Source organism: Equus asinus, chromosome 4 (genome assembly GCF_041296235.1).
Source record: "Equus asinus isolate D_3611 breed Donkey chromosome 4, EquAss-T2T_v2, whole genome shotgun sequence".
Taxonomy (NCBI): Eukaryota; Metazoa; Chordata; class Mammalia; order Perissodactyla; family Equidae; genus Equus; species Equus asinus.
This window is the reverse complement of record NC_091793.1, coordinates 73589505-73661593: the sequence shown is the minus strand read 5'-3', so window position 1 is coordinate 73661593 and position 72089 is coordinate 73589505. Positions and strand designations below refer to the sequence as shown.

General features: G+C 37.4%; 1 long non-coding RNA gene across 1 annotated transcript; it reads right to left on the bottom strand.

Moving 5' to 3' along the window:
* Positions 1-19688: 19688 nt before the first annotated feature.
* LOC123285047 (uncharacterized) lies at positions 19689-47825 on the bottom strand. The gene is made up of 4 exons (XR_011502779.1): positions 47618-47825; positions 46527-46589; positions 39050-39178; positions 19689-21266 (listed from the first exon to the last, which is right to left on the bottom strand). It is a non-coding gene; the product is annotated as an uncharacterized lncRNA (long non-coding RNA).
* Between the last annotated feature and the right edge of the window lie 24264 nt (positions 47826-72089).

The following is a 72089-nucleotide window of genomic DNA, read 5'->3' as shown; positions in this document are numbered from 1 at the left end:
CCAATATTTGCCATGATTTTGAATCACAGTCTATTTCTTCCTCTAATATCCTGGAAATCACATATTACACATCTTGGCCAGCATCTCAATCTGCAACTGCCTTCACTGTTCTCTCAGTGGTAAGCTCATCTATCTTGCAATGATTTGGATAGGCTATAATGGCTCTGTTTTGTATAACTGATGACAACATAATGTTTAAGGACACCCTGGGGTTATGAGCCCAGGCATGGGAGCAATTCCAGACTCTATCACTCTAATTAAAGGAATAACTCTCTATGGGTAGAATTCATAATTCCCAGGAACTGGTGGGTGACACTGGCATTTGACTAGGGTCCGTGGATAATGTAAAAGTGAAAGCCAATATAAATCATCTCTTTATGAGAAACTGAAAAGTATTGTCAAGCAAACAAAAAGTGCATTTGTAAGTGACTTAAAGTGCCAAATAATTTATAAGCTTCCGAAATCTTTGTAAACAATGAGGGGGCCTGATATTTTGTAGGTGCTCAATCAACGTTACTGAATTGTAGATAGACTGAAATAGTTATACTTAGGAGAGTTATTTCTCTATTGTATATCCCTTATGGATACTAAAGTCTTATAGAAAGAGTATTAATTTAATTCAAAATATTAAGTGAGAAGAATAAATGTGATAATAAAAGAAACAAAGTACAAGATATGTAAAAATATAGTTAAAGAGCACTGAACACTTCCAGTCTCCCAGGATAAAATGAAGTATATCTAGGTGACTAAAATGATGGTGGTGAAGTGCCTAACGTAACACACAGTGTGTCTGTGTTCATTCATTCATTCAAACGTGATCCTGACTTGCCTTTAGTTGGCATAGCTTAAAAGTTCATTCTCAAGGCTCCATCTCTTTTCCACCAAATATAAAACGCTGACAACTAAAATGGAGACAAACAGTAATAAAGCTATGGCCACACTCAAACACAGGATGAACTTCAGTAATACAGAAATGCAGAGAAGACTTGACAGACCTGATTGGCTCCGGATCCAGAAACTAGAAGAGATAGTTGGGTATTAGACCATACTGGATAATGGGAATAAAGATATTCCCCTGGAGGGGAGGGAAAGGTCAAATCTCACCTTTTTAGTGGCTAGAGGTTGGTTCAGTCAGGGGAAGAACCTGAATCAAGCTACCAGCTGTGACATTGCCAACATGATTTTCTGGCTCTCTGGTTTATGTCGACACCATACTCTCCCGCTCTATGTTGATGTGTCTCTAAATGACTCCTTTTTGTTCTAATATTCTAATCATTTTCCCTTTCTCTCCTTTTCACCATCCTTTCTCTTAGTCTTCTTCCTGTCTCTAGCTCTCTTTTATCTCTCTCACAATATTTCTCACATTTTCTAAGAGATAAATGCACACTATTATTTAATTCACGAAAATTGGAATTAGTGGAAATAATGGCAACAAAGGAAAATATCAGAACTGATGAATCAAAGTAATTTATTTTGATCAAAAACTGATTAATGAAACAATTTTCGTTAGTAATTTGAGAAATTATTCATACTAATGAAAATAATGTCAGAAAAATAAAAATAAATAAAAATCTTTTAATTGTGATGTATATTTAACCAATGAAAATTTATCCAATGAAGTAAAATGGACTAAAAGAATCTTTTCTGGAAAAACCTTTCTAGATAACATTTACTTGGGTTTATATTATTTGGATAAAAATGTTTTGTTCAAAGCACTCACAGGGTTAAAAACATTCTCAGCTTAAAATGACAAGGAAAAACCCTCACCATTCAGGAGTCCATAGGCATTGTTCCAAACTTATTTTAGAAGTCAAACTAGATGACCTCTAAAACCACTTCTACTTCTGAAATCTTGTTTTTCCTATTTCCCATTATTCCAATAAAAAGTTTCCCATGAGATATAAAGGCAATGTTCCTTGATAAATCAGTACATTTTGAAGCCAAAACATTTTCTTTTTAAACTTTCGCAGATCAGTGGTGTGAGATTTGAACACAGCCTGATCTTTAAGGAAATCGTAACAATGGGATTTTGCAGTAAGGTTTTCAAACTTAGGTTACCATAGAGTCAACAAAAATTGTTTATAAAAGAGAAACTAGCTTATCAAAGAAAGAAAAAGAGCTTATCTTATAACTTCATTCCCATTTGGAAAATTGATATTGTCTATTAGATCACAGTTGTCTCTAATTTTGCCTGAAAATGTTCATCCCCAGTAGAGAAAATGAGAATGGTTCAACTGTGTAAAGATGAACAGTTCCTCATGCCGGCGTTACTATTCCCCGCCATGTAGATCCGAGGTGCCTGATTCAATCAAGCCAGCCAAGGCCCAGCTGTGATCATGGAGAAGAAACACAGGCCCTAGAGTCTGGGTTCTTCTAAAATTGGTTACTCAGAGCAAAAAGTTTTCCTTTCAACTGAGGAAGAAAATTTCCAACTATCACTTCCACCCAGAAAGTCATTGAGTAAATGTGCTGATTCTTGGGGGAAAAGAAGCAAATCTACCTGGAGAGAAATGCCAGTCATTTTTCCCACTCCATGTCAAAGGTTAATGTATATACAAGAACCTGCCCAAAACATCTTCTTTTATACATCAGAGAAAAAGAATAGTCTCACTGAAAATGAATATGTTCTGAGGCCTTCCTCCTTTGGAATGCCTTTTGAGTCTTGTCAATAAATCACTCTTTGTGTGAGGCTCATCTTCTCCCCCCATAGCCAACAAGTATCATACATGTGGTCTGCATCCTTCTTTTGTACACAGCAGAAAATTGAACTCCTAAGTAAACATATCTCATGTAAGATTCTTAAGATAGAAGTCGTTACTTAGGTAAGGATTGGATTTATAGTACTGTTACATTTGTAAGCAAGGTCACTGCTGGTTCATGATGGACCAGGGCATCTCAGATACTCTCCTAAAGCAAAGCATTGTTATGAGGAGTATTAGATCAAATGAGATAGTAAGTGTATAAATGACTATTTACAACTGAACCTGCCATAGAAGGTTAGTGGATGTTGTAGGTACTTCAACAACTGGCTCACAAACTTCAGAGAGTATTTAGTTTAGAAGCAAAAGGTTCATTCATTTAACATACTTTAAAGAGAATCAAAGATCACATCCTTGTAATTTTTGCCACCTTACAAATAGAAATTATTGCAATTCTAAGTACATTATAGATTCCCAATATTTGTTACATGGCTGGACGTTTATCAGTCAAGACTGCATCTGGTTGCAAGAAACAGAAAATCTAGCAAAATGTGGCCTAAATAAAAGTGGGTTTATTCTTCCTCACAAAGAAAAAGGTCCAGAAGGAGGTAGTTTGGGCTAATGTGGTGGTTCCATGGTGCCATAATGAGACCTAGACATCTTTTATTTTGTTTTCCTGACCCACCACCCTTAGTATTTGGCTTTCAGCTTCATGATGTCAAGATAGCAGCAACAAAGCTAGGTATTATATGTATGTTCCAGGCAAGAGGAAGGGTAAAAGCAGAGAGGAAAGAGGAAAGAGACATGTGTCAGCTGAGCCTGTCCCTCTTTATCTGCAGTGTAATAGTTTTCCCAGAGAGCATAACCAATGCTTCCAGTTACATTTCACCTGCCAGAATGGGGTCTCATGACCAAATCTAGCAGGAAGGTGGCATGTAGGGAAATCAAGATTTTATTTGTACATATTGCTTCCTCCCAAATGAAACTGAATAAGAAAGAAAGGCAAACTGGATATAGGATAGGCAATTAGCAGTAGCTATTACAGAGAGACAGAACTGTCCAGATACACATGAGTGATAGGTGGATGGACAGGAGACTGGAGGAGCATGCCTTGGCATGGCAGAGAAGGCCCTTCATCATCTGGTGTCAGGAGCTCAAATGAACTCACCTTTCACTGAAGTCACATCTGTGATTGCTGTCACATATGTTTCCCTGTACCTGGGATGCCCATTTCTCCCTTATTCACCTAAAAAACTATACACCATCAGGACTTAGTTCAGGTATCGTCATATCCACATGGAAGCCCTATCCTGCTCTATCAGAAATAGTTTGTTGATTGCCTACTAGAAAGAGAGCACATTGAGGACAATAACTGTCTCATTTGACTTTGTATTTTCAACTCTTAGATCAATGTCTTGATGGCTTACTTGGTTTATATTCCATGCAGATATTATCTGTTTCTGGTTAAGGTGCCTGAATGAATGCCCATCTCACACAATTTATTAGGTCTCGAGAACCCACAAAAAGGACTCAAATCTTTCTTACAGACACCACTATTTAGTTTAGAAGCAAAAGGTTCTCTCATTTAACATTCTTTAAAGAGAATCAGAGACCATATCCTTGTTTTGGAGCAGTTTTGGAATAGTTCATATACACGGCTGAATGGTAACCAGTGCTTCAGTGTTAAACATCATAAAGAAAGTTCACAAAATCAAATACTTTGGGGGCATGAAAGGTAACAAAATGTACAGAGGGACTGAGTCTTTGGAATAGGAGTCATGAGTGCTGTGGTAAACCAGTAGGTAAACACCACACCTAAAGATATTCAAATACAAGGATTTTCAACCACTGTGCTAGCCAAACAAAACTCATCTGTGGCTGAATTTGTTCAGTGGGGCAACACTTGGCAACATCTGGCAGAGAATATTACCATAAAAATATTAGTTCAAAATTCGCTTAAAAGACATCTTACCAGTCTCATCTACTTCGTTTATAGACAACCTCAGAAATCATTTATAAAAAATGCTTACTTTTATTTAATGAAGAATCCTGGTAAACTCTAAGAATAATCTTTTGTAAATCATATATCTGGGTCACTGAATTATTTTTTCCACCCTAGAGAATTGTTGGGTTCAAAACAATTAAATTTTGGAAGGCATTTGCCAAATAAATTGGCTTATAATAGAGGCTCAAGCATGATTTTTACTGAATGCATGTATAAGTGAAGTAATGACTCTAACGATTTTAAAACCAGGGTCTGTCATACACTAACTCCACAGAATTACATGATATCCCTTAAGTATTTGTTTGGTTGTTGACTGCATTAATGAATTGTTTTTTTGTTGCTGTTTAAGCCCACAGTTAATCACATACTAATCAACCTCACATAAATTCATGGTGCCTGTGATAATTTAAGCCGTTGCTTCATTTCTTCACCTCTCCCCGCAGCCACACCCTCTCATGGCCTCACTGAGGGTGACCGTTTTTCCGATCCTTTGGCTTTGCACTCAGTGTTTGGGTTTGCTTTGGCCAATGGCATGAAAGCAAAAATGATAACATACCAGTGGTGACCCTAGATCTGAAAAGGCTTGTGTGTCTCCACTCCCTTTTTTGCATCTCTGATACCTGTAGGAAACAAAACAAAAAAACCCTGACTAATATATAGAGATTTCAGTTTAAGAAAAACATCTCTTTCCTTCTTTTAATTTAGATTTTAATAGAACTCCAGACTCATTTTTTTTAAATCCTTACATAAATATTGAAACTGGAGTCCAATTAAAGAGCTAATGATACTTTTAATAAGTTTTGTTTCCTATTGAAATTTCTTGTGAGGCTTTATACATGAACCTTATTATTTGACAAGCAAGATATTATGAAAAACAATTTTAGAGAATATATGAAAAATTAATGAGTTTAATTCATTCTACATTTTTCATCCTAAAAATACCAATGTCCTCTAGATATTCCATACTCTTGCAAAGAAAAAAGACATTAATTACTCTGTTACAAAAAGGATATTTTTCCATTGACCACTTTGATTCAAAAAATTTATGAGGGGAAAGGAATTAGTATGCTATGAGTCTGAGACAAATTCAATATAAATTATTGCTCATAGGTTATTTTACTCTATTCCTTACTGTAAATTACTAAGTAAGCATTACTATTTTTATTTTGAAATGAGAAAATTGAAGCTCAGTGAGTTTCTCAAAATCATGCTGTTAAAAAATACTCAGGTGGGATTTGTAACCAGGGCTGCATGAGTACTTGCTCACTTAGCTGTACAAATCCCAATGTCAGAAAATGAATTAGATATAAAAGAATAATTAAATACTACAAGAATTTAAAACATACCAGAAAGTATATAATTTCCATCATGAAGTTTTTGGGAAGAGAAACGGGTTAAGAATGAAAAATTCTGGGAACTCTCAATTTGTATCAGAAGTCAGGAAGAGAAGAAGGCATTAGTATCTTGGGCCTGACCTAGGGAGAGACCCCAGTCCTGGAAGTTTAAGATGATGGGACCCACGCTCTACACCCTCAGAAACCGACAAGGATAAACTTTCAGATATAGCGCAATATACCATAGTATTGGAGACAAGATGCTTCCAGGTGACATAAAATTGTAGCCTTAATAACATTGAATCATCTAGTGGAACAAGATACATCCTTGTGCAATTTTGTTTTGAAATATGATGTACATTAATATTACATCCAGCAAATTTGACAAATTTACTCGTTAGTGTTAATAGTCAGAATTTTTCACATACAATATCATTGTCTGCAAATAGTAGCAGTTTCTTTCTTCTTTTCCAATTCTTTTATGTTTTTATTTCTTTTTCTTTTATTTTTCTAAATTTTTCTAACTTTATTGAGCTGGTTGGGAGATTAAGTAAAATATTGAGTACAAGTGCTCATAATGAGCATATGTTTCTCATTCTCTATCTCACCACTCAGCATGAGGTATGATGGGTGCTATAGGTGTTTTAGAGTTTAAGCACAGCCCTTCATAAATAGTTATCTAAGAATTTTTCTCTTTTACTCCTGAATGGATGTTGAGTTCTCTCTTCATCTTTTGAGATGGCTATATTTTCTTCTTTATTCAATTATTTCGATGGACTACATTGATTACATTTTCAAATGTTAATCTTACAGATCCGAAATAACCCACCTTGACTGTGATGTATTTTACCTTTTTGCATATCACTGGATTCTGTTGGCTAAGATTTGAGGTAAAAAAAAAATGACATTCATGGTAATAAATGAAAGTGACATTGTTTTCCCCTTCCTGTAATATCTTTCACATACATCTATAATATATATAATATTATATTATAATATTATATTAATATGTATTTCATTATTTATGTATAATTATGTATTATTTGTGCAATATTTCTGTATAATATTATATGTATATATTGTGTATATATATATTCAGTGTTATCTTGGCTTCATAAAATAAAATTAGTCTTCCCTTTGTGTAAAGGAAGACTTTGTATGATATTCCTGTCCTTTTCTCCCTTGATGTTAGAAATAATTTGCCATAGAAATTATCTATGCCTGGGATGTTTATTTTGTTTTTGTTTTAAATAGGAAAGTTTTTAAATTATGAATTCCTTTTATTCACTACATATCAAATAATTAAGATTTCAATTTATTCTGTGTCAAATTTGATAACTTGTATTGTTTTCCCCTAGGAAATTGTACATTATATCTATATTTTCCAATTTATTGACATAAGAGTTGTTCATATTATAACAGTAAATATGTAATGTTTTGGGGATCTGTTTCAATGCACCACTTTTCCCTCATGATATTTGCTCTTTGCACCTCTTCTCATGCTCTTTTCTCTCTTTTTCTTGATTGATGTCACCAGTGGTTTATCAACCTCTTTTTTAAGAAGTGATCTTCAGGCTTTGTGGATTTCTCCTCATAAATATTATTTACTTCCTTTTACTTCATTTTAATTTCCCCCTCTTTTTTTCAATGTTTTTAGAGAGTTAGACCCTGATTGTTCAGCCATTCTGCTTTTCTAACATGCATCTTAGTTTAGAAACTTCCCTGTAAGGCCTGATTCAGCAATATTCCACAAATTTTTATATGTTACAACTTTATACTCATTCATTTCAAAATAATTTTTTTCTATTTTCTTAGGATTTCCCTATGATCCATGGGTTCTTTTTAAACGTATTGCTTAATTTCAAAATATATGGACATTTTCTAATCATCGTTTGTTATAGATTTCTAGTTTAATTCCAATGAGATAAGAGAACATAACCTAAATTCTTTCAATTCTTTTGAATTTTCTTATGGTTTACTTAGTGAATTAGCCAATGATCAATTTTGTAAATATTCCATATGTACATTAAACACTTGGGATATTTTTTCCGTTGTTGGTTGTATCATTCAAAATATATTGATTAGGTCAACTTTTGTTTATTGTGTTTTTTATATCTTCTATGCCCTTAGTAATTTCTATTTGTCAGCTAGTTCTGTAAGTTTCTGGGAGAGTATGTAAAAGTGTGCCTCTATGATTGAGGTTTTGTCTATTTTCCCTTTTATTTCTGTTTTCTTCCATTTTATGTAATTCGAGCTATATTCTTGGATACGTGCCAGTTCATTTTCACTATGTCTTTCTTTTGGATTGACACATATCATTTAAGAATATCGCTCTTTATCTCTAGTAATGCTACATGAGCTGCTTAACTCACAGACGGCATGCAAGGTAAACTATCCCAAGAGCCTCTGTCCTTCTGAGAATTCCTCAGTAACTCTAGTTTTCCCCAGTCACACGAGACCCTTTGCCCCGCCATGATACGCTGTCAGAGCTTATTTATCCTGAACTTCTCCAACCAACCTACAGGGTTATATGCATGGAAGGAGGTGTGCATGGAAGAGTAAGGCAGGAACATGCATAATAGGGTCCACATAGGCTCTTCTGCCCAGGTCAGGCCTTTTCTTGCTTTGATCTTCAGATTTTAAGTAGCATTTATCCTCTAATTTCATATGCTTTCTTATTAAGAATCCTCACTCATATATCACTCCACCTTCTTTCTAATTACATCCAGCATGCAGGATGAAGTGAACTTGAGTTGATCAGGTAGTGTCTTCAGTTTCCTGATAAGTTTGTTCCAGGTGATTTCCCAGCCTTTACTCTTCTTATAAGACATTTTCAGGATTGCAGGATGGAGAATTACCATCTTCCTTGAGTTGACCCTACTAATGTTTTTCATTTTCGCAAGCTGCTAGAGTCACCCTCCCCTTTTAAAATAGAGATATCAAATGCTCTACCTAGCTTACAACAACTATTCCTCAAATACTCGTTACAACAGCAGTGAACACAATCTCTCTTCATCTGAAGTTTTCCACTTAGTTAGACTTGCAAAGTCTCTTTTTTGACTTATTGTGACATAAATATTTGTAACAGGATCCCAGCTTGAGGTAAAACTTTCCCCATTTTAGGATTCAGCCATGTCTGTATATGTTTGGGAGACATAGGGTAAGTCTTTTAGGGCTCTAGTTTCACGAAAGATCATGGAACACCTTAGAAAAGACCCACTGCGAGGGAAGAAGAAATCAAGTCTGCAACTGTGGTTCAAGGACCATGGACCTGCATCAGTGCAGAGCAGTAATTGTGAACACGGTGCTGTCGGTCACTTCTTCTGCCCCAGCCCCCAGGACACATGCCTGAGATCAAGAATATTCCATGAAGAATAATTAAATATAAAAATAACTGTTCACAAAGAATTTGTGCCAAAATCTTCTGCAGGGATGACTGACAGAAATAGCAGTGTAGGGCGTACAAGTATTTGTGGCGCACACCTGCTCATTTGATACTGGGAATGCAGAACTTTGCTCCAGAAATGGGTAAGCGCCAGATGCAGCTGTGCTGGTACTTGGCAGGCAACAGCAATAGTGGCACCTTTCAAGGTATTAACTCCATGACTGTTACACTAGGTATTACAGCTATGGTAGACATCACCACAGTAAGCCAGAGCAAGAGACGAGGAACAATAGTATATGCCATGGAATCCCCAAGATGGCTGGCCCATGGAGCACACAGAAGACATGCCCTGGGGAATTCTCAGAATTTGCTGGGGGAATTTAAAGGGAAAGAAGTTTCTTCAAAGCTGAGCCAGAAATAAATAATACTGTATTTATTATATCTATATTTGTATTATATTATATGATACTATATTTAAACATATTATGTATTTATTACATATTTTGTATACACATATATATTATATATATACACACTAGATATATAAATATAGGATATTATAATACATACACACACACTATAGATAACATTTTCCCCAACACACACATAAACTTACATACACACGAGGCTGGAGCCACTAGGTAAGTAGTTATGCATGCTTTAAACATCGAGAAATCCAGGACAAGGGTCTAGCAGCTTGAAACAATTAAAATAAATGCTTTCTCCAAGAAGTTTATCTTAAGAACTTATGCTTTTCTTATTAGTATGGTAATGATGCAAAAAATCCAAATTTTCCTTAAACATAAATCATAGTGAATTTCCTGTGCATACTACCAACGTTTAGATGATAAATTTTAAAAATCATCCCAATGCTTGCTTTATATGTGGCTAATTTATATAATTTATGCCTGGATAATTTATATAAACGAACTGATTTCTTTCTATCATTTGTCACAACATCTTGGAATCTGATACCATTGGAATTATAAACACCACCCACCTAGATTCGGTTGAGAAACGTAAGTACTGTATTGATCAAACACTACCTGGCTATTTAGACAGATAGAGGTGCTACAGGGGACCCTGTATGCTTAATTTTAATTTTCCATTGAAAATATTTTAGCATTCAAAATGTGTTTTTTCATGAAAAGAGAAACATTGGGAAATAAGGAAAACAGTCTATAAGAAGGAAGGGTTTTTTTTACCCTACTCTACATTTCCTTGTACCTTTACAGCTGCATAAACTGATCATTACTAAGAATCTAATTTGAGACTAGATATTAATAGCAAAAACATTTGGTTAATCATTCACAGTGATTAGGTTTCGCATCTTTAAGTCTTTATCTCGAAATGTATTTTTTCCTTTAATTTCTCCAAGAACAAAGAGAATATTATCATATAATGTAGAATGAAAATCATGAGGTGCTGCTTGAAAAATTGAAAAGAAGTAAAATTCATTTCCCAAAAAGAAAGCATAGCAGCAGAACCATCACAAATATCACTCAGTATTACATTTGATTTTCAGGATACTACAAGGCAAATCATTTGGCCAAATATGTAACAACCACAGACAATAAAACTCACATAGCTATCCTATGGCACCAACATCAGTCACTTCCTGAGACGTGCTCTCCAGGTTACTACAAAATGAAAGATCCAAAATTGTTTAGGAGAGGTAAGTTTCAAAGGGATATTCGGGAAAAAGCAAAGAAATAGACTCTAGCTTGTACTTTGCTGACTTGAAACTGGAGATATGACTTTAAATTATGGAAAGTCTTTCAAATTGTGCTGGAAATGGCCACTGTCTGTACTCCAAGAACTCTGGACAGCGCCCATAGCTCTTCAGGGAAGCTTAAGGAATCCTTGTACTCCTGATCAAGAAAACAAAGATGCTGTCTCACCATCACTTAACACCCTAAGGAAGTGCTCGCTGTGCGCTGCCCAGACAAACACCCTTCGCCTCAGCGTAGTTTTGGCAGATTATTACATTTTCAAAAACTGCTTAGAAAAAATTAAGTTAAATAAATTAACATGATTAAATTTTCTCATATAATTCTCCAATTACTTTCCATCTGTGAATCATGTCTATCTAGGACTAAACACTCTTGGAAAGCAGGAAACATGACCTAAATTTGTGAGCTTTCCAATGACATTTGACAAGACGCAAAGAGTCTAGTAAATCCTCTCTTTCTTTCCTCCTTCGTTTTATAATTTTTCACAATCTGATTATAATATTAGCATTTTTAATTATAGAAAGTAAAGAAAGCATAGAGAAACATGAGAAAATAAATAAACATTATTTGTCATCCCACTATCCAGAGAAAGTCTCCATTATTATCTTGATTAATTTCTTTGAAGTTCCATGCTTTCTACCACTTTTGGAAAAACTTGTTCGTTTGTTTGTTGTTTTTGTACAATTGGAATCATACTAATTTTTCACACATCATTAAATATTCTTTGGTAACGTGATTTTATGGCTGTGTAATTATCCACTTGTGGCAGAAACAGCTGCCTAGCTCCTCATTAAAGAAGCACACTTCTCTTTCATAACGTAGAATCCCAAACAAGGACAGTCTTTCTCACATCTAAATTGTGTCATGTGACTGCATTTTGGCTGGTGAAATATGTACATAAGTGCTATACACCATTTCTGTTCTAGCACATAAGAACCTCCTCCACAAACTTCTACTCTTTCTTCTTCTCCTTTCTGCCAGTTTGAAGTGAATTCCCAGGTTTACCAGGAAACCACATGTTGTGAGTGGCAGGGCTTCCATCAGCTTGGGTCCTTGAATAACTACATGGAGTAGATTGCTTAGCTCCTCCTTCACCGACTGTTACACATTATGTGAGGAAGAAATGCCCTCTCCTCTATTAAGCCGCTGAGATTTGGGGTTTATTTTTTATTTTTTTGAGGAAGATTAGCCCTGAGCTAACTACTGCTGGTGCTCCTCTTTTATGCTGAGGAAGCCGGGCCCTGAGCTAACATCCATGCCTATCTTCCTCTACTTTATATGTGGGACGCCTAGCACAGCATGGCGTGCCAAGTGGTGCAATGTCTGCACCTGGGATCCGAACCAGCGACCCCTGGGCCTCCGAGAAACAGAACATGTGAACTTAACTGCTGTGCCACTGGGCCGGCCCCTGAGATTTGGGGTTTATTGTCAGAGCAGCAAGCATAACCTTAAACAATATACCATCATCTACAGATGCGCCTAACTTAACTATTTTATAATTGTTGAATATTAAGTGGTTTTAAAATTTTTAGTATACTTGGAGTTGTAATTATGATATTTAGAAATAGTCTTTGAGTATGCATATATCTTCATGGCACATTCCTAGAAACCATATCGTTTCAAATGAATGAGTGTTTTAGGCGGCTTGTACTTGCCAACTGACCTCACGAAGAGTTGCCGCAACGTACCCTTCACCAAGCTGTGCATAAGAATGCCCGTTTCCCTCCGCTCAATCTTTCCCAGTCTTTTCCAAACTCACAGGTGAAGAAGCATGTTTTTATTCCTTGGATTATGCCTGAGGTTATATTTTTCCTTCTGTTCTTCATTTTCTATTTTAACTATGTATGTTTCCCCATTTATGCTCAGATATAAGACCAACAGCTTTACCCTGAACGCCCTGAGCCAAACTAGACCAAGGCTGCCAATCGAACAATATAAGCAGATTCATAAACTTGTTTGTTAGAGCTTTTCTTGCTGCTGTAGAAGATTTAGCTTCCAGCTTAAGCCTCTGTATCTTTTTGCTGTAGCCTATTCTTCCTATTTCTGGGGGGCACCTATTGGTCTGGACTTGGGCCAAAGTTCCTGATCTGTACTCTAGATCGTCTGCTAGGACTGAAGTCCTCACCTGAACTCCAGGCCTCCAGGATGATGCCCTAACAATCTACCCTGCCCTGCGACCTCCCTTCCTGGGAGTCAGATAGTGTTGTCTACACTCCTGGTCACTTACTTGTGTGATACCACTTATCACTTCATGGAGACATCTGATGCTTTTACATTCATTTATCTATTTAATCATGTTTATAAAGTGTCTTCTATGGTCAGGCACGTGAGAAGCATTGATATTACCGTGGTAAGCAAAAAGCAGGGTGCCTTCCCTCGTAAAGCTTAGAGTCTACTATACGAGGAGCAAAGAGATGTCAGAAAGAACACATCTCAAATAAGAAAACACATCAGTAAATATATAACCATCAAAGACAAAACCAGACAAGTAAGGAGATTGATTTTGGTCAGGTTATTTTAGTAGAGAGAACATATCGCATCCAAAGACTGGAGTACATCAGCAAGGTGGTTTTGCCCTAGACTTCTATCAGGAGGGGTAAACAAGTTGCTCACGGGGCAGCCTACAGTTGGGGTTGTTCTGTACGCAGGGGACGTTGCAGTCAGTTATCTAACAGGAAACGTTTTTCTCTGTGGATAGCTACTTTCAGGAAAATTATTTATTTATTTAAGTTTTTGAGGAAGATTAGCCCTGAGCAAAATCTGCTGCCAATCCTCCTCTTTTTGCTGAGGAAGACTGACCCTGAGCTAACATCTGTGCCCATCTTCCTCTACTTTATATGTAGGATGCCTACTACAGCATGGCTTGATAAGCAGTGTCATATCCGCACCTGGGATTGGAACCAGGTAACCACGGGCCGCTGAAGCAGAACATGCAAACTTAACTGCTGTGCCACTGGACTGGCCCCAGGAAAATTAGTTTAAAATGAGTAGTTCTAATCTTAGCTAATCACTTGTAACAAACAGTTTTGATCTTAGCTAATCAATCATGAGACAAAGAACAGGAAGTTGGGCTGTGTCTGGCCTTATCGGCAGATTCAGGTAAAAGGGAAGGAAAGTTCTGTAATGAGACCTGTCACGGTTCAAAATTGTGTAAAAATCTATAAAAGAAAGAATGAGGTTTTAAGAAAGGGACTAGTAGAGTTTAGCAAAAGTTAGGAAAGGCCTCTAAGGGTTGGGCAGTTGAAGAAAGGCCAATTGAAAAAGCATTCCAACAACAGGAACAGCATGGTCAAATCCCTAGAGCAGAGAAGAGCATGGAGTGATCAAGAAAATTGAAATGGTCAATTGGTCAATGTAGCAGGAGTTGTTAGAAAGAAGAGAGACAAGATATGTCAACAGGGGCCAGATCAGGCAAGAACATGCAGGATACGGTGATAAATCTTTATTTAATTCTGAGGGCAGTGAGAAGACATTGAACAAAGCTGAGAAAGGGAGAACTGTGGTCTAAGTGATGTTTGGAAAGATGGAACATTACTCAGGCTGCAGGGGTGCAGAGGCAAAGGAGGGGAACTGGTGATGAAGCTATTGTAGTAATCTAGACGAAAAAAGATCGTAGCCTGGACTATGCTGGTATCCATGGACTGATCAGGTGCCTTACAGTTTTATTCTCATTGATATTTCCCTAGTATTTCCACACCTCTTTGAAGCAGACAATTTAGAATGCTGTCCATCATCTTTAGTCCTCAGCAAACCTATGGGCCCCTTCATAAGGTGAGGTCATCTAGCCTCAGCTTCTTTCCTTCCACATGAGCCAATTGCAGAGGTTGCAATGAAGCTCATAACCACACTGGCTTTGTTTCCTACTGCCATCTCCCAAGGCCAGTGCCATGTCATTTCACACCTGGATTATTGTGCTGGTTGCACGAAATCCTGCACACTGCCCCTGAAATTATCATTGTGTAAGAGTTTATTTTCATATGACTATCCTCGATCCAAATAGCTTCTTTATTCCCCTACTACTTATAGAGTCAAAATCAAAGTCCTTAAAATGCCCTTCAAGAGAGCCAGTCAATCTTCTTACCACTAATCTTTTTCACAAACTGTCTGGATCAACAAGATTAGTCTACCCATTCACACCCGAATATTTCCACGTCAGTATTGCTATGGATTGATTGTGTCCCTCCCACACTCATATGCTGAAATCCTAACACCCAGTGTGGTGGTATTAGGAAGCAAGAACTTGGGGAACTGAATAAGTTATGAGGGTGGAGCTCTCATGAATGGGATTAGTGTCCTTGTAAGAAAAGACAGGAGAGCTTGCCACCTCTCTCTGCTCTCCATCATGGGAGGATACAATGAGAAGATAGCCATCTACAAATCTACAAGCCAGGAAGTGGACCCTCACAGTATCCAGTCTATGGTAATGTGTTATAGCAGCCCAAATGGACTAAGACTACATATACATATGTATATAAAATAATGTTTCAAATATTTTTTTACTGATAAATTTCTTCTTTTTCTCCTCCTTTTAGGGAGAGGTTAGAAAATCTTTGTAAGAAAGAAGTTGCATCCTGTTAGCTGGAGGCATAAAGTTATTTTTGTCATTGTTTGGAAGTTCAAATATGTGTAGAAGGATCTGGAAAGATGTCAAGTGGTTGAAAGGGTGGAATGGGCTGGATATTAAGCATTTGTCTCTCAGCTTCAAACTCAGCGTTGCCGTGTTGGAGCCGGAACTCTGCAAACCTCATTTCTGCTTTGTCACCTGGGTCCCTGTTAGTCTATGTCAATAGGGGCTCTTGAGAGTGACAGGAAGGCTGGAGGAGGGAGAAAATGGTTGTATATTGCTGCTTGCTCCCTTTTCCTATGCATCTCACTGCAGCAATTGTTCTTTACCCTGGCAGTGGGTAGCAGCTGTGGGTTCTTGTTTGCAGTTTTCTCCATATCCCAAAACCAGCCTCACAATGCTGGAGAGACACCAGCACTTGCCAGCAGGCACCCCTCGTTGGGGTCTGGCCCCCCTCCAGTTCTGCGGGTCTCCTCCTCCAAGATCCTAACCTCCATAGTTTCTTCCTGCAGTTACTTTCTCTATGATACTTCTATGCCCCTTTGAGCATTTTCAGGTCACTATTAACTTGTTAACAAACCCTTGTATTACATTATCTCTGTTAAAACAACTGATGCAGTTTCTTTCCTAATTTGATACTCAGTGGAAACAGTAAGGAGGTCTCATGACAAGAAGTGACTTTAAATTTTAATCCTGACCATTGACACTGGGCTACAAAATTAATTCATGGATTTCGTGAATGACACTAATTAAGCATTACCACCTTAAGCAGCCTTGCTGCTCTTGTTTATTAGGCAATTCACTTAACCTTTAGTGGTTTTACTGCAAGAGGGATGATCATATCTTTATTACTCACTAGTTGGTGGATGCGGACCAGTTAACAGGCAGAGAAGCACATGGTCTCAAACTCAGACTACCTGGGTTCAAACAATACTCTTCTACTTACTAATTCTGTTAGCCGTGGGTAAGTGACCTAACCTGTCCTTGCCTTGTCTGTAAAATGGGGGCAATGATCATCTGCAATTCATGATGCTGTAATGAGGATAAGATGATGTACTTTATTTAAAAAAATTTAGATATGTACCTGGCCCAAATAAGTGCTCAGTACATTTTCCTGTTCCTATTGTCATTTGCCCTGTAAATCTTGGAATTCACAATATTTTATTGCTAACATATATCAAATGAGGGCATGTGCATTTCTCATTACAGTTTGAAAGAGTTCATCTGACCTCTGAGCTGCAATCTGGCAAATCATCTTTCCTCATTGAACCAAATCCACATGTGCTTAGGATAACATGTGTGCTGTGAGCCTGAACTGTGTGTCAGCAGCGCATCTGTGGTCCATGAGAAAGGCTGTGCTTTTATTCTGGGGATGTCAACTCACTGTTTTCATTTCTTTCATATATGAATCATTCGTAAATCAGCATGGAAAGCATAGGAAGTACATGAAGTGATTTTATTTTTTTAAATACCACCTTTGGATTTGCAACACAAAGTTCACAACATGACTCTGGTCCACTGATGTCAAATTATTTGTTGAAAACTGAGTGTGAATGGGCTGACCAATCTGTGATCAGAGAGCAGGCCAAAGGTATCGTCCAGGGTGTGAATTTCTCTCATGTTGCCGGCTGGGCTGGAATATTGTGAAAGGAAATATCCCCCAACTTGCCCCAATGACATCTATATATGTGGCTTCTCCACTCTATGAAATCTACCTTTCTCATGACCACTTAGCATCTCCCAAAACTCAAGAAATAATCTGAGCAGGTATGTTTACTTTCTTGGGAACATTGTATTCTAAACATGAGTTCTTGCTAATCACTCTGATTCATTGAGCACCTCTCTGTGAACGATCTCACCACACACTTTAGATTTTTGGAAATGCAAATTCAAACAAAGCAAGATTCCATTTTTAACCATCAAACTGGCAAAACTTAGAAAGATTGATAACAGCTGGAGTTGGCAAGCATGTGGGAAAATAGATTCTCTCATATCTTCCTGATGGGTGTGTAGATCACTACTAAATTTTGGAAGGTAATCTGACAATGAACAAAAATATTAAAATGAATGCATCTTTGAACTCAGCATTTGAATTGTTAAAAATTTACCATACAGAAAAGAAGCACTAGGACTTGAGAATGTAACTATAAGAACATTTGTTTCAGCACTTTTTTTAGTGGTAAAAAAGATGAAAATTTGATTTTTCATAGATAAGTAGTTATTTGAATAAATTACAGAACATCTAGATTTTGTAACATTTCAGAGCTGTTAAAACAGAAGTGTTCCTGGGAGAGATATGAATGTTAAGTTTAGAAAGTGGGTTAGAAAGAGTGTGTGTCACCTCTTGATATCATGATAGACGATCCAGTTTTGTCAGAAAAAAAAGAAAAGATATATATGCTTTCGCTTATTTATACATCAGCTTAGAAGCACAAAGAAGGTTATAATATATATAATATATAATGTATAAAGTATAGTACATAATATTGGCTACGTCTGTGTGTGTTTTAGGGTGGGGGCCCAGATGAAAAGGGTTATTGCAGTGACTGTCATGTATTTTCTTTGTGAAATTTGTAGTGTCCAGACTTGTGACAACAGTCACAGCTTTCGTTTGTAGTTTTTAAATCCAATAAAACTTAAAAAATGAATAATTTTTCATAACAGATAAGAGAAATAATCTAAGAACTTCCTAAATCCCCATATCTAATCAGAAGATAATTAATGTGGTATTTGAATCCAGGTCTGTATGATTCCAAAGCCATCCTGCTCATTTTACGCACACTTCCTCTTGCCTTGTGTAGTAGAGTCGGTGATTTTTGGTTGGAGAGAGCATTCCTGGTTCCCTTGGAAATCACATCCCACGGGAAGCTGTTTGTTTCATGGGGGATTCACTGTGCGCATTGGTAAGAAAATAGGCAGAACACACAGCTTGGTTCTGGTCTCTTTCTGCAACATTTAACCACAATTAACCACGTCCAGTAGTGTCCAAAAGTATTGGAATAATGCGATGGCATCATTTGGTGCAGGTATAGAAAATCATTCTCCAGCACTGAAGAGATAAGAGGAAGAGGCGGCACTGCTTGTTTTCACTTCAATTCATTTTTCAGGGCCAGGGCTTCCTTTTGGGCAAGAGAAACCACAAGTTTGTGAGGCAGCTCAGCAGGTTGAGCCATGAGCTCAGGTATATGCAAGATGTAAACTGCATCTAAAGGCACACTGGTCAAACTTCCATGTGCAAGGGTTAAAAGGAATGATAACTGAGGAAGTCTTGTTTATTCAACGGTTTGTTTTTTATGCAAATGCTGTCCTGTGGGGAAAGAGAAGCCCACGCAGAATTCATAAGCAGCCTTAGAAGCTGATGAGAAAAGCAATAAGCTTCTGTGAATAGTCCTGCATCGTAACATGTCCCCAGGGACCTCGTTGTATGAGCATTACTATGCAACGTGAATTAAATCCACTGCATAGAGCAGCTGCCTGGTGCTTCGGAGTTGATTATCATCATCCCTGGAGGCTGAGGCTTTCTGCATCAGCGACCTGGCATCAGAGGACCGACCTATGGGAACCACAGGGCTCACTGAGCTCGGTGCCAACAGAGCTTGGCATGCCCTTTGGGTGAAGGGCAAATATTAGAGCACCAAGATATTCCCTGATTATTAAAGTCATGGCCTAAATTATGATTACATCAATTTGGGCAATCAGAGAGGGCATTAGGTAGGAAGACATGAAGAAGAGGAGTTGTCACAGAAATTATTTTAAAACCACGGTAATTAAATATCAAAGCACTAAATCAAGGGCAGAAGGCATCCATAATGAAGTGTTCATGGAGCCAGAGTCAAAAGTCACATGGAGGCCCATGCAATCCATTGTGGAAACTGCTACACTGTACAGTCAGAATAAGAAAATGAAAGAAGCAAAATGAATCTATGAGGACTGATGGCACTTCAGCCCAAATCTGAAATGGAAAGGTGTAGAATTTCAGATTCTCTGTTTCTTTAATCAAGCCAATTCACTAGCCATTGAACATCATTTTATAATTTGTGTAGATATGGGATCAAGCGGGCCCCATGAAAGAAGCAAAGTTCTGCCACATAAAATCAAGTTTTTCAGTTTACTTTTTCCAAGTATTATCCGGGAACGGTTCCTGTTGTTAGGAAATAAAATCGTTGCAGACATTAGAAAATATGGAGAAATAGGGGGCTGGCCCTGTGGCCGAGTGGTTAAGCTCGCGCGCTCCGCTGCAGGCGGCCCAGTGTTTCGTTGGTTTGAATCCTGGGCTCAGACATGGCCCCGCTCATCCAATCACGCTGAGGCAGCATCCCACATGCCACAACTAGAACAACCCACGACGAAGAATATACAACTATGTACCAGGGGGCTTTGGGGAGAAAAAGGAAAAAAATAAAATCTTTAAAAGAAAATATGGAGAAATAAACCCAGCTAAATATCTGGCACGCTTAACTATAATTTTTTAAAATGTCTTTGCTCTTGTCTTTTGGATGAAGATCTAAATGTCAACAAACAAATGTTACTGTCAGGAAATGAATAATTAAGCAACTTTTCAGCCAATGTCAAATGTCATCTGTATCCATAGCCCTGTGTAATTAGACACAATTCTTATAAGGAAGATTTTCTTTTCTCAAACAACTCTTGCCCTTAAAATAATATTGCATTCACATCTCTCCTTTCTTGTTTTTGTTTTGATTTGGTTTTAAGCTCTTCATCCAATATTTCTAATAGAATGAGTAGCCAGTGTGCATGTATGCATGATTTTATTTTATTTTACTTTAATTTACCTTGTTTTATTTTACTTTATTTTAGTTTTAACTTTTGCGAGGCCAGCTATTTTTCCTAAGTCGCACAAAAGAATAATGGGGAAATGAAAATAGAAGCAGGATTTCTTGAGTCTGAATTTCATGCTTTTCTAACCAGTTTGCAGTGAATTCTGAATCCTCTCCCTTCCTCCACCTGAAGCTCCTAACTGATTGCTCTTGGGGCGATCAAATTTGTTGTGTCCAATGTTTAAATAGGCACCCAATGGCAAAAAAGCCACACAGGCACATGCACACAATGCAGAAAAGAAACAACCCTGTGGAGGCCCACTAGTTAACTGGAGTTCGGGCAATGAAGGGAATCCATCCCAGAGCAGAGTTTCTCTTGAACGTATTCATCTTGCAGCCCACAGAGAGAATAGGAAGGAAGCTGCTTCTAAGAACAGCCAAAGGGCAAAGCCAGGGAAAGAGGCTCAAAGTGTTCCCAGGATAGCAGGTCGCACAAAGCTCCTCACCGGCCCTCTCTGCTTGTGGTGCAACAAGAGCAGCAGGATTATCTTAGTTCAAAGAACACCCTCTCCATCCTCAGGGATTCAGGCCCCGCCGTGGGCAGGTCGAAGAACACTGAGGAGGCCCTTCAAGCTGGCTGCCTTCGGTGCAGAAATGCAAACAGAAAGGCTAACAGGTCCAGGCGCGGAGCACAGAAGATCACTGCAGACACCAGTCCGAAAGCTGACATTGGTTTCTAAAGTTCTCTTGATCTTGGGGTCAAAACTCCTGGGGTGGAAGGAAAAAAAACTTCTGTCAAACCGTTGCCTTTGTCTACATAAGTGGATCCCAACCTTTTCAAGCATGAGAATTCCTTTTAAAATAAAAACGTTGTGAATCTCCCTGTGATACTAGTTTTATTTGACTATTGATTAATTGAGAGCATATATAGTGACCAAATAACTACATGAATCCAGTAATATTTTAAGTATGTGTTTATGAAATTAATCACAAGAACATTTACAGACACCTGACAAACTGTAAATTGCTAATGTGACATATTTAATCATACTTCATAAAATCTTCAAATTTGTTTTATTTTAATTGAAAGGAATTTTAAAAATCACTTGTGGTGGGATTAATTTTGAGCTTTTCATCGTTATCTTTGTTTTCCTGCATCGTTAATCCCCACAGCCCCTGATTCCACAGAATACTGGTAGTCATGTTGAGAGGTTGTGTTGGAAGGAGTTAATCTAGAATTGAGACACAGCTGTCAAATTTTTGGATTTGGGGTTTTATTGTTTTCATGTTTACTATTTACAAAAACAAAGCATATAAAAATGATCCTCCTGTAGACATCACTCAGCTTCAACAATTAGATACATCTGCCAATCTATGTCATGTTTTATCTGACACTTTTTTGTCTTGTTATTTTAAAGCAAATCCCAGATATGTATTTCTTCTGGAAATATTTTCACATAGTGATTTTATTGTTGCTGTTTTGTTTATTGTTGTTGATATAAATACAATGCCATTATCATACCTATGAAATTAGTAACAATTTCTAACTATTTTTTAATGCTCAATCCATGTCCAAATTTTCCTGATTAGCCTCAAAAATGTTTTTTCAAGTTGCTTTGTTTAATTCAGGATCCAAACAAGGCTCACATATTGCATTTAGATGACTCTTAAGTCTCTTTTAATCTCTGGCAAACTTTCTTTCCCTTTTAAGTCATATATGTGTACGAAAAAACTGGGTCATTTATCTGAGAGTGTTCAGCGCATTCCGGACGTGGCTGATTGCTTCTTTGCGGTATCTTTAACTTGTTCCTCTTTCTCCAGTAACTTCTCCAAACTGATAGTTAGCTAGATTTAGAGGCTTGAATCAATTGAGTTTTAATTTTCTTTGCAAGCACAGGTGTACTTCTATTTACATCACACCAGCAAACATGTATATGTAGTGAATCCTTTTTTAGCATGCTAAGATTGAGTCTTAGATATCAGAAAGTAATAAGACAAGAGGGACTGAAGAAAAGATGCATCAAAAAGGATGTGTTTTCTGGAACTGGGGCAAAGGAACGGGAGTTAACATAGGAAGGTAGAGCTCGATGGACTGAGACAGGGCTGGTTGGATCTTGGCCCCTCCTCAGACTGAAGTTATGAGGGAAACAGCATGAAAGCCTCCATCAATTTGAGATTCTGATGGTAAAGGAGGCTTACACTGAGCTTTCCACGTTGAATTCTGAGAAGGCATATCAGCTCAGAGACAACTTCCATCACAAGACAAGTAGCCTTCCATGACCCAGCAGCAACTTGGGAAATCAGCCTGAAGTTCACCCAGTTTGAGTGAAGTTAGCAAAGAGGATCAGAACACAGAAAGGAGTATGTGGAGGGGTCTGCTGAAGATGCTGGTCTGGACAAAGTATTTGGAAGACAGAGAGACAGAGATATCAGCAAATGCTCACATGAAGAATGGTAGCAGCTCTAAACCACAGCTCCCTAATTCTACTTCTCAGCAGAGAGTCAGTGCACACCAGCACCTGCTGAGAAGCGTCTTAAATGCCCAAACACAAGATGATCCCAACAATGAGGCAATTTTCCTGTTTTCCCAATGAGATCATTTTTTAAAATGCATTTTAGTCAACTTGAACACGTAAATTTAAGCTTAGATAGAAGAAATCACCAAATATCCACTGAGACAAATATTTAATTCATCAATTACACATGCAGCTAAAATCATGCATAGTGATTTTCCATTCTCATACTTCATGAAACAGTTTATTCACCTTCTCAACATGCATCTTGACTTGAGTGATGACCTCTGGTGGCACATCACCATTTTGTTAGGAATCTAATATTGTGTTCCAGGCCACATCACCCTAACTTCCAACTAAGTCATTTGAAATACCACATTTTAAATCTTGTGCAGCCCTGTTGTCCCTGGAGATAAAAATCTTATCCCAAGTCGTTACTATCCTTCTGTAAAACTTTAGAATAGTTGCTTCTTTACTATCCTACAATTGTATAAATTTGGTCTCTTCAATATAATCATTTACATTTTTGTTTTTCAAGGATATTTTTTAAAAGCTTACTTATACTGACCACTAACTATTATAAGGTAATACTCCCAAGAAACTAAGATAGATCAATATTAAATTAATTTGCCTATTTCTTTATGAACCCTGTCAGGTGATCTCCATAAGCATCGAAAATTGTTAATGTCATACTTAGTTGTCTCCACACCCCCTACTTAGTACTATGCCACTAAAATTAGAAAAAAGAGAGAAAAAGAGAAAGAGAGAAACAGGAGAGGGAGGGAGAGAGAGAGAGAGAGAGGCTATACTATAAGAGAATTTGTAAGTGATGCAAAGTAAGACAACTTTCCCTTTTCCGAAGTCTAAGTTGGAGGAAAAAAATCTGCCTTGTATTTGTGAACCTGTAACTGTTGCCTTATCCCCATACACATGTGAAAAAATAAACCCAAGAAAGTATAAAAGAGAAAATAATATCTTTGTGTAATTTTTAAGTCTGAAATTATTAGGAGGAATCACTGAATTTGACTGATTTTTCTTGAAAGTAACTAAATTAAATATTTTGCTATTAGGCAGAATGGGGACTGTAGATAAAAATTAAGATACTATAGGAAAATAAAATAAATTCCATGTTTTACAAATGAGTATGTGACTGCAAAATCTGTAACTATATATAGTGGAGTGATTATAACAGAGGAATTAATTAAATTTGATTCAGTGCAATGAGGAGATATTGAGTTACTCTTAAGTTCCAGATACTGGGCTAGTCACTGAGCATATAAAGATGGCAAAATAGATCCAGTCATTGCAAAACTCCATAATTAAGGTTTTTAATATTCTAGACATAGCCTCTCCTTCCTAACGTCATCTTAACACCAAACTCTAATTCTAGATTCATGCATTTGGCTGCTTTCCCGTATATTTTCAGAGGTCTCAGCACCCACCACCATTTAGTCTCATGCCACTCTTTTTCATTGTAACCACTGCTGATTAGGTGGAGACACTCATTAATTAAATTAAGACTTCAATTAAATATCTAAAACTAATAGCAAAAAATGTTGGAGAGGTTGTGGAGAAAAAGGAACCCTCATACACTGCTGGTGGGAATGCAAACTGGTGCAGCCACTATGGAAAACAGTATGGAGATTCCTCAAAAAATTAAAAATAGAACTACCATACGATCCAGCCATCCCACTACTGGGTATTTATCCAAAGAGCTTGAAGTCAGCAATCCCAAAAGTCCTATGCACCCCAATGTTTATTGCAGCACTGTTTACAATAGCCAAGACGTGGAAGCAACCTAAGTGTCCAGCAGACAAATGGATAAAGAAGATGTGGTACATATATACAATGGAATACTACTCAGCTGCAAAACAGAACAAAATCATTCCATTTGCAATAACATGGATGGACCTTGAGAGAATTATGTTAAGTGAAATAAGCCAGCGAGAGAAGGATAATCTGTGTATGACTCCACTCATATGAGGAATTTAAAATTATGGACTAAGAACAGTTTAGTGGATACCAGGGGGAAGGTGGGATGGGGGGTGGGCACAAAGGGTGAAGTGGTGCACCTACAACATGACTGACAAACATTAATGTACAACTGAAATTTCACAAGATTGTAACCTATCAATAACTCAATAAAAAAATTGACTTCAATTAATACAGTAAGTTAAATCATTAGCTCATTGATCCCAGTTTATTGGAAATATTACTGCTCCTCAGGTAATGAAAGTGGAGTACATACGAAGATGTTTTTGAACAAGTTTAGTGATGTGTTAGCTAAGCCTCAGTTTCCTAATCTTTAATTCAAGTTAATAATATTACTTAGCTTAAAGAATTATTGGGAGGATTGAATGAGAAAATGCCTGCAAAGCAATTAGCACAATGTTTACCATTATAATTGTTCACAGGGCTGTGTTGTCGTTCTTGTAGATGCTGTTGTTGTCTAGAGTAGGGGATCATTGTTAGTGTTGTTATTGCTGTTGCTGAGGTTATGCTTGTTGTGTGGTCTACAGACATTTCCACCAATCTGGGATCATGGATGCACTGCTCACACATCAAGGACCTACTCTCTTTCCTCACTGGCATTTGGATCAGTTCATCAAACCACTTAATTTTAGTCTGACAAATCAACTCTTCTTGTTGCACCAAACCCATCAGTGCTTAGACTAAGGGGTATTTTTTTTTGTTTTTTTGTGTGTTTTTGGTTTTTAATGATTTTATTTTTTTCCTTTTTCTCCCCAAAGCCCCCCGTTACATAGTTGTATATTCTTCGTTGTGGGTCCACCTAGTTGTGGCATGTGAGACGCTGCCTCAGCGTGGTTTGATAAGCAGTGCCATGTCCGCGCCCAGGATTCGAACCAACGAAACACTGGGCCGCCTGCAGCGGAGCACATGAAGTTAACCACTCGGCCACGGGGCCAGCCCCGAAGGGGTATGTTTTGACGTTTAATTGGTGAAAGCATTTCATCTGTGGCCAAAGGAAGTAGAAATAAAAGTGTGTTTACTCTGGGGATGTGAATTCAATGTCTTGATTCTTAAGCATACGTAGAATTGGTAATTACTTGGAAAGATTATGCAAAATATATCTAATCTCAGCTGCTTATTATTTAAAAATAATTCTATTTTTTAAAAGAGAACATCAATCAACTTAAAAAACAAAGATACATAAAGAAGAGTTAGTAGTAGAGAACTGTAATAAATTTGAGTCAAGTTCAACAAACTTACATTGAGTACCTGGCAAGTGCCAGCCACTGTTGTGAACACCAATAGTACAAATATAAAGAAGGAAGCTTACCCCGAGTAACTCTGATGAACTGTTAGCTCAACATATTCCACTAACACTATTTTCGATGGGTGATTGATTTCCCTATCTGCAACCTCAGATCACACCCACCACCACCACCCTTCCCCCAGGCCCACAGGTATAAAAGCATTCTTCCTTCAGAAATGCTTCTAGAACTCTGATTACTCCCTGTTTTTCATGGCCCAACCCTTCTGTTTTAGCCATTTCTAATTTAATAGTTCAATAGAAATTCATTAATAAAGAAATTTAATTTTTAATAACTAATTGCTACATGAGGTCATCAATAGAAGTTCTATAGAGATATTACTGTCCTAGAAGGTAAAGTCACATGGTTACTTAAATATTACAAAGATAATTCGCAAAATTATGATAGGTTTACAAAGACTTTAACTTGGAATTAAAATGGCAAGAAAAGAGGTGAAGGAACAGAAAACAGATGAAAGAAAAGAGTACTCTGAAATAGATACTCTTGTTTGAAAGGAAAAAAAAGAAAAGAAGCAAAGTACCATTTCCTGAGAAATTGTCCCCACCGCTGCTAAGTCTTCACTTGTCATTTAATCCCCACAGCAATGGGATAGACTAGATATAGCCTACTTCTAGAGAAAATGAAGCGGAAGCCCATGAAATGTGTCTTAACCAAAGTCACATAACTAATAAATGGCAAAATCAGAATTTTGGCCCAGGCCTATTGGATTTTAAGCCACATTCTATTCACATTATAGACTAATCATAAAAATTCACTTATTTGACTTTGTAGTATATTTTATTATGGTGAACTATTTTAAAATCACTGATTTATTTCGTGTTTTGAAAGTATTTAGTGTGACCACGTATGATAGTCATTTGCAATTACCTGGCATAGGAAGGGTCCAACCCAGGATCTCATCAGAGAAGACTTTAGATTAATAAGAAATTATCCTCCTACCCTCAGGTACTGTGAATACTAAAAGGCACATTGTGTATCATTTTGCACCTCCAAGAACATATAAATATGCAAAAGGAAGAGCAAAGCCCAAGGAAGAGGTGAGCCAGTCAGTCAAATGAAAATATAAAAGCCTCTACCACTTACAAAACACTAAGCCAGACTCAGGTTCTCAGTGTCAGAATCTTCCATCCAGAAAAATAAAGACTGATAGGGCTATTAGCTAAGACCAGAAATTCTGAATTGCAGTAGAGGAAGAAGAAAACCTTGAAGTTTAAGACAGTAAGTTGTTGCAAATAAAGTAAATATTATGTCAGAAATGAAGTACATTTCTATAATAATATCTGTGTAAGACTTAGTAGAACCTAAACACATTAAAAAATTTTTAAATGTTTAGAAAAGTTCATGAGTGATAGACACATACAAAAGTATTAAAAGGGATTATCTATCCTAGACCCTGAGGTCAATATTGTAAAGAACGGATATTCATTTTTCTAATGTACCCTCTGCTTCCCATTAGAGATAGAACCTAGCGTTTATTTACAATGGCATTATCCTGATGTGCTACTCATGTTTTCATTCATTTATTCAACAGTCATTTACTGGGCATCTACCTTGTGCCATTCATTCACAAATGCAACAGTTGCACACTGAGCATCTGTTTTATGACCATGCATCAAGCTAACTTGGGCACAGACAGTTCTGGAGCTTACATCCTACTGGGGGATGTAGACATCTATCTACTAATTACACTGTTAATTATTTACTTACAGCAAATGTGTAAAATGTGCTACAAAGGAGAATTGGGCCCTGAGAGAGAAAACAGCTGTCTGGCCTGATAGTGTCCAGGAAGTCAGGACTTCCTGAGGAAGTGAAGCTGAAATCTGAATTAACTAGCCAGTGAACAGTGAATTTGAGAGGACAAAAGAGCATTCCAAATGGGAATGACAATATTGAAGTTGCCACATGAAGACCAGTGTCACTAGAACACACACAGAGAGAGGCAAAGGAAGGGGGGCTGAAAAGAGCCATATCCACATCCTTCTTGGCCACAAGGGGAAGTTTAGAATTTAGGCTGTGAGCAGTAGGAAGCTATTGTACTAGTCCAAGAGATATAGAGATGTACAAGTGTCTATTTTCTTTCGTGTTCCTCAGTAATGAGGGTGGGAGGAAGCCATTAAAAAGAAAGAATAATATGAATGGAGTGTTTACAATGAGTGCAGCACTCAACATGTTTGATTTATCTAGTCCTCACAATAAAATAATTATAATTCCCCTTATGCACATTAGAAAACTGAGACTCAGTAACTTGATGAAGATCATACTTTCTATACAGTGAGTAAGATGTAATTTAACTGTTCTGCTTGACTCTAAGCCTAGTGCTTTTTCCTATTGCTACTTTTTCTTGTACCTACCCTTTCTTACTAACAATTTCTACTCTCCATCTCCTATCACTCTCTCCTCTTACCAAATCATCTTCTTCATCCCACTTTCACACCAGCCACATTCCTCATGGAAAAAAAAGGGGAGTTGGTCTACTTTGTTCATTGCTGTATCTCTGGCACAGAGAGAAGTTCCCAATACATGTCGTTTGTTCGATAAATATTTGTTGGATGAATTACAACAGTCTGTCCTCCACCATCTGTCTTTCTCCCCCCTTCCCTCAGTGTTATTTGACACTTCTCTGCTAATGATTTACAAGTACACACTGTCAGCCACAGCTTCTAACTGGAGTTCCAGATTGGTACTCCTGGACATCTTTTAATGTCTCGCCAGCACTTTGAGCTCAACATATTCCTCTTCTTGCTTCAACACCTTTATCTAATCTTTCCGCTTTTATTAAGCTGAATCATCTTTTTCCCAGGAACTGACTCTAAACACCTGAGTTATCTTCATAGTCATCTTGTTCCTTACTCCTCACATCTAAATAACTCAGAAGTCAAATGGGACTTCTCCACATCTAGCATATCGAGGTGAACATAACCTGAATTCTTTTCTATCAATTCACATAGTCAAATATCTCCGAATTCCTCATTTTGATTACAAAGCATACTTCTTCAGGCATTCTCAACTCTGTTATTCTCCAGACAACATTTTGATTTTATTCTACACTGCTTTATATTCTCTTGAGCTCTTCAGTAATGAGAGTGGGAAGAAGTCATTTAAAAAAAGACTAATATGGATGGAGTATTTAAAATGAGTGAGGCATTCAACATATTATTTATCTAATCCCACTCACCCAAAAAATCTGTTCAAATCAGCAATCTTGTGAATACAGTAATTTTCCTGAGGGTTTGGGAGTGCCATGCAGGGGAGACCATATCCAGCACCAACCAGCTTCCATACCCTGTTGACATTCTCTCTTCTAACTTGGCCCCTTGTACAGCCCATATGCTGGGAGTGCCAACTTCTCCACATTCGGCTTCCACACCCTAGAGACACTCTTACTGCTTCTTCTTGAGGAGTAACCCAGCTAGACCAGTGTGCCTTTTCCTGGATTCCTAGAATCTCAATGAACGACTTTTTTTCCATTTTGTTACAACCACTTGGTTGACAAGTCCTTCTTATTCCATCTCCATAATATTTTCACCTTTTCCATTATCACTATTGTTTTCCTACTATTGGCCTTCAGAGATTCTCATTCTGATTACTTCCACACCTCATAACTTTGTCCCCAAATTGGAACCTCTATTATATACATGCCACTCTGCTTCTAAAACACAGGTTTGCTCACACCATCTGAAAATCAAGACTCATCAGCATGATATCTAAGCCTCCTCACAGATTGAGACCAGCCTCTATTTCCACTCAGCCCACATTTCTACTGTATGTTGCTCTTCATGCTGCACTCAAAATGTCAGCCATCTCAAATCCATGGTCATTCTTCTTAAAACCAATATATTACTGTTTTTGCTCATCCTTTTTTCCTTCCAAAAATGTTTTCCTTTGTTCAATTCATCTAAGCACCAATATTATTTATAGTCTTTTGAAAATTCTATATCACTCCTTGATAAAACCTACCCGAAGCCTCGGTTCCCACTTATTTTTTATTATCAGCACCTTGTAACTAATTCCATTATAATACTCTTCACAGCTATCTTAAAGCCCACCATGCTTTAGAATTCACAATTTGCATTTTTCTCACTATATTGTAAGATCCATGAAGTCAGGAAAGGTATTTTATTGCTTTTTTATCCCATAGTCCTTAACCCATACTAAGTTCAGTCATTTTCAATATTTTTTATTAAAACATACAGGAAATAATTTACCTGAATACTAATAGCTGCTATAGGAATAGTTTCAGCTCATTTACTTATCTTCAGGAGCAGAATTGTTCTCCATGAAATCAACTTCAAAGGCGAATTTGATGTGACTATTGTTTTCATCTCTTTCTACACATCTGAGGGGACCAGAGTCAATGAGGGGTAGGGAGCAGCTGTGTCACAAAGACTTTGCAAAGTGGCTTCAGTTGAAATACCGTATAAGCTTCTCAGTGGTTGGAAAAACCAACCTGAAAGGCTTTTGTGTGGCTTGGCCAATAATCCCAAAATGTGAAGATAGCTGCTGGCACAATTACAACTCATTACACAAAAAACATAAATAGAAACACCCCAGGGACAGATGAGCACTTTGCCTTATTTTTCTGTGATGGACAACTGTACTTTTACTTAAGAAGAGAGTGTGCATTTTACCCAATTTTCTTGTGATGCTCCAGAGACAAGCATACTGTGTGTATCATATGTTCGCTGCTCACTGAATCACATTTAAATTTTCAATTTCCTCTAAATCCTCATTTTACAGCCAAAACTTATAACCAACTGGATATATTTTTCTCAATTCTCTCTGACTCCTGTGGCTTTCTGATTTTACATTCAGTACGAGTTGAGCGGACGATGAGTGGATTTCAGAAGCTTTGACTTGAGCTTTTTAAATTTTCCTCACTATGAATCTTGACGATCTTGTCTAGGCAGGAGTGGCTTGGGAGGATTAAACATGTTACAGTTATTTTCCGTTTTACCTGGTCTGTTAGAGTGTTTCCCTTTAAGCTGGAGTTTGTACATAGTTTGGATCACGTAATCATTGTCACTTTCTGAGTGTCCTGGGCCCCCACATTTTTACATGTTGTGATATCAAGTGGCAGGAACACCCATCAATTGCCAAAGGAGAGATTGCATTCATTGGGGTTGTTCCTAACTTTTCTTTCTCCCCATCTTTCCCGTATTAAAATGGGAGGTTAAATTATATTAATCTTATATGAATATGATCATTCAAAACATATGCATTTCTTTGCATTACCACATTTACTCTAATAAGTTATCTTGCTTTTACTCTGAGGAGAGTACTTGGGTGATGCAGGAGAGTGTGTGAGTATTTGGGTTCTGCTCTATCTTCAGACATCTGTATTCACAGGTGTGATTCCCATTCTGATATATTAAGGGAAATCAACACTCTAGAGTAGCATATTAAAAAATGGCATAAATAAAGTTTATACTTTCTTCTGCAAGTTGCTTAATGCTTTAAAGCCAAAGACAGCTTTAAGATAGGCAATGTGTTGTGTGAGTGATGGAGGCAGGATAAGAAAAGAGGAAGAACATCTGCAAGCTACTAAAAATTGGTTTACATGCAATATATTCTTTCTTCCAACTTTTGCATTTGGAATATAAGTATGTTTGATATGGAGGTAAAAGAAGCATGCAGCTGTCACTGCTTACATTCATTGGTAATATCTTTCACAGGGCTCAATATACATTATGGATGTGATTTTCCTTTGCCCCAATATCAAAAGAGTACTTTAACAGAACAAGACAGAGTATCTGAATGGCTTAGAGGATGAGGATGCTACTTTCACAATCGGCAGCCATCATAGTTACCCAAATGTAGGCTTTAGGAAGATTAGCCCAGAAAATGATATGCTGCAGGAACGGCAGGCAAACTCTCTCTCTCTCTCTCTCTCCCCGTGTGTGTGTTTGAATGTGTTTTACGTGCAATCACCAAAAGAAGGAAATCTATCTTGTCTCTTTAACATCTGAACACAGCCACTGCCCCCCGCCCCTACACAGATATCACCAGAAGGTCTATTTACCAATATGTGGATCATGACTACCTTCTTCAGTCTTAGCCTGTAATTGTCTTGAACATGCAGATTCTAGCATCCTGTGCTAAACACACTGTATTAGAATCTCTTGTACTCTGAAATTGAGATTCTCTGACTTAAAATTAATACCAATCTTTTCTGATCCCTGGAATTTACCAAAGAAGATATGTGTATATATACATATATATAAACATTTCCCCCAAAATATTAAAAGGACCCCACTTCCACAATCTATAGCCAGTTCCAGACTTTGAATGCCACATTTTCTTCCTTTCATTTGCTCTTGCTCCAAAAGTGTTTTATTCCCTATTTCTATCTCCAACAGCAACAATAAGAACAGTTGGTCTCTACCTTCAGCATAATAAATATCCTTTTCTGTACTCAAAGATTCTACATAAGTTCTGAGTTATCTGTTGTGAGGAAGAAGTGCATCTTGGGAAAAGTCTTGTGTGATACGAGCTCACGTGTCGAAATTCTCACTCGTGTCAGGCAGATAGGCACTTTGGAAGTGAAGGTTAGAGTTCACATCATTTATCTCCTGTTCACTTTATACATCTTTGAGCGTCTCTTTAAAAATATCAGGTCCTCAAATCTTAAATATTTAAGTTGAAAGGAAAACTAAAAAAAATTATATAAAATAAAAGCAGTAAGATTTTAAATACTTGTGTCGTATTGCTCAATGGAAAACATTTTTATAGGACCATATAGAAATATAAATGGATCCAATACACATATTTATATCTATTTTTGCTACACTGAAAATCCATATAATTACTCTGGAGGTCAAGACATGCTCATCTCACCACGTCTGGGGGTCTTTAGGAAAAATTTAATTAGCTGCCAGGAAAGATAAAAAATATAATAAAAGGCAAAAGATACCCAAGGATTTTACTGAGAGACTGTTTCAATTTACAAAGAGTGGAACAATGAGGGTACAGACCGCAGGGATTTTAGACGTGAGCTATTCAGGACCAACCAGCGTTCTACAAAAAGACTTTCCTTGGAGGAGAAGCATCGTGTCCAGCCCCAGGGGTGGGAGAGGGAAGATAATGAGTTGTGGGAAGCTTTGAAGATGGAAAGTACTATAGAGAGGCAGCCCTTTGAGCTTTGGTGAAGAAAGGGATAGTCTAAGCACAAAGTGCTTTCCCAGCCATCCTACCAGTAAGTCATAAATCCTATGAATGCCTCGAGCAAACCGAGAGGATGAGATCTGTTGAAAATCAAATTCTGAATCTACCGAGGAACACAAGCAATCTGTCTCCTCTCTAAGTTAAAAAATAAAAAATTGACATTTCTGGAGATGTTCAATAATGAGTCTATAGCCGAAGCAGCAGGAGTTTCCAGACAGCAGGACCAGAAAGGACCACAAGGGAAGTCTCTAGGGTGAGAGAAGATTTGGGGTGCTGGTTACGGTAATGACCACGGTGAATAAATTTGTCAAAACCCTTTGACATGTACACTTAGATCTGTGAATTTTACTATATGTAATTAGACAGGACTTTTAAAAATCCTTTTGAGAGTTCTTTGTAAAAAATTGATAGGCTGCTTTTAACATTTTTTGTGAAAAGACAAGGGATCAAATAGTGCTCAAACAATGCTGAGGAAGAACTGATTTGGAGAACTTACTCTACTGGATAGAAAGTCTCATTATAAAGGTATAGGAATTAAAATGGCATGGTTTGGTGCAAAGAAATGCAAATGGAAATGGAACGGAACAGAGAGTTCAGAGAGAGGTCCACATATAACATGGGTATTTAATGTATGAAAAAGTGGCACTCCAGGAGAGTAGAGAAAAGACAAGCTTAAAGATAAACTAGTTTTAACTGAATATCCATATTGAAAAGAATGAATCGTAAATCTTACTTCACGTTATAATCTAAAATACATTCCTGCTGGATAGCAGAATTAAGAAAGGTAAAATGATAAAGCTTTCCAAAGGTAATATAAAATAATATTATATTAGATATTGGATATTATATTAGATAATTACTATATTGAAAATTATATATAGTATATAAATATACAGTATATCAGAATATAATAAATTAACTAGATATTAATATATTAGGTAATCAATATTATAATGTAATATATTAGAAAATAAGACAATGTGAAAATAATTGGCAAAAACATCCAAATTAAGAAGCATGGACAAATTGAAGAATAAATCCAAAGATAGCAAACAGAAGAAAATACCTGAGTCAAAAGTAACGAAATTTTTTAAAAAACACACAATAGAGATAAATGAGTATCAAAGGTAATTCTTTTAAAAACAAAATAAAATAAACTTCTAGTAAGAATTACGAAAAAAAATAACTAAGAGAGATATAGAGAGAAAGAGAGTTATCCCCAAAAGAATATCAGAGATGCAAAAAAGCTATAACTACAGACACAGCAGAGATTACAAAGACAAATGAGAATTTATTATATGCAACATTTTGCAACAAATGCAAAGGCTTAGGGCAAATGAGCAAATTCCTAGAAAAATATGAATCACCAACTATGACACAAGAAGAAATAGGCCTAGAGAATTTTCTTGATAAATTCTACTAAACATTCAAGAATCTTATGAATTCTGTCTCATAATCAAGGAATAGATAATTCAAAAATTGGATAAGCTTCATCGTGAAAGTACTAAGAGATGAAGTAATCCTCAGATAATTCTGTGAGTCTAATTTATTCTTGGTAACAAAATCGAACACAGATATTAATGAGAAAAGAATATTATTGGCCAAACTCCTGAATATAGACACAAAAATTCCAAACAAAACGTTAGCAAGCAAAATGCAGAAATGCATTTCTATTTAAACAATTTTAAAAGCAATATGTTTAAGTGGGTTTAGTGGTGGTTTCCATAGTGTAGTGGTTATCACACTTGCCTCATAATATATCTAAGTGGGTTTATTCCATAAACATAAAATTGCTTCTAATATTAGAAAGTGCATTAGAGTAATTTTTCAAACTAGCATATGAAAAGACAAAAACTACATGATTATCTAAATAGATGCAAAAAGCAAACCAAGAACAGAACGCAACTTCCTTAAATTGCCACAACAGATATTGCTAGGGCTTTGTGGCATCCTTGGTCCTCTTATCCAAGCACAGAACAAGATTACCTCTGTAGCCTCCCTCGCAGCTGGATGTAATCATGTGACAGAATTCTGGTCATTAGGCTGCAAGAGGAAGAGATGTGCACTATTTCCGGGGTTGGACCATAAGAACCTCTTTCTCCATCCGTTTAACTAAATTGACTGGACTCTAAGGATTAAGTCCCACAAGGTGGGAGTGACTGAATGACTCTGTGCAGCTGAGCACCCGCCACCACAACTAGCAAACGCAACTGGCTGTCACAGGGCAAGAAAGAAACTCCTATGTTTAAACCTATTAAATTTTGAAGTTGTTTGTTTTAATACCTGAGGTCATCCTCACTGATAGACTTGATCATGGATATCTAGCAACAGTTCATACTGAGCATCCTACTACACGTAAATATTAGCGGTCATGGTCAGCACAGTAAAACTAGTAAAAGAAACAAAGAGATTAGGAAGGAAGGAACAGTATTGTTTTTCGTCACAGAATATATGATTCTCTACATAGTAAATCCAATCAACTTCATCAACAAATAGCAAGAATAAATAAAAATAGATTAAGAAATTTGTCAGACATATAGAATCTGACATATGTAGAAATGTCTATTGCATTTGTATACACAAAGGATAAATGCCTCAAAATTGAGTTTAAAAAAAGATACCATATATTGTTGCAACAAAATATAAGGAACCTAAGAAAAGTTTTTTGGAATGATATGTATGTTTCAAAAAAAGAATTATAAAACATAAATTAAAGATATTTAAAAATCTAAATAAATAGAAAAAAATACTATGTTCATAGTTGTGGAAACTCAACATGGCAAAAATGCCAATTTTTCCCAAATTATCTGCAGATTCAAAGAACTCCTCAATAGAATTTCAACCTGGTTTTAACAGAATTTGAAAAGCCAAGCTCTAAAATATATATGGATGATAAAAGGATTTAAATATCTGATATGTTCCTGGAAAAGAATAACAGGCGTGGGGAATTGCCTTGGGCAATATCACTTCACTTTGAAACCATAGTAACTGATAAAGTGTGGTAGTGACTGACGTTCAGATAGACTAATAGATCAATGAGACTTAGAAGACTCCAGAAACAGAGAAACATGTATATGAAGATAGAGCCAAAATTGCAGATCACTAGGTGTGGTGTAGAAACAACTGATTGCTCATATTAGACATATGTTAATGGATCCTTTATATCACACATCTCCACACACACAAACATAAATTTCAAAGGTAGTAAAGACTTAAAAGTGAAAGGAAAAACATGAAACCTAAAAACTTTTAGAAGGAAATCTAAAATAGTTCTGTAGCTTATGCTTAAGAAGCGCAAATCGTAAAGGAAGAGTTCAACACCTTTAACTATATGAAACATGAGAAATCCTGTAGATCAAAAGATGCCCCAAAATACATAGATAAAAAAGCCACAGCTGAGAGAAAATATTTAGAACAGATATAACTGACAAAGGATGAGTGTCTAGGCTTTTTTAAAATCCTATGAATCAATAAGTACTCAACCTAAATCTAGACGTGAACAAAGATTTTTACAGAAAAGAAAACATGAATAAAGATTTAAATGCAAATGAAATGATCTTCATTATTAATCAGGGAAATGCTGATTTAAAGACAACAATTTAACACCTTTCCGATTTGACAAAAAAATAAAAAGCTTGCCAAAAGACAAAGAAAAGGAACTCTCCTCTGCTTCCAGAGAAAATGAACAATTTGTAACGAGTGATTTCAAAAACAAATTAATATTACCTAATAAAGCTGAACATACAGATACCTCACAACTCAGCCAGGCATGCTCGATGCTCATAATAGCATTGCTTGTGATGAAACACACACATAACTGGAAACCACCTAGTGTTCATTAAAGGCAGCTGGACAAATGCATTGTGATTGTTCGTACGATGGAATATCCTACAGCCATGAGAATGAAGGACCTACAGCTATGCATGTCTATGTAGCCAATTCTCAACAACCTTATGTTAAGCAAAAAGTGCAAGGGAGCTAAGAACACACATAGTAATGTTCCATTTATTTACGTTTCAAAAAGGCAGAACTAAAAAAAATATGGTTTTGAATACACATGTGACAAAGCTGTCATGAAAATGAAGGAAATTATTAAAAGAAAAGTAAAGCTAGTAGTTACCTCTGGGCAGAATGGGGGGATTTGATTGGGGAGAAGTATATTGGATGTCTCAAAGATACTAGCCATGTTCTAAAGTGGATAATAGGATTCATATTATTAATATTCTTTAAATTATGCCTATTTTCAGTATATGATTTTTGCATGATGTATTTTATTATAAATATTAATGCAAATAAAAGCTCAAACAAAAACCATTACTCCATTGATAGCACCAGAGTTTTTCTCTCTTTATATAAATGGAAGCTCCAATTTTATTTATAAGCAGTAGTTAATTACACATATTTAATCTAAAAAAAGTTAAAAGGATTTTCTGGACTGGATTTTATTGGATTTTACTTTAACTTCTGTTTGATGTATAACTGGAAATGGCAAACAATAGTTACAAAAGTATGCTTTAGGTTCCTACTGACATTCAATAAAGTAGACTTCTTGAATTCTACCAAACAAGCATCTTTAAACCTCTGCTTTTGACAGGTACTATATAGAACATGACTGAATTTCCACTTCATGTTCATGTAGGCTGTAATCATTGTACACCCAAGTTTTTCCAGCCTGCTTAAAATATTCTCACGAACTCTCACCTTTTAGACATCCATTACATAAGGCCATCTCTGACTGTGGCCCGGGAGGGAAGAATTACCCACAATTTTTGGCATTTGTGTGATTCTTTTTTTTTTTTTTTTTTTTTAAAGATTTTATTTTTTCCTTTTTCTCCCCAAAGCCCCCCGGTACATAGTTGTGTATTCTTCGTCGTGGGTTCTTCTAGTTGTGGCATGTGGGACGCTGCCTCAGCGTGGTCCGATGAGCAGTGCCATGTCCGCGCCCAGGATTCGAACTAACGAAACACTGGGCCGCCTGCAGCGGAGTGCGCGAACTTAACCACTCGGCCACGGGGCCAGCCCCGGCATTTGTGTGATTCTTTTCAGGTTGGTACAAATCTGAAACGCTGGGGTAACCACTCCAGCACTGGTTGCCAGAGGAAAAAAAGTCCCACAGCTTACTGATTTACTAAATTTCTCTTGCGTCCAAACCCTCTGCCTCAGCTCCTGCTCTTTGTGTTCTCCAGAAACACTGTTACATCCTGTGCACGATTCCACTGTATCTTTGTGCTTACTCTTTCCTTTCTTGAAATTCTCTCCCTTGGCGCTTAATTTATCCTTTTAAATTTGCTTAGCATCACCCTCTCCAGAAAGCCTTCCTCAGTACCCCTAAGTCCTCAAAGTGGGGTTCCTGCACCAGCAGCAGGAGTATTACCTGAGTATTTTGTTAGAAATGCAAACTCATGGGTTCAACCCCAGACCTACTGAATCAGACCTGTGGCCCCAGGCCCAGTAGTGCTTTAGTCAGCCCTCTGAGTGATTCTGGTGCACACCAACATTTGAGAACCATTGAGTTAGACAAAACGGCTCTTCCTTGTGTTTCTATACCAGCTTCCACTCACTGGTGTCACTGCACACTCACCACATTATGTTGAAACTCCAAGTCCACTTGTCTCTCCATATGAGATTCAGAGATACAGACTTATGTCTTATTCATGTTGATTTCCACAGCATCTGGTTCATGGTAGACACTCAAGAAAAGTTTATTAAACTGTAAGAACCAAAAAGGTTAAAAGATGGTAGTCAGAGGCACAAAGAAGATACATCAATCTTTCAGGGCCCTGGGACTCACACCCATCTTTCCACCAGAACTCTTTCCCAGAGCTCTCTCCGAGAAGTGATGAGTCATCTTAAGGAAACTTTCTTATTTGGAAAGAAATACTAAGTCCACGTGTTTGTGAATGTTGGTTCCAAAGCCAGGTATGCCTATTTGTTCAGCCGTAAATGCAGCAAGAGAGGGATAATTCTGGACTCTAAGGGAATCCATCCCAGTCAAAGCCCCTGATGGTGTTGAGATTGTGGCAGTGAGCCTTATCCCATCTTTTTCTTCTGTCAGTTCTGAGGCCATGAGCATCTAGATCACAAATCTACAGCAAGGAAACCTCTTCACTGAGAGCTGGAAGAGGGAACAGTGAGGCATTATATAATTACATAGATCTGGAGGTTGTATTAGAATCATGGTAGCTAATGTTGAAACTAGCTGGATAGCCTGAAATTAGGAGGATGGAGATGTATAAATTATGACAAGACAATGAGTCAAAATTTGGACAGACCAGTATAAATCAGAAACATTCTAGAACCCAAGGGAGCCTCAAAGTTCAGCACTAGGTATGAAGATCCTAGTTTCTGGCCCATCCATAAGTTTTTCATAAATTTTTTTTGGGAGCGAGAAATCTGGCCACATTTAAGAGTTTCACAGGCAGGAAGGGAGCACAGATGAGAAAATGCACCTGATGAAAGTTGGGGTGGGATGCGCAAAGAATCTGGGGTGAGAGGGAGGAGAGAATTGTTGAAGAAAAAGATAGCTAAAGACTGATTTATAGCAATACCTCTGAACATTAACCCTATACCAGAAGGCATATCTGGTGTGTGTTGCAATATTGAAATATTATCTCTTCAACAAACATGCTGAGATTGACAAACCCTGACATCAGGTAGTGACTGCTATCTATTGAAGCATAAGCTTGTTAAAGACAAGGATTTTTTTTCATGTCTAATTAGAATGTGTGTTATCTTTATTTTTTTATTCGACAAATATTTAATGAACACCCACTGTGTACTAGGTACTGTGGTAGGCACTGAGGTCCAAAGAACCAGGTCAGATGTAGCCATAGCCCTTGAAGACATCAAGGAGGAATAGACAGGGAGATGGATACCAGCCTTACGTTCCTCATCTTCACATGCATCTACTTCTCATCTCAAAGGAGTGACCTCACAGACTAGGCCTCCTACTCTCCTGCCTAGACCAGTGTTTTTCAAATGTTATCAGATTGCAATTTTTCTGGAAATAATGGTGCTTTAGACAAAACACAACATATTGTTATTTTTTACTCAAATTAAATAAAGGTATAATTTTACCCTAATTCCAATAGCACCTCATATTAGCATTTAGTATTTTTTCATCATTTATTCATTCAACCAAAATGTGTTAAGATCTTATTATGTACCGGGCCCTGTGCAAAATACTAGTGACATGATGACAACAAGACAGGCACTGTGCTTGCTCTGAGTCTCACGGAGCTCCATCCATTGTAGACATACAGCAGGTCATGAAAAAACTGGAAGTACAGAGGAAAGAGGATTACAGGCTGTACATATGAAAATAAGGAGCGAGTCAGAAAAACTTCAGCAAAGAGGTAATGGATGAGTTGATTCACAAAGAAGGAGTTACTGGTAACTGCAGACACTGGGGGCAGGGGTACATGGGAAATTACTCTTGAGCTGAGAAAAAAGCAGTTCCTCAGAGAGAACAGCATCTCCAGATAAGATGAGTGGTTATGGCCAGAAGATACCTGGGTTGCTAGACAGTGACTGTAGGTGAGACCAAAAATACAGGCAAATGAAAACGCCCTCATAGTCCATGTCAGGAGTTTGACATTTATCCCATGAGCAAGCAGGAGCCATTGAGACATCTAACAGAGAAGTGACTCGTTGAGTTTGGATTTTGGACTCATCACTTAAGCACTGGAGCTCTTGTATGATGGCAGGCATTAGCCAGAGACCGGAAGGTGATTTAGGAAAAAGAAGGAGGTTATTGGAGCTTTCCTGCACTTCCTAGTGCCAAGACAATGCTAACCTTACCTTTACCCGGCCTCAGGTAAGAATAGTCATTCAGCACACAGCAAGCGCTGATTGACTCCCCGACAACAGCCTGATGGACTGAGGCTGGACCACAGACCAGCAGAGTGATAAACAGAGCAGGCCGGTTAGGTGAAGCGCTGCTTCGTAGAGTGGAAAGGAAAGTTGTGTCTCTCTGCACATCACTTATGTCTTTCCTCGTCTGATACAGGATCTCTTCATCTTCCTGTCTATCACTTACCCACGATTTTTTTCACTTTTATTAAGATATAATTGACATAGAGCTCTGTATATGTTTAAGGTGTACTGTAAACAACTTCACATACATATATTGTAAAATGATTGCCACAATAAGTTTAGTTAATATCCTTCTCATATAGTTACAGAAAGAAAAAGAGAAAGAAACTTTTTCCTTGTCTTGAGAACTTTGAGGATTTACTCTCTTAGCAACTTTCAAACATGCCATACAACGGTGTTAACTGTAGTCATCATGTTGTACATTACATCCCCAGTACTTATTTATCTGATAACTGGAAGTTTGTACCTTTTAACCACCTTCATCCCATCCCCCTACCCCCAACCCTCTGCCTCTGGTAACCGTGAAGTTAACCCCTTTTTCTAAGAATTTGTTTTTGTTTTGTTTTTAGATTCCACATGTAAGTGAGGTCATATGGTATTTATCTTTCTCTGTCTGACTTATTTCTTGTAGCATAATGCCCTCAAAACCCAGCCAGGTTGTTGCAAATGGCAGGACTTCCTTCTTTTTTATGGTTGAATGGTATTCCACTATATATATCTACTTACCCACATTTGATACATGTTGGTGACACAGCTTATGTAGCTTGTGTCTATGATCCCACCTGACTGATAAGCACAGGTCCCAGCAGTTCCCCTGTTTTCAATGCTTGTGGGTACCCAATCCATCTTCCAATTCATAGCAGGAAAGTGCAAAGTTCTGACAAAGCTAACACACTATCAAACTTTCAAAACACACTTATACCTCCCAAAAGATATAATAATAAAAAAAGTATTTGCACAAGGTTCCTGTACTCAACAAAAAATTGCACTTCTCCTGCAGGTTCTCATCTAGGGAAATTTTTATGATATCTCCTTTTATAAGAAAAAGATACATCTCTGACAAGAAGGGAAAGAGAGAAAAAAGAGACAGGAGTAATAAAGAGAGGGGGAAAAAACATTCTCTCTTTGGAGACAGAGAAATGAACATTTGCTGACTCATCTCTTATTTTTGTAATGAATATAATATGATGAATATTTGAAATAATGAATTAAGTTTCCTGAGTTCCAAATCTAAATTTCAAGTTTTAAGGAGAAGGTGATATGATATCCTTAAATTATTGAGTGTAAAATTAAGGAAGGAACAAAGGGCTTTCAAAAGATTATAAAGTAGTACAAAAACTAATGAATAATTAAAAGTGAACAAACAAATGAACAAACAGGAAAAGTAAAGAAATGAGAGAGCTCCAGCCCTGAACCTTTGAATTTTCATAAACTAAACCCAGTTCCCCAAACAGAAGCCAGCACGATGGGACTGACTACCCAGAGAAACTGGGCCCTTTCTCTTGAAGGTCACTTCACCAAGCCCCATGCTGCTCTGTTGTCATTCCTTGCCAATATATTTTTTAAATTTATGTCTGCATTTTAAGTTCTTTTAACTTTATTGCCATACATAAATATGTTCAGAAGGAAGGTCCTTTCCCGTAGGTCCTACATTTCTCTAAGGATAAAGGAATTCTTATAATTGGACCTTAATTATCAGGTAACATAGGAATCCAATAGGCCCAGGATGTCACTTGGGCTAGGGGCTATCTAGGTCATCAAAGAAAAAGCTATAAACATTACAGTAATATTCTTACTGCACATCTTAATACTGCCAAGAGCGCTGGCTTCTTTTCCTGTAAATTGGTGTCTGAATCATGCAAATATTATTTAGGACTGCAAAAGGGGTGGTCAGAGCTTCTTGGAACCTGTGCAGCAGCCCTGAAGCAGCTGCTGGCTCTCTAGCCCAGATTAGGCATAAGTATATTTGGAATTACATTTATCTCTTTGAATTTGTTTTTCACAAGAAATAAATTTACAAAAATCTTTATTTCATCTTAGTCCTCTTCTTTTCAGTAGACTAAGAAAACACGATGTTTCCAATCTTCACATTTATCACCATATATCCATACTCAGGGTCCTGAATAACCAATTACCAGCACTGCTTAGAAAAAAAGAAAGCAAAGTTTTGTGGAAATTATTCTCTAGGTGTATTTTTACAGAAAGACTAAAAACAATTTTATTAGAATTTTAGAATAACTTAGTGATATGCAAAGTTGCTTCCCAATGAATGGTGCTATAACTAAGTCAGAAATTAGTAGCTATTTACAGCAATTTACCAGAAGGAATAAATAATCATTGGAATAAAAAAGATTCTATGGTCTTATATGTACAATGGCACTTAAGTGTCTCAAATCTATAGATTAGTAAGAACTAAGCAAATGAAACATTTCCATTCACAGGCAAAGATATGGGATTGAAAATAATTTATTGGTTCTGGTCTAGTCAAGCAAGACTAGATAATATATGGTTGCAATAATATATTATCTAGCACTGTAATTTTTCAAGATGAATTATATAATTATTACAAAGCTTATTATTTCTAATATATCGTAAAATTCCCAAGGCACAATCTGTTCTAACACTACATTAATGGTGAATACAAAAATTCAGAGAATGTGAAATAATTGATTTAGAACCCTCACATATCCCTTTCAAACTTCTAAAATATAAGTCTATCTGCGTGCTACCTTTTCTGAAATACAGAGGCTTATTAATTGTTTATCCTCTGAAGATAGAACTGGATCAAATAAAATCCACTTCAAAGACAAAACTTGTTTTATTGAGGATTGTTTTAGAGGATGTTTTCCATTCCACTTGCCATGGTTTTGCCACATGTCCGAAAGCTTCTACTTCTTCTCCTTAAGGCCCAGGCTGAGATGAGTTTTTTTAAACCATAAAGTAGTGCTAGTGGAAGGAATACTGAATATGAGGTCAGATGATCTAAACCTCTAAGTCTTTGTATGGCTTTTTAAAAGTTTAAAATGGCCTCAACTCCTGACTGGTAGTACTTGTCTCGCAGAATTGTTATAAGGCATAAAAACAAGAATAGGTGAGAAAGAGCTCAGTAATGTGCAATATTTCACACATGTGCCTTCACATTAGTACCATCAGATCAACAACAGATACTGAAAAGTCTACCATAATACACATATAGTTCATTGGAGTGAGAAGGGATAGGGCAGAAGAAGATGATACTTTCCATAAACTACTGAAAACTGCAGGTCAATGAACTATATGAGAAACAGACATAGAATAATAACAATGTTCTGCAACCTTGTCCTTGTCGGTAGCACAGCCAGTCAAAAATAACTTATTTGCCAGATTTTAAATCTTTGCAGAAATCAAAGACTGTTCATTTAGCTCTGGGGTCCATAGAGCCCCAAAGACAAAAATCTAAAGTTTGTATGTAATGGAATAAATGTATGTAGCTAATTTCAGTGGTCCAATGTGATTTATGGTTGGGAATTGGGGTAGATAGAGAGGAGAGAAGAAGCTGTAAAACCCAGAATCTCTGTCTATACAGATATACTTAATTTGTTATTTGCTGAATTTTTGCTTCCATGAGCACTGTTTAGACCAAATGCCTTAAAAATGATAGAGAAACTAAAGACAGGAAATGTGGTAAACATTTTTTGTTTGTATTTGTTCTTGCCTCCCATTGTTGACTTATGAAAAACACCCTTCCCCCACTTTTAGCCCATGAACACAGATGAGACTGAGTCAGCCCTCAACTCCTGGTGGGGAGCATATGATTTATGCTTAAGCCAATTGGAGTATTTTTCCAATCCATGGTCATCAGTTCAGAGATGCACTTGTTTCCCAATAGAACCAATAATATGCAATGAAACTTGAGCTGAACCTTCCAGGGAAGAGTAACTTAACTTGCTGGTATTTAGTCTAGGGTTGCTGAAACATTCTTGCTTTCAAAGGGAGAAATTGCATGCAAATGAGAAGACAGCTGAGTCAGCAAGATGGATGCCAGGAAGGGGAAAAGAGAGAAAGTGAATTCTGCTATGGTCTGTCCTGAGACCCGCCCTTACAGCTGGAATTTTAGGGTAAGCTCCCCTTTTGCTTAAGCCTGTTTTCATTGAGTTTTCTTTGGCTTGCAGTGGAAAGAGGTTTAAATGATAGGGAGATGAAAATTAGATCATGAAAACCAGGAAGTTATGAATAATCAAAATTCACAGATTTAGTAGAGATCAAAAATTAGTCGAATGCGATCAAAAGTCACTCACATATACTCAGGCAAAGTCACAGTCAGAAATTAAACTAATCATGACAAGTTAAAGAAAAAATAGTATATCAGGAATCTGAATATGCAGATGCCCAGAAGCCAAACAAGCAAGCAGATAAGCACCAGATTTAGTTACTAATGAGTAAGGCTAAGCCAGAATAGCAATTAAATAAGTATTTATTTAATAATTTTTGTTAAGAGTAAAACAAGGGATCAATAATTTATTGATTTGAATGAACCAAAGGGGTGTGAAAGAGCTAATAATGTAAAAATAGTAGAAGTGCAGCATGAAAAACAATAATAAAGGCTGCCGTTGATTGTTCACTATGCAAGATATTATCCCCTATGGTTTAAACACATTATCTCACTTTATCTTCACTAGATCTCTGTGAGATAAATGCTCTTACCTACCTTTCAGATAGATAAAGCCATGCCATGAGAGTGTGGGCTTTGGAGTCGACGCTTGGTTTGCAGAAATTATTTTTACATTATTCCCACGTCTTCATTCCCTCCATCCATGCCTTAGACATGGGGCTTTGCGGTGCCTCTACTGTGGTGGAGAATACATTCCTGTGCCATTGACGGCAATTTGTTTTGGCAGTGGAATGTGGGTAGAAGTGACAGTGGGCCAATTCTGGAGTGAGGATATACAAGCCATCACATCTCTCTCTCTTTTGCAGTCCTGAGATCCACCATGGGGAGAACATGTCCCAGGCAGTAAGGACAGAGACTTGAAGTCGGTCGGAAGCCTAGAGTCCAACCTGGCCCAACCAAGTCCTGCCTACATCAACCAAACCACATGCATATTGTGAGAATAAAAATAAATGTTTATTTGTAAGCCACTAAGAGTTTGAGATTATTTTTATGACAGGATAGAAAAAAAGGACACTGATTCTGAAATACATACCTGTTCACACCAGAAAGTGTCTTGACGTGATAACTGCTGATCCAAAAGCAAAGCTGGATTTGACTGAGAGGTGAGATAAAGACAGTCTTTGCATCTGGTTGAGAGGAGCCCTGGTCTTTTTTTTTTTTTTTTTAAAGATTGGCACCTGAGCTAACAACTGTTGCCAATCTTCATTTTATTTTCCTGCTTTTTTCTCCCCAAATCCTCCCAGTACATAGTTGTATATATATATATTTTTAGTTGTGGGTCCTTCTAGTTGTGGCATGTGGGATGCCACCTCAATATGGCTTAATGAGTGGTGCCATGTCCACGCCAAGGATGCGAACCCTCGGCCACCAAAGCAGAGTGTGCGAACTTAACCACTCGGCCACAGGTGGTTCCACTGCTCTATTCCAACTGCTCTCCACAAACATAACATGGCCAGCCCCAGGAGCCTTGGTCTTGATTCATGGATCCTGTCCATGCTGCCAATAAGTTGTAAATTCTTTACTATCAGGCATGTATTACAAGTGATTCAGGTTCCTGTTGGAAGGCATTACAACAGAAGCCCAGGCCTTATTGTCCAGGCAGGTTCAGTGTGAAATCCAAACTCTGCCACTTGCTAGTTGAGCTAATCTTGCCATGCTTTTTTTATGTTTTTGCATCCATAGAATATGACAAATATCGTCTAACTCACTAGGTTACTATGAGGGTCTATTGATGTAAGTTTTATCAAAATCTAGAACAATGCCTAGCCTGGAGCTAGCATTTACTTAGCAAGCCACGGTTATGCCTGGGGTAGTTGTGTCTATCAATATCACTTGTTAAAATCACTCCCAAACAATCCTAGTGCCCTATGTTGACAAGGATATCCTCCAGTGCTATAAAGTATATTTGAGCTAAAAAATAGATTTGGCAGTTCTAAATCAATTCACAGCTTTGGCTACTGGGTAAAAACTATGTTTCTGGCTTTCCTTTTTTTTTTTTTTCCGAGGAAGATTAGCCCTGAGCTCACTACTGCCAGTCCTCCTCTTTTTGCTGAGGAAGCCTGGCCCTGGCCCTGAACTAACATCCATGCCCATCTTCCTCTACTTTATATATGGGACACTTACCACAGGATGGTGTGCCAAGTGATGCCATGTCTGAACCCGGGATCCGAACTGGCGAACCCCGGGCCGCTGAAAAGCAGAATGGGCGCACTTAACCACTGCACCACCAGGCCGGGCCCTCTGCCTTTTCTTCTGCCACTCCTTTCTTTAGATGTTTTCACCACTCCTAACTACCAAGCCCCATTCCAATTGATCTCCACAAACATAACATGGTCACAAGGGTTAAGACGAGATGAAGGTTTTTCATTTCAGCCAATAGAACTTCAACTGTGGAGATATATGAACTGAAGATTGTGCATGTGTGTTTCCTTTGGAAAGAAAAACGCGAAATAGAAGAAGCAGTTACTCATCTGGCAATGACAGTAAACATCCTCATTCTAGAAAGTTTCTCCTTGAAGATGTCAACTTCAAAAGGATCTTAAAGATTTACGCTTTTTTGTGTTTTATTGATTCCCTGATTTTACTTCAACAGTGAAAAGTCAACAAGGTCAGAGGCTGCATCATGTTTGATTTTAATCAATGGCTTAGTAAAATGAGATGTGCATCACAGATGTAAAGTATCTGACAACAGCCTGTGATAACAAAATACTACGTTATGGGCAGGTAGTTAGCCCATTAAGGTATCCTGGGAGAGGCAAAGGAGGGTCAGTGGCAGTGCGCTTATCTTCCCCTGAGAGGAGAGCCCGGTGCTTGCTCTGTTATTCTTGAAGTAAAGATGCAAATTCAAAGGGCAGCGAGAGAAGCAGCAGTAGCATAGCCCTGTGTGAGCATCTGCTGCTGAGAGGCACTTTGATAAACTCTTTATGCGGTAAATCATTTAATTCACATGACCAGCACATAAAAACTGTATCCTTCTACCCTTTTGCAAGAAGTGCTTTTCCCATGATCAGCTATTTGATCTTGTATATGTTTTACATCAAGGACTATGTTTTTAAACACTTTACTAATGTTTTCCTTTTCTTCATGTATGCATTCTTTTAAAATATATTTATTAAACTCCCTCTCTGTGCTAAACAAAAATCCTTACTCTCACGGAATTTACATTCTAGGAGGCATGAAGGAGACAGACATTAAATGAATAAACAGATAAATTCAGATAATAAACTCTATGGGGGGAGATTAAGGAAAGTGACAATGAACAGGGAATGTAGCAGACAGGTGATACTATTTTAAGGAGGTGGTCACCCAGTGGAGGCTTCATTGATAAGGTGACAATCGAGCAGCTCCTAAGGAAAATGTTCCCTCCAGCCATGTAGACATTTGGAAAAAGATCATCTCAGGCAGAGAAAATAACACGTGGAAAGGATCTAAGGCAGGACCAAGTTTGACATGTCCAAGAAACAGCAGGGAATCCAGAAAGGGCAAGAATGGTGGGAGATAAGATTAGACAAATGGTGGGGAGGCATATCACATAGGGACCCACAAGCCGGGGCAACCACTTTGCCTTTGAGTGATGTGGGAGGTCACCAGCAAGTGTGAAGAAAAGCCATGGCTTGTTCTGACTTACATCCCAGAACATTCACTCTGGCCTCTGTGCTAATAATAGGGGGTAAGTGCAGAAGTCGGGAAACTAATTAAGATGCTAGTGCAGTAATCCAGGTGAGAAATAACGACAGCTTGTATCAATATGTTTGCAGTGGAGGAACCTGAAGATAGAACCCACAGAATTTACTGATGGATTGGATACAGGATGTGAGAAAACAGAAGGATACAAGGATTGTACTAAGTTGTGTGGTTTGGCAACTGGATTGAGTAAACTGAATCTGGAATAGCATGTCTGTAGTGTTAAGAGATGGACTTAATGCAGAAGCACCTAGACAGTCCAGGATACGGAAGGAACGGATGGAGAGGTAAGGAGATGGAGGGGGGATAACGAGATAGAAACCACCGATTTATGTTGATGTTGAGTTTGAAGATAAGGTGGTAATATTTGGAGAGGCAACTCAAAAATTCTGAATAAATCCTATTTATTTGCAACTCAGTGAATCATTACAAAAACAACTTTAGAGATAGAAATAAACAAGAAGACTTTACCCCATCCAAAAGATGAATAAAGTATAAGTGAAGATTGTCATGTATTTTATGCCATTCCCTGAAGTGCGTTTGAGTTGATGGTGGGCACTGCGTGCGTTTGCTCCCTGAAGACACAGTCCCACAAATGCCGGCCACAGTGAAGGCATGTACACAGGTTAATGTGTGTCTTTAGAGCTTATAGACAATTATCTACAGTCATATTTCATTACAGACCATCAATGATGGCAAACCTATTTGCCTTTTTGCATACATATTCGATTTTTATAAATATTCCAAGGTAATTTGGAGGCCATCCTTATGTCAAGGTCATTTAAATCATGATGGGGGCTGAGAGTCAGAAAATGGGACACTATCATAAAACAATGGAACTGCTTTCCTTGTGTGATTCAAAAGTTACTTCCACAATGTCTTGAGCAACAAATTATCAAGACAATCAGCCAATCTCCTGATTAGATTTCTTTAAAAGACAGCTCTATTTAGAATATCAATTAACATGTTACTTAATTAGATTTACATTATAGTCACATGTTTAATGAGCTATTGGCAATAAAGATGGTAAATTAGTACAGTTCTCTTAATTTTAGTTTTTGATTTATTTTGACTAGTTCTTGTGTGATATTTTTAAGTAGATAGTCGAAGTATTAAAGAACCCTTTAGTAATTGAGAAACATCTAAGAATTCAGGTATAATCTGGAATTCAGGAGCTTACTCTTCATTTATCCTAAAGAGATTTACAAAAATAAAGACGGTCAAGAAAAACACACAGTGCCAGGTAAACTGAGAACTGGCTTTTCACACTTTACAAAAAGGATGTTTTCCCCCTCTGCCCTGTATTTCCTCTTTATTTCCCTGGGAAAAAAAGAAGATGAGAAAAACATGTTACTCAAAATGAGACTGAGACTGAAAGTATGTAATAAAATCAAGTGACACGTTATAAATGAGAAAAGAGTCCAGCAAATGAAATATCTAACGACAATGAAGATAAAGAGAATATGTAGGAGCAGACAAACAGGAAAGGTAGTGGAAGGAAGGACATATAGATCCAATCACAGACAGGGCTTGAAAATTAAATGCCCCTAACAAAAATCGGCTGGCAGACAGATAAAAAGAAAACGGGAATGTAGACAGGAGCAGATAAGTAATGCAGTCTATTCCTTCACAGAGGAAAACATGAGTGTAGAGGGAAGAGGTCGTTACAATAGCTTATCCACCCAAACATCATTAAGATGAATCAACCCAAGATGGCCCTTCAAGTGAAAGTACAAACCAGTATTTGCACAGTTGTCTATGTGTCTCACAATAAAGCCAACATGTGGAAAGAGCTCTGGGTTGAGAAACAGGAGCTCTAGGATCTAATTTCAGATCTGTCACAACTCATCAAAGTCATTGAGGAAGTCCCTGGGCCTCAGCTTCATCATCTATAAAATGGGAGAATCGGACTAAATGGTTTCCAAGACCCCTTCCATCACTAGTGTTTAATATATAATGTCTGCCATTAAGCGTCTGGTATTTGACCCCAAAATGGTAAATGATAAATTAATCAACTTCAGACCTCTTGATCTAACTTTTTGATTTCTTTCCACTTTTATTCCTGAAGAATATTCTTTAAAAGCTTTCCAAACAAATGTTCACTACCATATTAACTAGTCCATCTTTCAAGTCTCATGATTTATTAAATTGCACTAGCCTGAAAATACCCATGATGAAAATGTAATGATTCTCCCTTGTGGCTGTCTAGGATAGCATCACAACATGAACAAAATCATCACTTACTAGAGTGTTACCTGTGAAATGGCAGAGTCCTCTCTATCTGGAACTTCTTTATTTCAAAGAATGTTGGTACTGGAACAGATCTAAGAAAACATCTAATGATTACTTCACAAAGGAATTATCAAATAATCTTTTTTAAAGAGCCACTTTCTTTAGTACATTAAAATATGCTGCATTTTACAGCATAGAACTGAGATTTTAAAAACTCAGTTTAAAAGAAAACCTCAGTTTACATATAACTTTTCTCTTTCATTGGTTGCTTTTAAAAAATCTACAATTTCCACCCACCTATTTTACTAAAATTACTTATACCTGTCGCTTGAAGCCATTTAACTTTAAAAGATAATGATTTGTTTATGGGACTAAAACTCTAATGGATATAAGAAAATGGAGTGGTAAAGTGAAGAGGATCTAGAAATAGATTTGCCTTAAATTAGCTTATGCTATCATTTGATAGAATTATTTCAGTGCAAAATATTACAGCAAAACCAAGCATCCACACAGGTAAATTTCCCTCTTGCCAGATACACACTAGCCATCACCCTACAATTTATTGAGGTATCATATGTGTGTACATACAATGTGCTGTATACAGAATATACAGAACAATTCGAATAATTGAAAGAAGCTGAATGTTTTTACTGATGACTCTAAACCAGTGACTGTTTTGGAAAACACCAGAACTTAGAGGATAAAGTTTCTGTTACCTGGGAAATTCATCTATTGTCACTTCCCATTCCTACCCCACCACTACCCCGGACACTCACTCAAGTAAGCCAGATAAAAAGAAGATATTTTTGCGTTACTTCCTTTAAGCTTTAAGGAAAATTCCCTACTTTTAATAATTGGGATTTGGTGATTACATGCGTCTTGAAGAATTATCGACTTTTAAGATCTAATCAGAAATTCAATCTATAGGAAATCGTTCTAAGGAAATGATCATAGATGGCTGCAAATACTAACACATAATGGACTATACATTATTAGTGTTATTATGTATGATTTATCATACATATTATTATGTTTATTTTATGTATTATTATGCATAATTTACTATTATTATGAAAAATTTAAAATTCTTGAGTCTACATATCAAAAGGAATATACATAGATATATATAAAAGTTACATTCATATCATGTAACACTATGTAAAAATTTTTGTCTCAAACTTTTAATAAAGAGCCTCACAAATCAAAAGATGCCCAGAAAATAATGTTTAAGGAGATAAGTGAATTGCAAGGATAAAAACAGTATTATTCTACTGTTTGTTTGTTTTAACTGCATGTAAAATAAATACACAGGAAAATGTTAGCAGAGGTTGTTCTATTGTGGTTATTCTATTGCGACATCTGTTTGACTATTCCACTTTCATCGTATTAGATCTCATCATATTATTCAGTTGGCCTTTCTTTTTTTCAAGACAGGTCAAGAGCTCAAGCACATTACCTGGCTGCAATGAAAGTACACTTTTCTGTTTTAGTTTCAGTATTTTCTTACCTTTGTACAGGAAAACAAAGTCAGCTTCAAACAGACTGAAGAAATTGATGTCACATACCTCTCACTTGATCAGTCCTCTTTTTCACAAATTGTCCATTGATTTTAAATATTTAAGACCTCAAATGCTCACTTTATAATATCGAATTAACATAATGGCAGCTATTTCAGGCCCAGAGCCAACCAATTTTGGGGAGATCTTAACACAATTCAGAAAGAGCAGGACAGAAGAACACTTGAATGTATCAACAGTCTCAAGAATTCGTAACATTTAGTGCGGATCGTGTAGCTTGCCTGTCTCACCGCTAGTTTTTCTACTAGTGACATGGAAAATTAAAACATAAGTAATGCCTAGAACAGGAGGAAAAGCATTAAAGAGTAACGTCATACAAACTTTAGATGTGACATTATGTGGAAAGAGGAATGCTGTTTGCATTGGTGTCGCTGACACTAAATACCAGCAGATTTTAATTTTTCGAAGTCATAGTTTCCTCAAGTCTTCAGTGGAAATAATATACCAACTTCGCAGGATTGTGGTAAACCATAAATGAGCTAATGATTCTATAGTACTTAGCAAAGCATAGAAAAGAGCAAGCACTTCATAAATGGTAGCTAATGCTGGCCGTATTGGAATGATGATGTTAAAAGAATGAGAGTAATCTTAGTATTGTTTGTGTGGTCCTGGAAGTGATAGGTAATGGAGGTAAGAGTGGAGGTTATAGGCACAACAACAGAAACAGCCAGAGTGGGAGAATGTTTAGCAGTAATTCTCTGCTAATTGTGTTGGCATTCCTGAAAATCGAGGAAAGATCTAATCCCATAAATCTCTCTATCAGGGATCAGCAAACTACAGGCTACCTCCTGGTTTTGTAGGTCCTGAGAGCTAAGAAGGATTTTTACATATTTTAATGATTACACTTTGAATGGTTATATAAGCACCTACATAATATCCTTAGCTTTGCCTCTTGACCCACAAAGCCTACAATATTTACTAGTTGGTAATAGCTGTAGAAGAAAAGTTTGCCAACATCCACCCTAAATTGTTGATAACTGCAAGATGGCCAGGACATCTCTTATCCCTTGTCCAAATGTTCCGCATATCCCATAATCTGACTCAAATAAAAACCTCTTTCAAAGCTCATATTATCAACCTAAGTATATTAATTAAGATGGTCTTAATTATGATTCACTAACAATCAACCCGGTATCTTACTCACTTAAAACAACAAATGTTTATTTGTCATTCATCTAAGGTGTCCATCTCTGTCACTGTTATTTAGAGGTCTGGTGGATAGAACCTACATCTGGTCACTCATTGTGGCAAAGACAAGGAGACGTAGAGACGAAGGTACTGGCTCTTGAAGATGGCATTTCAGAGGTGACATCTCACACTCACATTAATTGACCAAAGTGATTCATATGAACAGGCATAACTTTTGGGGGTCATTTCTGCCCAAAACCTTGAAGTAGAGGCATGGAAAATATTTCCGAACTTCGATAACAACTCTCATACTCCACCATCCACTATCTCTCCTTACTCTAGGCATCTGTGGATCTTAGACCATTATCCCTAATTCCCTGAAATTTCAGCATATGGCTCTATCTCTTCCACAAGTTTTGTCCCAGTACTCAGTGATGTTGGTCTCCACATAGATTATCTTTCCAGCATCTGTTCCTCATTTAGTTGACTCTGTCATCATTCTACTTCAGTTATCTACCCCTATGATCATAACCTAGACCTTGAATTTACTATAGCTGTAATTCCTCCATAATTTCAAGCATGTCATTCTTCCATTAACACCTCCAATCTTTCCATCTCAGCCCCTCTCGTCTCCCAAGCCCAACATTCTTCCAACCCACTGGGACCTCCAATTCATTGACCCTACTCAATTTTTACTGTTGATCACTCGTCCCCTTATGTATTCATTTCTTTCTCTATTGTTCTTATATTTCATAGTCCATCATTATAATCCCTCCCTTGCATACTTTGTGAGTTATTTTTTTCCTCTCTCCCTCTTTCCAACTCATTTAGGAAAATGCAACCCAGGTTAAATCCTAATCTCCACCTATTCCCACCTGGACCCAAATAGCTAAGTGGCCTTAGAAAAACACGTAACCTTGCTAATTTCATTTTAAATTCATGATCATAAATTTCAAGCAGATCATTAGAAGTTCCCAGAGATAGAAGTATATTTCCCTAGTCAATTTACTCTGCCATTCTCTCCTAGATCCTTGCTACTCCATGTGTGGTCCAAGGTCCAGTAGAATAGGCATTATCTGTTGTTATATATGTAGAATCACAAACTGCACCCAGACTCAGTGTCAGAATTTGCATTTTAACAAGATACTCAGGTGAGTTATATATACGTTAAAATCCAAGAATCTCTACCCTAGATAACTGTTTTATATGAGCTGCAGATGCTCGGTCTCCTTTGACAATTTCCATTTACCTGCCTAACTTCTAACATTAGGAAGTCTTGGGGCTCAGTCTTCAGACACATTCTCCGTCTAAGTCAACACCTTAGTTTAAATCATCCAGTCCCATCCTTTTAAATGCATTGTGGAACTGCAATGGCAACCATATATCTCCAGTCATATCCTCTTCATATGCTCCAGATGTTTGCATCCTGTTGTCTTCTACTGTATATCTCCACTCGGATGTCTACTAGGTACCTTAAATTAAACACATCCAAAACAAAGTTCTTGAATCCCTATCCATCCCTTCCCAACCATCAATCTATTCTTCCCACAGTATTCTCTCTCTCAGTAAAGGCAACTCCATTCTTCAAGTTGATCAGACCAAACTCTTGGCGTGATCCTGACTCCTCCATTTTGTGGCTTTCTAGTCCACCAAAAAGTGCAATTGGCTGTTTTTCAGCTACATCCTTAATCTGACCCTGTATCACTTCCTTCATTGCTATCATCCTAGTTAAGACCAACATTATTCTTCACATGAATTATACTGAAAGCCTCCTAACTGGTTTTCTTTTTTCCACCTTGGCCCCTTCTATGACCCATTTCTTCACATTGCAGTTAGAGTAATCCTTTTGAAATCAGTCAGACAATGCCGCTCCTCTGCTCAGAATTTCCCAGTGGTGTCCCATTCTCACTCAGAGGAGAATCCAATTTTTCATGGTCTACAAGGTCCTATGTAATCTGGTTTCAGCTTCATTTTCTGCCTTTTTTCTATTTTTTCCCTTGCTTGCTTCTCTCTAGTCATGGTGGCCTCTTTGTATAACTTGAACAGGCCAAACACACTCTCGATCCAAGGACCTTTGTAACTTGCTCTTCTCTCTGTTTGGAATTTTCTTCCCGCAGATAGCTCTATGGTCAGCTTCTTCATTTTCTTCAAGTCTTCTAATAAATGCCTTTCTTCACTACACACACACTAAAATGATATCCCCACTCCATCACTCTCTTATTCTTTTATTATTCCCTACACTTGCTTCTCATAATACTTATCACTACTTGAGATCATTTGTATGTGCGTGTGTATATGTGTATGTATTATAGCACTTAGCACTTAATAGGCACTCAATAAATACAAATTTTATAAAATAATGAATAAATAACTTCTTGAACCTAGTCATGGGATTCTTGGGGATATTTCAATAAAACTTTTTAATAAAATAGTATACAGCTTTATTTCTCATTTTAAATGCAACAAATTATTATTTTACAAATATTAGGAAATACTGGGAGAACATATATTTAGAAAGATGATACTAAGCCTGTCACTTAGAGAAAGCGATTAAAAGCATTTTGATACATTTGATTCTTGTCCATTTTATTGTAAATATGTTCGTGTGTATATACACAAGATTGAGATTTTTATATGTACAATATCCTGTCCTGCCTTTCCATCTCACATTACATCATAAAAATTTTATATAAAAATGATTTAACAGCCATATAATGATTCTGCCTCGTAAGCACCATAATTTATTTAGCTATTCCCTTACTGTTAGACATTCAAGCAAGCTCTTTCGAAATTGTTCGTATTTTAAAAACTTCTAAGAGGGGTAGGCCCCGTGGCGGAGTGGCTAAGTTCCCGCACTCGGCTTCGGCGGCCCAGGGTTTCGCCGGTTTGGTCCTGGGCACGGACATAGCATTGCTCATCAGGCCACGTTGAGACAATGTCCCACATACCACAACTAGAAGGACCCACAACTAAAATATACAGCTATGTACCGGGGGGATTTGGGGAGAAAAAGCAAAAACAAAGAAGAAGATTGGCAACAGTTGTTAGCTCAGGTGCCAATCTTTAAAAAAAAATAAAATAAAAAATGAAAACTTCTAAGAAACCTCCTTGTACATAAATATTTACTCATCTCTGGTTATTAAGATAAGTTATAATAGGTTGACTTACTGAGTCAAAGGGAATATTTGAAATAATTTTGAAGTATATAATCAAATTACCTTTCATAAAATTTGTGGCAATTAACATTCCTATAAGAAGAGTCTGAGAACTTAGACCTCATTACACAATTGAAAGTCCAAAATCCTTCATTTGTTTTTTTTAAATTGCCAATAGTACAGATGAAAATTACTATCTCATTACTGTTTTAATGAGAATATTTTTTTTAGTAATGAAGTTGATCAGTTGTCTGCATATTTTAAGATCAATGCTTAAGCCCAACATTCCTGACTCTCAGGCAAGGCATCTGTCCTGGAAGCATGAATCCTGCATCCGTAGTAAGAAAGAAATCACTTCAATTTCATTCATTAGAACTGGCCTCTTGCCAAGGAGCCCTTCATCATTCTTTTTCCAACATTGACCTGACCCAACGTTGCCTTGCAATTGATCCAGTCAACATCTAATTAAGAGGGTGTGTATTGATGGTAAATAAGCCACACCATAATTTATAATGGCTTTATTTCAAGAATTGTTTACCTATGGGAAAATAAGATTCCTTTTCTGTGAATTCAAGCCGTGTCTCTATTAGAATCTCCAAATCAACCCAAATGGATTTACCACAAGAATTTTATGTCTCAGATTTCCCCAAGGCAACAGACTGAAAGCACAATTTATGCAAAGACATAATAAACTGTTACTTGTTCCAATGTGATTTGCAGGCCGCTGTTAAATCTTTACTGACCAAAATAATTTATTTAACTTACCATCCACAGTGTCTTAAATTTTTGCATTAGAGAGTTCCTTTGGCTAATGAATTTCAATGCTTTCAGGTGCACATTTATGATATGAGGAACCAGCACTAACATATGAAGCTCTTTTAACTCGCTATCAGCTTAGGCCATTTTGATCCATCCCTGATGGAAACTTACAGCTGAAGTAATTGCAGGTTGTAAAGAGAATATTTTAGAATATAAAGCAAGTATTAGTGAGATTCCAAATTTGGGGATGGTAAGTTGGAAGTATACTCTGAGACTAATAACGCATTGGGAAATCAATTGGTAGTGCCTGCCTAAAGAGATACATTAAAAAATATTCTGGGGCTGGACACAGGTATAGTGAGAAATAATATAGTCAAGAAACGAAGACTTCTAGCACGCATAGAAGAATAAGAAGGAACATTACAGATGCTCTATATTTGCCTACACTAGGCAGCGGTCCTCAAACTCTGGCTTGCATTAGAAATTCCCATAGGGTTTGTTAAAACACGGATTGCTGGTCCCCAACACAGGGTTTCTGACTCATTAGGTCTGAGTGGGGCCTGAGTGGGGCATTTCTAACAAATTCCTAAGTGATATTGCTGCTGCTAGTCAGGGACCCCACTTTGAGAACCACTGGTCTGGTGCATTAAGATGCCATCACCTTACTGCTGAGGACTGCAGTAATCTAGGGAAGGAGCACAGGTTTGAGAAGTCTGCTATCTTTAACTCTCTACTGAAGGTTAAAAATCTTCAAACTATTTTAGACCTGTACAGTATAAAGCCTCATAAAATTTCATTCTGTTATAGCAAAGCAGCTGTTAGAGAGAAACTCTTCAATGAACTTGTCAGACTAGGGTTGCCAGATTTAGCAAGAGAAAGAAACCTATATAGAGATATAAATACATATATACATATACACATTTATGTATGCATACATATATCTAAGACATCCAATTAAATTTGAATTTCATATAAACAATATTTTTAAATTATAAGTATGTTCTATGCAATATTTATCTGAAATTCAAATTTAGCTGAGTGTTCTGTATTTTATCTCGCAATTCCATCTCTGAAAAAGCAGTGTGGGAAAGCTTCTGCAAAAGTGGGACAATAATTCCATCTCCTAAACCAGAGTTCTGGAGAGAATTTAAAAGATGATTTCAGAAACACCACAGACTGATTGTGAGTACTTTGAATTAGTGATCCCTCTCCCATGTAGATGGTGCTCAGTTCTGTTTAGAAGGCTGCAGAAGTAATAAGACAGTAAGGGACAGAGGCCTAGAAGTGAGCAGAGAGAAACCAAGAAATGAAGTGAGTGGGGCTAAGTTGGTGCCACACTTCCCCCACTCTATCACCTTGACCTTGTTCTGTAATAGTCCCAAGCAACCCAAGCAGTAGGATAAAGGAGTGATGGAAAACTGAAAGCATTCTCTATGTGAGGCTATATTAGACCATATCCAATAAGGAAAATTCTAGATACTTTTAAAATTAAATTTAATTCAAGGATTTGGCTAAAAGGAGAGGAACGATCTGGAGAAGTAAAAGAGGAAGGTAAATTTATTCCAGAATTCATGACTCCCATAGGGTTGAAGAAACAAAGGTGTGTTACCACTCTGAGCCCATGATCACTGTTCCATTGAAAATTCTGTGGATGGAGCTGAGCTGCCACATCTGGAACCAAGGCACACAGCCTGCTGTCACCATTGCCAGCATCTCCACTGTTCCTGCTGGTGGTACCACTGCCACTTTAGAAAGCACTGCCAGAAACTAGGTCAAACAAAAATGGGTCTCCCTTTCTCTTGTCTACTAACCTCACTCTAATGTCTCCCATTGGCTGAACATGACAGGAAGTCAGCTGGCATGGGAATCTGGGGAGGCATAGTTTCTATTTTTCCAGCCCTGGTAGGCAAGAAAAGAATATAAAAGGGTTAATATGAAGCTGAGAGAACATAGATACCATTTGGCACAGTCCACTCCTGGCAGCTTGTTTATATCCACCATTCTTCCCATATTTAAACTTCCAAACAACAGCCTTAACAACATCAGCTTTTCACACAACAAAAAGCAGCTAACCTTCATAAATATGAATATACACCCCTTCATTTTCCCAAAAGGGAATAAATAAGGGACTGGATAATATTAATTTCATTTCTAATTTATTTATGAGCCCACTTAGATATACTATTACCTAAAGATGCAATTGTAACACTTCTTACATAATATAGTAGGAAAAGGCAAGAGGAAAAAATGAATAATGTATAAAGTATGCATATAGCAAGCAAATAGGAAAATATGAGTAGTCACTTCACTCCTCACTTCTGTAACTATCCATGAGAACATAGTTGATATTTATAACTTCCTTAATCTATGACATATGTCATATCCCTTTTGCCCCAGGCAATACCTCAGCTGGGTGGTGTTCTTTATCTGATTTGGCCTAAATATTTATTCTTGAAGGTTCTTATTACTTATTGGCCCTGCTTTTACTGGATTTCCATAATCTTCCATTAATGTTTACTACTCTACATGGAAATACTACGAGGCGAACCCCTGGGTTTCTTAGTTCCCCCTGCCTCTGTTAGCAACATTCTGTTTCCACTTGCTAATCAGAATAAATAAACCCCAGCCTGTATAGTAACACCACTATTTGTCTTTTGGTTCAATGGCATTAGGAGCCCAAAAGAACAAGGTAGAAGTCTCGACTTTGACTTTGTTTAAAATAATATTGTGATCCTTAGAAATTTTCCTCCTGGAAACTAAAACTCCTAAACCAGAAAAGTCCTAAATCGTAGGAATGGGAAGCAAACATTTGTGAGTGTGTCATTTGGTGCATTCGCGATGTGAGCCATTCTTGCTTTTGCTCTTGGCTTCTAGACTTCTGTATTCTTGCTGTGAAGGAAACAGCATGATATATTCATCACAAGGTCAAAGCATAAATCACATCCTGGAGGAAAACAGTCTAAGCATACAAGGTGTTGTCTTTCAACTGGTGTCAAAAGTGGCCCATCATTCTACAAGGCCAGCTGCTTGAGAATGATGTGGGAAATGCTATAACCAGTGGCATCCCCACAGGAGGATTGCTGAGGACTCTGATTCACCTTCTCATGCAATTTATTTCTCTGATGAAGATCTGATTGAGCTCAATCTCTTATATAGTACTTCTGTTGGATGCTAAAACACCATTTTATTGCCGTCACTGACTAGAGATACCTTCTTTTCTCCTTGTCCTACCTTCCACTCTCCTGCCAGTACTTCCCATTGGTAGAATCTAGTCTGTCTGAAATGTCATGTGCAAGCTTCTAGCACTCTGATAGAGAGGAGTCTATAGAAAGACAAGTGTGGAGGTGAGAAAAAACAAACACCTTCTGACATAGGCACAATCCTCAGAGAATATTAGGATGGCAAAATCAGAGTCATAATAGCTCACTCCTCCCAACTTCAAAATTACTATTAACCATTTAATCCAATTCTTTCCTGATCTAAAGCCCTAGCCCTCACCAAGGAGAAGGAAATGTCCAATTTCTTTTTGCAAGGGCAAAATAGATTTTTATAGAATACAAAATGAGGCCACTAAAACCAATAATCTAAAAATTACTGAGCCCTTCCTATGGGTCAGACACTTTTCTAAGCATTTTACTTGTATTATCTCATTGGACTCTCAAACAATCCTATGGATAAGCCCTACAATGCTTCTAATCTCAATGATGAAGGAACTGAGGTATGAAGAGGTTAAATGATTTGTCCAAGGTCCCCTGGGCAGCAAATGGTACAGCATGGGTACAAACTGAGCTCACCTGGCTTCTTAGTCCATGTTCTCCATCACTACGACCACCCTGCCTCTCTGACCTCATCTCGCATTCACATCCAGTGCCTCTTCTAACCAAACTGATATTTTTCTGAAGCAGTTTTCCAGGACTAAAGTTAGCTTAATTGTCCCATTGAGCTTTATTATCAAGATACTCAAATAAATTAAAGAATTAAATGAACATATACTAGACACAACCTCAGCCTGATTTCTTGTTATGTGAGCATGGGCCTAAAAAGCAGGTACAATAGGAATGGCACAATGTCTGGCATATAACAAGCAAACAATAAATACATATTTAGGAATGGATTAATCAATTCTCTCTTCAGAGGTGTAAAATGTACCCACTGTGTTTGATATAGAATAAGCCACACTTTTCTTGTCTTCAAATGTGAGGCATTAAGCACAGGTAAATTATTTTAACTTTCTCTTTTGCTCTGTACCAAATGAAGGAGAGCTACCTGAGTCCAACATCTATATTTTAGAAGAGAGAAAGGTGAAACTTACCAACTCTTCTAAGGAAACTAGAAAGGTTATTGGGCTACAAAGCCCAAAAGATATTAGACTGACATTTTCTGAGGTCAAACACCATAGGAGCAATATATCAGGGAGCCCAAAGTAAGGGTTTAACTTTTGGTGCCCTCTCTAAAGTCTTGAATACACTTTAATTATCTGTGAGTTATGAATAATATTGAAGCCAATTAGAATAAGGTTATAGTTTCAAGGGTGGACCCATAAAAAGAGGCCTCTGGTTCTCACAGCAAGCACCAAGAGAGCCTTTAGTCATGAGATTTCCTGGTCCTGGACCTATATATAATCATGAGTCCTGATTCTCCTTGTCCTTAGCTAATAGAAATTGAAATTGTAATGTGGACATTATCATCCCTTCATGAAAAAAATAATTAATAATAAATGTCCTGATTGTCCTTCATCCCAGTGATGTGTCTGTACCAAAATAAAAGACAAAGGAGTCCTCCGATGAAATTGTTAAGATGAAAACAATATCCCAAATGGTCCCTTCTCCAAGTTATGTTGTTCCCACTTGTCACCTTCTGCAGCTCTCATTCCCCCTTTATGCTCTTACCCTCATGCACTGCAAGCCCACTTTACTCCTGCCGTTAGAAAGAAGTGGCCAGAAAGAAGAGACACTTCCTTAACTATGGCTTTAGTCCCCTGCTCTACTGTGCTCCATCAAATTCCTTCATGAACTGCTCCATCACCCCTCATGCCCAACCCTAACCTGGACAGCTGCCTCCTTATGGCATTCCCTTGGAAAATGACTTATAATGTGCCACCAAATCCCTAATTCACTATTCTCTTTCTGGTCCTTAAGAGACAAAAAAGTCAGATTGAGAGACTGTCTAGCCTTTCATTCATCTGCAGAAAACCTTAATTTATTGACCAGTTACCCGGGTGTTGATCTTCTTCCGTTCTATTCCCTAAGGCGCACATATTTTGATTTTTTTAATGAACTCTTAAGACACACCCTTGATACCTAACTACCAGCTGCATCCCCACAGCAGGCATCTCCTTAATGTGACAGGCAAGCACATTATGCTAAGTAGATAATCACAACAATTAGCTGAAAAGGTTATAATTTCATCCTGTTTGGTATAGTTGGCCTGTCAAAAATAATTAGGTTAAAATAGATCTCAAGCCTCCCTCTGCAAATTTGAGAGAAAAATAAAAAAGAAAGAAAATGGTGACAGCTAAGAACATTTAACTTTGCCAAATTAAATGTTCTGAAATTTCACTACTGGCTGAAACACTAGAGAGATATTTACCAGAAGAGTCCAATCTAGTTGGAGGTGTTTAGTTTCTGTTTCAGTGTTTTTCCACATAAATATTGAAAATAAAACCAAATGGCAGAATTTCAAGGCACAAGGGCTGACCAAAAATATAATCTCTCAACATTCATAGGAAATGAGAAAAAATATAGAAATAGCTCAATTAATAGCTCTGAATCCCCCATTGGTTTTGCTTGCCCTCATGTTTGGCATTTTAATTGAGCAAGAGCTAGGTATTTGCATTCTGGCATCTAATCTCTCACAGTCCAATTAGCTGTGGGGTTTAGAGTACCTGACTTTACGTCTTTCGTCACCACTTTCACTATTACTAAAATTAAAAGTTCAAACTAAAGTGCTAAAGTGTTACCTAGATTTATCATTCTTTAGTTCTACTAAAATTCTCTATACCAAATGTGAACAGATGTCAGTGACAAAAGTTTGATTCAATCGCAGCATTGTCACTGCCACCAGCAGAGAGATTTTCTCTTTATGCCATTCCTTTTTATTTCTTTCTATTCCTACTTTATTTCCTGCTATTACGGGTGGAATATAGCTCATCATTATCTTCAAATGCTTGCCCTCAGAAAATTTTCACTCTATCTAATGAAGCAGAATCTAAACACATGACACAATTAGTGAGACAAAATGGAATATAGCGGGCAAAATATGTGGAACCAAACACCAACCTCACAAAATCTAGCTAGTCTAGGAAATGAAAAGTCACTGTGGCTTACACCATAGACTGCTCTGAAATTTCATACAATATTTTCATATCCTAAAATAAATTATGAATGTTGTACTTACATAAAACTGGACGGTTATATAGTGTGAAAGGTACAAAAAGTAGAGAATGAACAATGCAGATTCCAAATATGTCAACTGTATCTCTTTGCACAGAGGCAATTCTTACATGTTTTCTTCTTATGTGTTTTTTATACTGTCATAATGTACATTCCAATTTTTTCCAGAAGGAAGCTGAGGATGCTCTCTCTGCCTTGTGGATTTACTTCTCTTCAAAAATTTCTCCATCCATTTTTTTGTTATTTTTTAATCTAATCACAATGATAAAACTATTATTTTTCAATTCGTAAAGCAATTCCATTCTTAAATTCTTAGATTCAATTCTATTGTCAATTCTCAAATCCACTTGTAGGTTTGGCTTGCTTTTATTAAACTGTTTCTGGGGCTTGCTACTAAAGTAAGCTTTGTTTAGCATTATTATATTCCATGGCACACTGAATCACTCTGCACAGTTTATTGTTTATTCATGTACCTTCCAGTAAACTGAGCCCAAGGATTCTGCCACATTCATCCTTTTCCACATAGCCTATTCTTTCGGAGAGATGAGCCCTCATTCCAGTCCCAGTGAGTGATTCACATTCTAAAGGAAACAATGGTCTCATTCCTTTTGTGAGTGATTGAGGTCAAGTGGTTCTTGGAAAGGAAAATTTATTTCACACAATAAAAATTTCTGTGGTATGGTATTTCTAAGGGTACTTAGTGGAGCAATGAAATGATGTCATTAAGGACCCAGGTTCTTTCCCTCTTTTTCTCCACTATCCTCAGCAGATTGGCTTCATCCTTAGCCTGGGTTTGCTTCTGTTTGTGAGATGGCAGTTCCCAGTTCTCAGATGTCACCTAAAATTGCAGAAAAAAATTTTAGCGGGTGAGTTGTTAGGAAAAGTCTTTTGGTGTTATCTTAAAAGATTTTTCTTGTCAATAAAAATAGACATAGAAGGGAAAAATCACTCTCCTCTGCTACGTATTTTCTTCTTCACATGTGACATCTGGAACTATGGCTGCCATTTTACAGCTCTAAGTAGATCCAGCTTGAAGACAAAGCCAACATGTTGAAGACAGTAGAGCAGAAAAATAGAATAATCCTTGCTGATTTATCCAACTTTGCAAGTGCCTCACCATAGGATGTACTATATAAGATAAATTTTCCTATTTTGTTTCATTGTCTAGGAATTTTATCTTACTGTCAAAGTCACCACAAGAAATACAATAATATTATCTTAATAAATGAATAATTCCAATCCTGTAACAACTGTTGGAATTTAGAAAGGAATTAAAACATTTAATCTAAACCAGAGTTTCTCAACTGCAGCACTATTGACGTTTTTAGCCAGATAATCCCTAGTCATGGGGATGGTAGGATGCATTGTAGGATGTTTACCGGCATCCTTGGCCTCTACCAACTAGATGCCAGTAGCACCCCACCACTCAACTGTCACAATCAAAAACGTCTCCAGAAATTGCCAAAAGCCCTCTAGGGGGACAGTTGTCCCCAGGTGAGAACCACTGGTTTAAACTTATCATTTTATAGATAACGAAACTTAGATTCAGAGAATGAAGTGACTTCTTTAAGATCACATAACTATAAAATAATAGAGGGAATAAAAATCCCTGTGTAATAATTTTCAACAGATGTTTGTTATGTAGCCACTCCTCTTCTCATCTGTGGGCCACTGTGTTTGATCAATTAATGAATCAAGCAACACTATGTGAATGAAATAATGGAAACATATTACTATTAGATTTGCTATTAGTGACCAAAACTTAAAATAAGAGTGTTTCAAACAAGATGTTTCTTTCTCACATAAATCCAGGCCTGGTGGGGTGGATCTATATCAGGATCCTGGCTTCGTCTGTTTCCTTGTTTTACTAACCTAAAAATACAGCTTCAGCTTCAAAGTCCAAGATACTTGCGATAGCTCTGGGCGTCATAGTCTCATTTGGGTGAGTAGGACGAAGGAAAGGAGGCAGGAAGTATCACATCTCCCACACCATTTGCACTTCCTCCCGTGGGTCAGAACCTCACTGCAAGGAAGGCTAGGGACAGTGGTCTTTATTTGGGGGCAGCTATCTGTCCTGCTCACATTAATTGACTTATTACTTAGGAATAAAGAGGGAGAAGATATTGGGGGACAATGGGACAGTCTCAACTACAGGAAGAATGGGAAGAATAGGAAATGAGAGAACGGAGTGAAGAAAGGCACAAAGGGGAAGGAAAAAGGAAGAAGATAAATATAAACAGCTTGGCACTTAGTAGATCCCCAATGAGGATAAGTTCTTTCCTCTTCCAATCCTCCTTTGGAATTGATTATTTAAGTGCTATCACTAGTGGTTCTGTCTATAACAGGAAGAGGTCAATTATTTAAAACTAGTAGCAAAACCTAATGCAACTAAGCTAAACTCATTAAAATTAAATTCAACTTTCTTGGTATTTTTATTCAAACAGAGAACTACGAGTTTCATTTCCTTATCCTATTTCTGACAGCACTTCCATATGAAATTTGAGTATTATTATTATTATTTTTATTCTGGAGTTGTATCCTGCTGCTTTCTGACACTAATTCATCACGTCTGCTGTGCTTACAGCCTTTACTTCTAAGCTGTAGGAATACAATATATTATTTTTTTTATCTTATGCTCATTTCATAGCAGATGGGGTAGGAAATATGTTGCATGACAGATGGTTATTAAAGAAGTTTGCTGGTCAATCACAACCCATGTAGGCTTTTTGTTTACAAGTCTGATCGTGCACTGGAAGGTTACATTTAGGAAATTGCAAGAACAGTTTACATTGTTTTACACTACTAAAACTTGAAGCTGAATTACTTTTTATTTTATTTTTTGAGGGAGATTAGCCCTAAGCTAACATCTGCTGTCAATCCTCCTCTTTTTGCTGAGGAAGACTGGCCCTGAGCTAACATCCATGCCCATCTTCATTTACTTTATATGTGGGATGCTTACCACAGCATGGCTTGCCACGTGGTGTCATGTCCACACTTGGGATTCAAACTAGCAAACTCTGGGCCACCGAAGAGGAATGTGCAAACTTAACCGCTGTGCCATTGGGCCAGGCCCCTGAATTACTTTTTAGTTTCAGATTTCTAATTAATAATTTCATTTAAGTTCCTAATGCTTAAGAAACTATGTCCCAAGAATAAAATGCTTCATTGATTTATCTATTCACTTAAAAAGTTTTCACTGAGTGCCAGATGTTGTTCTAAATGCTCAAGGATATTGAATGCTATTGGGATCAAATGAGAGGTAGAGGTGAGCCTCTCAGATCTGCATCATCTCATATAAAGGAGATGTTAGTGCTTCCTGACACCCCAGTCTGAAGTTGGCATCCTCCTTCTGCACTCAGATGGCAGTCTACCCATAATACTCTCATAGTGCTTTCCCCACAGAATCACAATGGGTGTTCCTTTGCCTGTCCTCTTCTTAGTTTGTAACCTCTTTGAATAGAAGCATCATCCTAGTCACCTCACAATACTGTGTGTACCTAGCACTCAATGTTGCTTGGATGTATAAAGAAAAGAATCACAACAAAACTTCCAATTTGTGCTTTACTTAATTTAACAAAAATGTAAGCAATGGGAATGTACACTAAAAGTTATTCAAAGAAAGAAAGAAAAATGTAGATTAAAGAAGCCATGGAAGGCTTCAAGAACAAAGCAATGAGAATCTTTATCCAAATAAGGGCATTGGCTTGTCTCACCAGCAACCATTCTTACTACTCTAATTAGCTTCAGTTTGCCTGCCGTCCTGCAATGTCAAAGGAAGAGGCAACTCTGAGAGTTAATTCCATATCCAGCTAGTGAAATTATACTACATTTGCAACTTCTAAGAGTTGGCTCTTGAAAAGTTACCATTTTCTAAAGAAATGCCTATGTAAGAGCTATTTGCTTGAGCGACTAATGCTTTTTCTTTACTCTTTTGGATACGCTGTCCTGGGATGGATGAATTCACCCTGGCTGACAGGCTGGCAGCTCTGCAGCTGCAAATGTCACAGAGAGACAGATCTGATCAGGCAAGACTTCACAGTGACTCGGTAGGAGATGAATTAGGAATGATGAAATGGTAGGTTACTTTATTTTATAACAAAACATTTTAAAACCAGGTGAAATATCTATGCAAATTTAGCAGATTTTGCTGACGTTAAATTTTGATATTGAGCACTGACTTAAAACGGCTTCAAAACCCAGTGCTTCCATTCTTTTTCTCTTGAATATCATGTTATATTTTACTCTACATTATATTTCTAACATAATATGAAAAACACTCAGAATTTGAAAACCATATTGTGCAATGTGATTGCACTAGTAGATTTTGGAGTGCTTGATAGGCAAGCAATAGAGCACTAGAACAAGCCAATATGAATTTATGCCTCCTTTCCTTCTCTCCACAATACTCTGTTATTTTACTTACAATTGACTGTAAAACGTACTTTGTACTTTTACCTGTTTAACTTTACGTGACACTTTTGAAGAAAATTCTTTTCGCATTATTCTATAAAAAGGTCTAGTCAAAACATAGACCTGGTAGTTCATTCATTTATTTACTTTTCTCTCTTTTTTTCCTATTTGTCATCTTTTTATTCAATGAGAACTTATGACGTTTACTTTGTGCACAGCTCCATGCTTCGTCATGTGAAAGGCAAAGTAGACACCTATACTCTTTTTGGGTCAATCTCATCTGAGATGTTAAATGAAATATTTCCTCTTGCTCCACAATTGGTGACTAGAAACCAATGGTGGGGACAGAGGTATGACAAATGCTCATTATTCCAAGGAGACACCCAAACAATCAGTGGGAGATGCCATCTTTAGGATATTTTGAAAGGCCAGAAAACAAGTTTTGGTTCTCCATCCCAGCCACTGTCCATCTTACATCCCATTCTATATTTGAAGACTAGGAGAGCTAGAGAGAGGATAGGAGCATTATAGTTATAAGTTATTGGCTATCTATAACTGGTGGAGCTTTCCTTTCCTCGCCAGGACAGAGAGGAAAGGGTGCTTCTTTGACTGTAAGGTAGAGAAAGGAAGCTCCAAGAAATTTCATTTGTAGAGAATAAGGCTGTCTTCAAGGAAGGTGACTGATATCTCATTCTGATATGAGGTTTGTTTATGCAGCAGACTTGCTGACCTGCCTTCTAAGCCTACTTGAGCAGCAAAAGGGGAAACATGGAAACAAAGTTAACAGGACAGAGATGAGGTGTGACACTTTGGTCTCGCAAGAAATGTGTTTCCAGCATGTCAAGGAGGCACGGTGTGGGATAGTACAGCCTGAGTCATCCAGCAAGTATCCTACCCAAAAGGCAAGGCAAAGCGAACTCATCATCAAGAGACTGTGAGGTATTCTGCAAGAGTAAAAATGGGGTAGAACAATCAAGCCTGAATCTCCCATGTCAGAGAATGGTGGGGGGCAGAAGGCCCCTCACAGGGTCCCCTGGAGAACTCTTGTGTATTCCCCACAGGAGCGCTAGGTTTATATACCTGCCGCAAGGAGGGCATCTCTAGCCAGTCAGGTTTAGCCAGCAACACAGTAACCTCTAAGAGAAAAGAACTGACAGATAGCCAATTATCTAACTTAAGCACTGCCATTTCTTCCATTTCTTTTCAAGATCTCCAACTCCAGAGAAAAGAGAATCAAAAGGGAAAATGAAGGGAAAATGAAAGCAGACCATGACTTCCTCCATTACAAAGGGCAAAGAGGGAAGAATAGCGAGTGAGCAGCAGATCATGCCCCATTCCCACTGAAATCTCTCGGTCTACAAAGCATCCTGGAATTCCACTACAGGGGGAAAGAAGAGATTGGAATTTAAGTCACACTGCACTGGAGCCTGATTTTATAATACTAAGCCATTTTCAAAATTTTATTCATATTTTACTTCAAATCAATAATTCATTGACATGTTGCAAAAATCCAAACAATGAAATCATACTATCCCATCTTATCCCGTCTATCTCCTGTAGGTAACAAATTTTATTAAATTTTTATGAGTTTCTTTCTTACACAAAAGGAAAAGATTATTGTATCTTTTATGAAAGATTCATGTGTCTATCCTTTCTTACACAGAAGTTACGTTTGATATGACATCCACTACTCTGAATCTTACTTTTCTCTTAGCAATTTATTATGCAGATCTTTCCAGATCAGAGCATAAAACATATCTCATTCATTTTTATATTTGTATAATATTTTATAGAGTGGATATATGAAATTTTTTAACCACACTTGAACTTTTTAATACCCATAAGTTACTAACACACAATGGATCTACTAGACATTATTTCAGATTTGAAAAAGCATGATTACAGGTGATAATTTGAATAAAATAAAAATCAAGTTTATATCCTGCCAAATTCTTGTTGTTCAACAAAGCGTTTTTCTGTTAAAGTCTCTTATGTTCATTCTCAAGCTTTATGCTTAGCTTCATATATACAAAACCTCCTCTGTCTCATGAACATCTCTGACTGAGCAGATTTAATAACATATGCATATTTATTCTACAATTCCCCTTTAAAATGGAGTAGGGTCAATGTTGATGCCTAGTGAAGCAGAACACTGTGGCTCCACCCTGGTAGCACTGGAGGGAAGTGTTGATAGATCGGTTGACTTTAAGGCAAGTTAGGAGTTCCCAGTAACAGGGATGTGGTTTGACTCTCCTGAAATTCTGTTCTGTGAAGGAGTGGGTAATATCTGACATGGAACACAAGAGTCAAAGTCTTCAAAACTATCTAGCCCCACCCACCTCAACTCCCCTTAGGAGTAATTGCACAAAGGAGAGGCCAAGCAAGTTAAAACTTTTAAGTACTTTAAGCTGTTTCCTTACAAAACTAGTATTGTCAAGTGGTAAGCTAGACTGAATAATGTGGAGAAATGCTTTTGCCTAGGCCTCAGGTGAATTTCCATGATCTCCAATTCAAAGCACCCATGGACTTCCTTTTCCATTTCCCCAGAACATGCTCCTGCCTTGGACTCTGATGTTGGAAAATGCCTATTCAGCAAAGACCATGGTAAGATACTGCAAGCCAGTGAGAGAAATCAATAATCTGTCTTAACACTTAAAATAGAGTGGGACAACTTTCCAGCAGAATTAGCATTGACCTCTCTCACCACTTGCAAGGAGGAGGACAGAGAGATTCCTGAGGGACCACTCTTAACTTACTGGAACTATATTACTCTTAATTGTACTCACCTGTCAGAGCACCTAGGCTTTGTGTCGTCTTTTCTTTAGATCTGCTAGAAACTACTTTATGTTGTCAATATTAAAATAGATGTTGGAAAGAAGGTGATAAATATTAATCTAGAGAGAGTTTGTATAACAAAAAAAATACTTCAGAGACAAAGTAAATGGATGTTAATATAGTGAAACAAGTCAACCAAGTACAACTTTGGAATGTCTTAAAATGCATAATGCATTGAGAAAGGCACAACATCACTTCTGTGTTATTCTTGCCAAAAAATTTATAATCTCATTCTAATTATGGAAAATGTCAGACAAACCCAATTTGAGGGGCATTCTACAAAATAAATGATCAGTACTTTTCAAAAGTGCCAAGGTCATGAAAGACAAGGAAAGACAGAGGAACTCTCTTAGATTTGAGGTGACCAAGGAGACAATGTGGGATCCTGGACTGGATCCTAGAAGTGAGAAATGACAATAGTGGG